Source organism: Capra hircus, chromosome 20 (genome assembly GCF_001704415.2).
Source record: "Capra hircus breed San Clemente chromosome 20, ASM170441v1, whole genome shotgun sequence".
Classification (NCBI taxonomy): domain Eukaryota; kingdom Metazoa; phylum Chordata; class Mammalia; order Artiodactyla; family Bovidae; genus Capra; species Capra hircus.
In genome coordinates this window covers 70,940,527-71,001,474 of record NC_030827.1, presented here as the reverse complement: position 1 = coordinate 71,001,474, position 60,948 = coordinate 70,940,527, and the positions used below count along the sequence as shown (strand labels likewise).

Sequence of the window (60,948 nt, the reverse complement as noted above, 5' to 3'; positions counted from 1 at the left end):
CAGTGGTGGTAACTGGGAACTTCACCATCTCGTTTCCCACGTGACTGAGCATCCACTGTCCACTGGCACCAGAACTCAGCAGAGGCAGTGGGACCCCACTTTCTCGGAAGTGAAGTGAGCGCGTGCGGGAGGGGTCATGACATCATGGGAGTGATCACTGCCTCATGGGGAGGTCAGGATGGACACTGCGGCCGCAGGGATGGACAGTGCGGTCACCGGCCTCCTGCTGCTCTCGCGACGTTTGGCTCTTGGGCCTGCAGTACCTCAGCTCTCCCTTCTATTTCTAAATCCTTTACTGAGTCGATGGGCCCGAATTCAAGATCCTTGCCGGTCTCTACTCAACAGCGTGTGAAGAAGGAGGTGTGGGTTTCACAGAGAAAGGACAGAAACTGACACCGCAGGTCTGCAGACAGCCTGGGAGGTTGAGTTCTGGGAAATATCAGCTGCTGTCTATGTGAGTGTGAAACACCCAGACCCTCCTGTTATCCAGAAAGTGTTTCCTACGGAATTTCAATGACTGTGCTTTCCCAGCCTCCTAGAAAAGCAGCAAGAGACCCCAGGCAGACGGCGCTCCTGTGCTGGCCTGAGTCACACCTGCTGTTGCCTTTCTAGTAACAAACACATCCTCAAGCATTTAACACGCTATGTTTTATTCATTCTATTGAAAACCTCCGGTTGTTTTGGAGCTGCCCGATCCCTCCCCCCACCCCCAGCACCCTGAGGGGCCCCTGCAGGCGGTGGGCCCCTCGCAGCTCCTGGTCCCACGCAACGGGGATTCACCCCTGAGCTCTGTACATTCACAGCTCTGAACCCACGGCCCTAAGTCACTACGAAAGAGAAAAGAGAATCAGGAGGAACAAACATCCATTCAAGGTCTGTTTATCAGAGATTTTTTCCTGAAAACGCACAGCAGCGTTTCATTCAAAACCCCTTCATCCACAGACGCGGGCCGAGGCCCCTGCTCAGAACATCTCGGCTCGTTCACCTCCTTCATGGCCGGGCGCGGGGCTTTGTCTTGTGAAGATGAGCCTTCATGCGCTCTATGGTCATGACCTCAGTCCTGTTTGCTGCCAAGTCTGTGCTAGAAGTTCTGTATCCTACGGGCCAGCGCCCTGGAATGATGTCAGGTGCCCCTGCCCCACTCGGGGCGGGAGGGGCTCTGGAATGAACGGAAGTGAAGGGGGTTTCCTTTCCTGACGCCTGTCCCTCTGTCTGTCCACACGCAGGTCTCCGAGCCTCAGGAAGTCAGTAAATATTTGTTCCGCAATTCCAGCCCTGGTGGCCACTTTCCATGGCCCCAAGACAAAATCCAATCGCCTTAGAAATTAAAAAAAAAAAAAAAAAAGTCCCAAACAAACCCAGAAGCTTTGCTCCAGGAACACACACTGTGTGGTTGTCATTGTGCTTTGAGGACACGTTTCTAATCACGTCCTGAGGAAATGAATCAAGGTGATTTCGTGACCGTGAAGGAGGCCCCTGGAGCCCCTCCCTGAGCCCAGAGCTGCTGCCCCCCACCTCCGGGCACAGAGAGGGACCCCAGCCCCCAGGTCTCCCTGAACCCCACCACCTGCTCCCCACACCTCCCTTCCCTGAGGCTCCCCTGGCTCCTGACACCCTGGGAAACCTGGGGGAAAGGGGGACTGCTGGGGGGAGTCAGCTGGCGAAGCCTCCTGGGGACTGACTGTGCCCTTGGAGCCCCCGCCGGTTTCCACAGCGGCCGGATTCCCCTCCCCACGCTCAGGGCTCTGGTCCCAGCCTGCGCTCGCTGAAGTGGATCCGGTCACCCTGAAACAGAAACCCTAGGCTGGTGTAAGAGCATCGGGGCTGAGAAGGGCTGAGGCGGCAGGAAGGCGGCTCAGGATGGGGTGCCTGTGGCGCCCCAATGCTGGGGCGGGGCAGGGGGGCTGCCCAGATGGGAGGGGCTGGAGAGAAGGTCAACTCAAAGCCCCAGAGAGCCCCAGGATCTATCAAAAAAGGGCCAATAAATAAATATCCTCTGACCCTCAAAGGAAAACGAAGTAGAAAAACGATTCTCTTCTCGTAAAAAAAAGGCTGAATGTTTCCTGAAGTATCTAAATGAAGTTTACAAAAGGCTCACGAGCTCCTGCAAATATAGAAATGCTTAAAAACCGGTGGCGGCCCTGCCCGCGGGCTCCGAGGAGGGCGGCGGACTGCGCTGGAGTCGACACGCGGGCGGGAGTCACGCCTGCACGTGCCCGTGGAGGCCGCCGGCCCGCACTGCCCGGACCGGACCGGACCGGACCGGAGGGCCCAGGGAGAGGATGGGGGGCTCGAGGTGAGGACAAAGCAACTGAGGGCCCCCCCCGCGCCGCTCGGAAGCGGGGCTGGAGCTGCCCCGCGAGCTGCTGTGGCTTTCCTTTGGGCGGCGTGCAAGGGCCGCCCCGGCCCGGCCCACCCCGGATCCGGCTGAGGGCAGGGCAGGGGCAGCACGCGCGGGAGTGTGAGACGGGCTGGCGGCTGAGCACAGGCCTGGCCTCCCCAGACCCTTCCGCCCTAGTCCAGCTTCTTGCGAACAGGCTCCGTCCCAGTGGCCGAGCTTTCGGGACTGAAGTCGGCGCAGAAGCCGTTGGGGGTGGGAGCCGGGGGTGTCCGGGCGCAGCTCCGGGGGCGCGTCTGCTCGGGGTACAGGTATTCCTCTGCGAAGTCGGGGTTCGCTTGCACGAACTTCTCGAAGTCGGCTGGAGAGACACGGGCACCTTGGTTAGGAGCGTGGGGGGCCAAGGCCTCCAGTCTGGCGTCTCTCCGGGCGCCCCTCACACCCGGGGGCGTCTTGGGATCTACGTGCACGCCTAGGAGGCCCCGTGCTCGTTTCTCTGCGGCGCCCTGGTCCCTGTGGAGTCCGGGGCACCGCCACGCTGCCTCAGCCTCGCCCTTCCGGGCACTGAAGCGTCACGTTCGAGGCGTGTCCCGGGTGCTCAGCGTCCTGAGATGGCCTCGGCTGTGCCCCGGGGACACCCGGTGCAGGGGCCCCCTGAGCCCTCTCGGGGCCTGTGCCCTGTCTCCCGGTGACTTTGGGTCCCAGCTTCGGGGTGGGGGATGCCCTGGGCTTTGCTGGGGGTGCCCCGGGGGCTCGGCGATGCTCTGAGCCCCAGGTCAAGGTGCCGCAGGCTCCAGGCGGCTGCAGAGAAGCGCCCGTGCTCCCTCGGGCGGCGGGAACAGCCTCCACGGGGTCTGCAGTCTGGGGGCTCAGAGCAGCGGCAGCCTCGGCTCCCCGCGGCCCCTTTACCGCAGGCGTGCACACCCAAAGCGAGGCGCGGCGGCTCCTCCTGACATTTGGATGTGATTTTAAAACAAAGCCAAACAAGGTGACCTTTCCTGAGCAAACTCTGCTCTTATCTCAGGGAGATTACGGCTCGTCAGAGGATGAGCCGGCTGCCCTCGGGGGGTCCTGCTGCCCTCGCCTGGGTGGATTGCTGCCCGAGGCGTGCAGCCGTCCCACCATGCATGGCGACAAGTGCCAGGGCCAAGCCCCCCGGAGAGGAGGTGCCCTAGGAGTCAGGCGGAACCCCTCCTGTTCCCAGGGGCCCTGATCTCCGCCCGACAGCAGCCCCTGCGAGGCGTCTGCTTCCCTGCCAGACGGACCGTGCAGTGAACCACCGCACAGAGGAGGCTGGAGCCCCGCCCCAGCCCTGCCAGGTTCCGGGGGCGCCGGGGAGTCTTCCCCGGCTCTCGGCCACTCACCAAACGTGATCCTGCCCTTCCGCTCTTGGTCTATGGCCCGGAAGAGGTGGGTCACGGTCAGCTCCGCCACCCCCAAGGCCGTCTTGAGGATGCTGGACAGGGCGTGCTCCTCGACACTGCCGTCCTGTGACCCGAACATCTGCGGGGAGGGGCGGGCATCACCCAGCGGCCTCCCCTGCCACATGGCCCGGGGCTGCTCCGCTCTCAGGCTGGGCAGGAGCTCAGCTCCACGACCCAGCCCTGGGGCCTTGAGTTCCCTGCTCTTATGTCTTAAATCCACCAGACACGGTGCAGTGGACGCTGCAACGCGATGGCCTGGCGTTCAGGCATTGCCTACGAGGCGCCCACTTCAGACATGCCCCTGGGTCAATGCACCATGGCCGTGACCTGTGGTCACTGGCAAAACCGCAGGGTGAGGAGCAAGGCCGGCCCCCAGCCCCTGAGGTCCCCTTCCAAGGAGCCCTGGTGACCCACACGGCGGACCACCGCAGTGACCCCCTCTTCCCTCCTCCTCTAACTTCCCCCCTTCTGCTCTGAATTCACCGCTGAAGAGTGAGCCCCGAAGCCCCAGGCCCCTTCACCCCCCAAAGGCAGAGCCCGTCCACTCTCTCCCCATGAGCTCGCTGTGCGGGGCCGCCGTGGGCCCTCCAGGACCTGTGAGTGACAGGCCTGTCCTCTCAGGGCTCCCTGACGGTCATCGCTGCGGGCGTCTTGCAGCCACAGTGAGGCCACACCGGCGGGTGCACCCACAGCCTCGGTTACTACCGGGCTGAGACCCACCCGCAGCCCCTGTCCCTGTGCGGCTGACCTTCCCAACGCCACCCCTCTCAACCAGCTCTGGAGGAGGCCCCCGGCCCCCCGAGGCTGTGGCAGAGCTAGGGGCCACCCCCCCGTGCCGCCTGTGGGCTCTGCTCCCCACTCCGTGGCCTGGGGCCCCAGGCCCAGCTGCTCCCAGACCCCGGGGCCTCTGGAGTGTCCACTCTGCCCTCCTGCCTGGAGGTGGGCTCCCCAGGGCGGGACGCCTGCTCCCTGGGCCAGGCAGAGCTCAGGCCCTGCCCGGACTCACTGAATTCTGTCAGTGAGACGAGCCGGCCACCCACACACACAGCCTTCTGGAGGTGGGAGACCCGCCACCAGGCGCTTCCAGCAGCCTCCGCCTGGTTTCCGTGTTGGGGGCTGCCTCCACCGCCTCCGGGGCCCAGCCCACTCCCCCTCCCCGGCCTGGGGCTGTGGGGCAGACAGCTCCTGAGTCCCCTTGTATCTCACTTCCTCTTTAGGCTTGTCGAACCAGATTATCTGCAGACAAACCTCTCTCGCAGCCTCCAGAGCCCCACAGTCCAGCCCAGCCCGTGGATGCCTCCCACCCACCAGTGCTGAGACGCTTTCGGGGGATGAGCGGGCCTGAAGCCTGAATCTGTGATGCCAAAAGCGAGGGGACCTGTCTCTACATCCAGAGACGACCCTGCCGTCTGTCTGAGAAAGGCCAGGAGCCACCGGGGCTCCCCCCTCCACCTTCCTGAGCTGACGGGGTTTGTACCAGGACCATAAAGAAGGCTGAGCGCCGAAGAATTGAGGCTTCTGAACTGTGGTGTTGGAGAGACTCCTGAGAGCCCCTTGGACTGCAAGGAGATCCAACCAGTCCATCCTAAAGGAGATGAGTCCTGGGTGTTCATTGGAAGGACTGATGTTGAAGCTGAAACTCCAGTACTTTGGCCACCTCATGCGAAGAGATGACTCATTTGAAGAGACCCCGATGCTGGGAAAGATTGAGGGCAGGAGGAGAAGGGGACGCCAGAGGAAGAGATGGCTGGATGGCATCACTGACTCCATGGACATGAGTTTGAGTGAACTCTGGGAGCTGGTGGTGGACAAGGAGGCCTGGCGTGCTGCAGTCCGTGGGGTCACAAAGAGTCGGACATGACTGAGCGACAGAACTGAACTGACGGCAGCAGGTAGAGAAGGTAGAGACAAGGGACCCAACAGTGCGTGAGCTGCCGCTCGGGGGCCCGGCCAGCGCGGGAATGCTGCACCCCAACCATCGGCCCGGAGGGACTGCGGCCAGCACACGAGGAAGGCACAGGCGTGTCTGCACCCCCGGGCAGGGCGCCGCGCAGACCCCCCTCACCACATCTCGGGGCTGCACAGACCCCTGGGCAGGGCGCCGCGCAGACCCCCCAGAGCAGGGCGCCGCGCAGACCTCCCTCACCACATCTCGGGGCTGCGCAGACCCCCGGGGCAGGGCGCCTCGCAGACCCCCCTCACCACATCTCGGGGCCGCCTGCCCACACCCACTGAAACGCGCCCCAATCCTGGGCTGTGGGTGGGGATGGAGGGGGAACCTGTGAGTCCTCAACGTCAGGTGGGGCAGCCTGTCCAGACGAGCAGCACTCGGGGGCGCCCTGTGGGGACATGGGACATGGGGGCCGCCCACAGTCTGGGGCCCGGGAGGGGCGGTCCCTGCAGGGGAGGCTGTCATGGAGAAGCGCCAGGACGCTCGGGGCAGCCGCACAGGCGGCCCTGCCCCCCATCCCGGCCGGTGCACCTGGACCTGGGTGGGCACCCTAGCATTCACGGTCGTGCTCGGCGGCTGCACTGAAAACAGTTTGCCTGCTCCCTACCAGCCACCATCGTGATGGCCGGTTCCACCCAGTGACGTCCGTGCAGCTGCTGTGGGCCACCTGCTGGAGCGAGGCTGACACAGGGCGATGAGCCCCAAGAGGTGCCCACTGAGGCTGGAGGATGCGGGCGGGCTTTCTGAGCCTGGGTCCACCAAGCACTGATGCTGCCCGTTAACTCCTCTGCTGTGACTGGCAGAAGCCACCCTGCGCCGTGGGGGACCCTCCCAGCTGTGGGGAGGTCTGCTGGGGCTGGAAGGCAGAGGAGGCATTCTCCACCACTGAGGGACAGGGGTCCCCTGACCTACACACGGCAGGTGCCCATGAGTCTTGCTCATCTGATCTGCACCTGTGAGATGGAGCCTGTCTCTCAGCGGGCAAGGCCTGCCTCGCTCCATCCTGGGGGACTGACCCCATGAGATCAGCCTTCGGGACCGCTGGGTGGATCTGGGTGGGCCCGGACTCTAGCACGACCCTCTCCCCGCCTCCCAGACTCACGCACCCCTTGCCAGCAGCCTGGCTCGGAGTCACACTGGGGCAGGTGGCTCTCCAGTCCCGAAACCCTGTTTCCTTCCAGTCAGCAGCTGATGGGGAGGCCGTGTGGGGAGAGACAGCCCAGCAGCCCCGCTCGGCACCAGCAGGACCCGGGAAGGGGAGCAGGGACTCTCATCTAGGAGAAGCCGGGGAGAGGCAGTTCTGGGCCTTTCTGCAAGCAATGGCTGGTACAAGCTCATGTGAAAAAAGCCAGGTCACGACTAAATTCCCCAACCTCCTAAGGGACTACAAAGTGTATCACAGGTCGGACGAGCCCGTGTCTCCCCGACCCCACACGTTAAAGTCGCAGAAGCGCCGCACTTGCCTTGAACGCCAGCTGGATGGTGTCCAGGGTCCGGGCTGGCCGGCAGACGACAGACAGGGCCACCACGTACTCGCGCAGGTCCACCTCCCCGCCGCCGCCCTGGGGAGAGACGCCTTCAGCGAGGGCCCCGCCACCTCCCGAGGGCACACGTGGTGTCAGGGGTCTTCGAGCGACCTGCTTCAGTTCCCTCAACTACAGGCGAGCTTGTCGGCAAACGCTGACTTAGAAGCCAAATTTGTATTTACATTTGAGATGTGCAGGAAAAGACACTCCAAAAGACAGAGCGGCTAGGAAGATGGGCCTTGAAGGCTGGTCTCTCCTTTGCTTCCAAAATTGCCCCCAGGGAAAAACAGCTCTCCCCACCCCAGCCCACCCCCTACCTCATCAAACAGGGAGAACAGGTCCTCCAGCGACTCAGACTCGGGGACCCCCAGCTGCACTGCGAACTCGGGGAGCGTCACCCCCCTGCCCTGCGTCATTCTGGCACGTTCTGCATGCCTCTCCAGATCCTGTTCAAGTCTTTCTGGTTTCAGTCTAAAGAAAAAAAAAGAGGGGAAGATTGTTTTCAGTAAAGTCACAGAAGCTTTGCTGCTATATCTTAAGACCCAGCAAACCACGAAGATGATTCCTAGACAGAGCATCAGTCAGTCCTCAGGGAGAGGGGCTCTTCTGGAAGCCTGAGGGCCGACTGTGTCCCCCGCAAGCACTGGGACCCCTCGGGGTGCGGGCCCACCCTGGGACAGGCCCTCCCAGGATGCAGGGCGGGGCTGGGGGGCAGGGAGGCCATCCATAAAGAGACAAGTCAGCCATTCAGGGTTTAGGACACTTCTGTGTGGAATGATGCTGGTGTTTGAAAAAAGAAAAAAATCCAAAACCTTAGAAAGAGCACCGTTAATTATCTCAACTGTCCTCCACCTGTGACCTCTGGGCTGCCATCAGTGCCTGGGCAGGGACCCCGCAAGGCCTGGCAGGGTCAGGCCCACACGAAGCCTGTGCCCGCTGGAAAGTCTCACTCCTTTGTCCCAAGTGCCCACGAGATGGCCGTCCTGACTCAGTGCTCATGCATAAAGGATGAGGGAAGCTCACCCCAGGCCCCTGAGCAGCCTGGCAAACTCCAGAAGACAGGTGTCGGCGGGGAGACGGAGCTGGCCTTCCGCCAGGGCCAGCTGGCAGTCCTCGAACGTGTAGTCGGTCACGGCGACGCCCAGGGCCCTGCGGGAGAGGACAGGCCGGGTCAGCCGCCCTCAGGGCTGCAGGGGGACTATCCCAGGAGGGGAGCAGCCGGACAGCAGCATCATGCGGAGGCCCCGAGTCCCGGGCCCTCTTGCTCCAGGCTCAGCTCTGACGGCGGAGACCCACGCGACAGTGATGCCTGCCGACTCACACGTCCTACGTCCTGCTCCGGGACCCGTGGGTGCAGCGCCCTGGAGCGGCCTGTCCCCCGAACACATGCATTTTTAACAAGAGACCGCCCTCCGCACGACCCAGGCTGTCTGCCCTGTAAGTGGCGCTTCTGTTTAGGATTCCATGTTCTGCAGCCTCAGTGAAGCTTAGTTACACATTAAAAGTAGAAGTTGATAAGAATACAGGTTGTGTTCAGGGTGGGGGGGAGAGTCATGGAGAGAACCAGCTTCGAAAGAACAGGAGTGACCCTCTGGATGAGACGTGGGGTGCGGGGGTGCTGGAGAAACAGGCAGCTTCACCAGCACAGCCCCGGGCGTGTCCGCACGGCTTGGAGTCTCCTGCCAGTACTCAGCCGCGAGGAGGACTTGGGGGGCAGGCCCTGTGGCATCAGGGGGTGTGAAAGCCGGAGGAGAGCACACACACACGTGAGGGGACGGGCCACTCTGGGGGCCCCCCGCTCCCGGCCTAGGAGGCAGGACAGGCAGCGTCCCATGAGTCCTCCCACCCAACGGAGGGGGGCAGGCTCGGCTTCCCGGGCCGTTCCCACCTGCGTGTGATGTGGGGAGAAGCTGCAGGCCTGCCCCCAGCCCTGCGGACTGAGGCCCCTCCTGTCAGGTCCCCCCCAGAAGCCACATCCTGGGGGGGCCTGAGCAGGGCCTGGAGGGAGGAGGGAGCCCCTGACCCTCCCCCTGGACTGCCCCAAGCCTGCAGGATGGGCTGAGGGTGCCCGTGGAGCCCGTAGGAGCCTTTACCAGGAGCCACTGGGCGCTGAGTGCTCTGGATGCCGAGGCGTGTGAACCGGCAATGTTTAAAGAGCATATTTCAGGGAGCTCCCAGGTAGCCTGGAGGTTAGGACTTGGCGCTTTCACTGCGGAGGCGCGGGGTCGATTGCTAGTCAGGGAACCAGCCCGTGTGCCAAGCAGCGCAGCCGAAACACAGACAGCAGCAAGGACAGGAAGGCCGCGCTCGGCACGAGAGACAGAGGCCGGACATGGCCGCAGACTCAGAGACGGGCCCGGGGCCGCCCCACTGCGCAATCACAGTGCCGCGCTCGGCACGAGAGACAGAGGCCGGACATGGCCGCAGACTCAGAGACGGGCCCGGGGCCGCCCCACTGCGCAATCACAGTAAGGCCCGCGCTTGGCACGAGACACAGAGGCCAGACAGCTGGCTGCAGACTCAGAGACGGGCCCGGGGCCGCCCCACTGTGCAATCACAGTGCCGCGCTCGGCACAAGAGACAGAGGCCGGACATGGCTGCAGACTCAGAGACGGGCCCGGGGCCGCCCCACTGCGCAATCACAGTGCCGCGCTCGGCACGAGAGACAGAGGCCGGACAGCTGGCCGCAGACTCAGAGACGTGGGGCCCGGGGCCGCCCAGCTGCGCAATCACAGTAAGGCCCGCGCTCGGCACGAGACACAGAGGCCGGACAGCTGGCCGCAGACTCAGAGACGTGGGGCCTGGGGCCGCCCCGCTGCGGGCCAGCCTGGTACCTCTGCAGTCCTGCCCACGAGGGATGGAGCCCGCATCAGGCACCTTCAGGGACAGGAGGCCGCCCTCGGGGTGCAGGGCACCCTGCTCCCCAGGCTGGTGCTGCCCTGAGGTCAGAGGGAGGCAGAACCTGGTCATCCCACAGGCTGCCTCAGATTTCACGGAAAACAGCCTTCTCCTGACGTTTATGGAAAGCGTATTCACGGTAGGAAATTTACCAGGTATCGAAAACGACCCTGCCAACCCCGTCTCCGTAACCGAGTGGGCTTCCCCTCGTCTTGGCGGGGCAGCCGGCCCTCCGGATCCAAGGCTCCACATCCCAGGACACGGAGGGCAGCACACGAGACCGTCGCACCCGAGGCGCTTGGGCCTCCCTGGGCTTTGGTCTCCGAGGGCCCCGGACCCAGTCCCGGGCAGGTACGAGCGCAAGGCTGTGGTTCCTGGTTGCCATGGCGATGACTCTGAATTCCGCTTAAGAGCACTCAGTCTGGCCGTGTGGGCGCGGGAAGGCCCAGTGTCCCCGGGCCGCCTGCAAGGCCTGTGGGGCCCTGGGTGGGACCCTCACGGTTCTGGAACCCTCCTGCACCCGTGAGGCAAGAGGGGACCCCGTGGGTATCTGTCCTTTCCCACTGGGCCGATACAGACTGCGTGACAGCTAGAAGTTTCCTTAGGGCACATATTTAAGACTTTTAATAGTTAATTTACTCGAATGTAAACTAAACAGCAACAAAACACCACACCCAAACTGTCAGGCCTCCGACTCTGTGGATCGATATCTGTCTAGCTGATCAGGGTCCCCCACCGCCCTGACTTCCCGAGAGGTGAGACTCGAGTGCCTCCTGCCGCCTGGCGGCTGTGTCCCAGAGTCAGTGTCGGGGGTGGGGTGGGGGCGTGTCCCCCCCACCCCCGAACTCTGCTCCCAGCGCCAAGGCTCTGAGGCGCGTGGGCAGGCCGAACGCCTGGGGCCTGGGACCAGCAGGGAGCCGCAGGGAAACTGAGGCGGGGATGCTCCTGGCTGCTGGCACGCCATCACATAAGCGACACGGGATTAAGTGCACAAAACCCACGCGCAGCAGAGGGAGCACCTCAGTGCCGCTCTCAGGTGGAGGGCAGCCAGGACCTGCCGGCCCTGGCCCTGCAGTGCGCTCTTGCCCACGGTCCCGCTGCCTGTCTCCACGGGGCTCATGCGGACACAGCCCCGCGGGCGCTGCTGGCTCTCAGGACAGGCTGCAGTGCAGAGGATTCGGGGGCAATGACCCATCCTCCAAAGGCTGAACAAGCAGAAATGTCCTCCAACAGGACGGGGAGACAAGCGCGTGGCCAAGCACACTCTGGCTGAAGCTCGGCCAGGCTGGTTCAAACCCATCTCCCCCCGCTGCCGGCTGGTCTACAGCAAAGCCGGGACACCGGCGGACAAGGACACCAAGTAGTGAGTGCCTGGTGAGGCCAAGGGCACCGGGGCGTCCGGGGAACCCCCACCCGGCTGCGCTGGGGGGCGGGCGCGGGGCTCACTCACTCTGCCATGACTTGGCGCACGTTGCTGGCGTATAGGGCGGGGTCCTTCTTCTCCTCCTCCGAGGGCGTGTACACAGGGAGGAACTGCACACACAGAGAAGCCGGTCACCCGCACGAGCGTGGACTCCCCCTGCCCCGCCGCCGTCACCACCGCAACGCGACCTCCACCCTGGCAGGTCAAGGGCTGTCGAGCACATTCCACCAGAGTTGTCTTCGGGACACAAGCAGGGGCACACGTGCGCACACACACAGACGCATACACCCACACATGTGTGCACACTCCCAAACCACCCTGCCCCACCAGGAGCACCGCTCCCTCAACGCAAGAGCCAGGGCCTGGGGCGGTAACTTCACCCGGGGGCTCAGTCTTCAGATGCAGAAGAATCATACATGTGCCCCGTTTCTCACGGTCTCGGTTTTGGGTTTCCCGTGAGAGGCTCTCAGCAGCTTTTGGACAGCTGCTGCATTTGAAGAGTAGGGTAAATTGCCCCAGAAACTCGGGTCTCTGTGTGACTGAAGCTCACACAGTGTTTTATGCACATAAGACCCACACCTCGGGCCAGGCTCCATCGGAGAAAAGGAAAAAAAAAACATCACCGCACCCTTTCAGCATGGATGCTCAAGAATACAGGACACCCGCCATCCTATCAGCGCCCATCGGGTAACTCTGGTCTGTCACTCACTGCTCCCTGTTTAAAAGCTGCGAGCTGCAACAGCCCCCTCAGCATGGGCGCCTTGTAGGGGCGATACAGGGAGGAGGTCGGGGCAACGCCACACAGCCACACAACTTCAACTCTTCAAATCAGGAGCCAGTCTGAACCAGAGCGTCCTCCCCGGAGTCTCGCCCCGCTGCTGCCTCCCGGCCACAGCAGACATCCTGGGCTGTGGGCCGGCCGCCCCTGGGCTCACGCCACGGCCCTTTCAGCTCAGTGCTTTGCTAAGCGGCTTATTTCTGCTGAAGTGAAAAGCCTGGCCGAAGGCCGGGATCACGTGTAAATTCAGCATTACTCTGCAGCATTTACTGGAAGGTAGCAAATGAAAAGCTCTACGTTGCGTAAGACTAGTCTTTCATTTTTCAGATGCAGGAGTAGCAAATGAATTCCACTTTTAAGAAAACAGACTATTCCTCATCTACTCAGCTAAATTTGCAGGCTGCATGAACGTGGCACGTTTGAGCAGAAAGGACGTGTACTGGGACTTTGGAGACGGGCTGGAGACTGGCCAGCAGGCCGCCTGGTCTGACCAGGTATTCAACAGAGGACAAAGATGCCAACCGTGTTAGCATCAGGTGAAAATATAAGCCAAGAGAATCATTAATTGCTTGTGTACGAATTTTATATGCTCTTAAGCTGCACTAACCGTAATAAGGGAACAATGGGCTTAGCTTCCTGTTGATATTTAAAATCCTATCTGAACGGATAAAAGGTCATACAAGGGACACAAAGTGACGGAAGCGCTGGGAAGCCCCCTAAGAAGCTGTGAGAAAGGGAGCGTTCAAAGCAAGACAGACGACCGGCAACCTCGTAGAGATACCAGCACGATGTCGTACGATACCACGTCCACAGAGGTCCGACATAACCTTGCATCTGTGTGTACGTCAGCCTGGCAACACTGTCTGTGGAGGCCCTAACGTGATGCAATGTAGCATTTGCAACGACACACAGCACATCGCGAAACCGCACGTCAGCAGCGGCTCCGCAAGACGCTGAGTAACGTAACGCGGCGTCGAGACAAACCTCAATTTCCACTTGATTGTGAAGCTGGCACAGCGTGAGCCACAGGATTTTCAACCTTGAACATGAACAGATTTACAGCAGGGTTAAGTCTCAATTCCCTGCAGCTCTGAAGCCGGGTCTCCACGCCCCGCTCCCCTGCAGAGGGCACCCCTGAGCAGGCCAGTCTCCGGGAGGCGCAGAGCCTTCCTGGGCACAGCCCTGAGGGCAAGGCTGAGCTCCTCAGACACGCCCACGCCTGCCTGGGCGTGGCCACACCCCCACTTGTCCTCCAGCTCAGGACACCTCGTCTCCCCAGCATCAGGCCCCTCCGTGCACCCCAGGCCCGAGGTCGTGGCACCCCTCCCACCAGCCACCTCTTCACGGCCTGCTCCAAGCCCAGCTGGCCAGGACCCTGAAGGACCCCTTTCCCAGACCCTCTCCCAGCTTCCCCCTGGCTCCTCACCGCCCACTCCACCCTCCAGCCTTGGTGATGCACCCCTGCCACGTGGGCATGCCAGGGACCCCGGAAGGACCACCCCTCCCCGCCAAACACCAGCACACACGTCAGCGCCTGAGCCCCCTGTGTGCCCCTGAGCTGTGTGGATGGGAGCCCCCTTCCTTCCTGGGGTCAAGCTGTGCGCTTGGTCACTGAGCGGACAGACTCAGGCAAGAAGAGGAATTCATTTCCCTCCCGTGGAGGGGAGGACCAACAACTTCAGTCCCGGGATCCTGGGTGCAGGGAAGGCTGCCTCACGCAGCTGGACTCCTTGGACTGAACCGAACTGCTGGTCGGCGCGGCGACCCCTAAAGTAAGTGGCTCGGGGGCCCCTGCAGGGGAGGACTGCGCGGGCTCTGACTTACGCTCCCGGGCCTCGCCACGTCCACGTGATGGTGTCCTGGGGGCAGGAGAGGAGCCGTGAGTCCCGACAGAGCCCCTCGTCCCCGCGATCCCCCTCCTCCCAGAGCCGCCCAGCGCCCTGCTTCAAACGAGCTGACGGAACAAACTGAAGAGGGGGAAATCTAGAGCTCTACAGGCTGGTGACGGATCCTCGTTCTCAGAAGCCGGCCAATGAGCGCGCCTCTTCAGAGCCGTCTAAGGACGGCTGCGCCAGCCCACGTGGCTGCCGGCTCTGTAGGCGTTCAGGCCCCGGGTCCGTCCACACCAGCAAGCACAGGGCAGTGCACAGACCCGGGCCCACGGACCCAGCTTGGAAGCAGGCGCGCTGCACGCCTCTGGGGCCCACAGACGTCAGAGGGATCCCACCGTGTCTGCACCAGCCCCCGCCCCCGCCATGACCCATCATGACGAGGCTCCCGAGGAAGCTCGGTGTGAGTTAGTCTCAGTTTTAAAAGGTCCCCAGTGTGAGCTGGGCGGCAGAGCTGCTGAGGAGATGGGGGTCTCACACCAGCGGGCCCGGCTCAAGGACAGGCCAGGACTTTACGATCCACGAGAGCAGGGCTTCCGGAGTGAGTACGGGGGACACTCTGGAACACCGGGCCGTTCTCACGCCCGGGTCACTCGCTGGACCTGCACGCGTGCGAGAACACACTCACCAGTTTGTTCGGGTACCTCAAAACCACAGGCTGGACGGGGACCCCCGGGATGAAGGCACCTGTGGAGGGAGGAGGGACACCTCTCATTTCCGCAGCGGCACATCCCCTGCCCGCACAGCCCGGCTGGGTCTCGGAACAGAGTGGGCTTCCTGGTCAGAGGCCTCTGGGTGCCGGCCGTGGACACCCCATGCCAGCTGTGGACACTCAGACCAAACCCCAGGGTCGCAGGAGACAGACAGGAGAACACTCCGGGCCGAGGTACTCTGCCAGGGGTGAGGGGCTCCCCCACCGTCTCGCAGAGAAAGAGAGATAAACAAAGACACTACCTACCAGGCTTGAAGGTGATTAAGCAGGTCCTATTGGTACACGTGCCTTCTGGAAAAATCATTATCTTGAAATGAGAGGAAAAAAAAAAAGTCAGCATCAAAGTGCCGGTTCAGGGGCCAACTTCCCAACCTGCTTCTTCTGGGCCTGATGTGGTTCAGACACTTCAAACACATTCAGCGGAGAAAAGTAAGAGGCAGACAGAAGCGTTCATGAGTCCCCCCTCTAACTGCTGCTTTTACTGAAATCTGGAAGCAACGCAGACACATTAACAGCATGCACCTCCCGATGGCGGGATGCGCAGTGCCCACTGGAGCCGCCGCGTGGGCCAGACACGGACCAGCCGGACAGAGGCGCGTGGGCGGGCAGCGTGAGGCTGGGGCCGGGGCCTCGTGGACCGGGGCCGGGCCCACAACGCAGGCGCCCTCGGAACCAGCAGCAAAGTTAACGCCCTGTCACCAGGATCTCCCATCTCTCTGACTTGTACCAACTTCCGGCAGGGGGATGGAAGCTAACTTCCCCCACGTGCTGGAAAATACAGCTCATAAGGCTGCTTTCAACCCTGGGCCCTGGAGGAAAGACCAGCTCCAGGGGGCTGGGTCCAACCCTGGGTCGGGCAGGTGAGCTGAATGGAGGAGGGGGTCATGCCATTCTTGTGGGGGCGGCACCAGGACCCTGGAAGCACAGCCCCCCCGGGGCTGCCTGTCCACGGGCAGGGGGCCCACCAGCAAGGCCGTCACTGTTTTCTGAGCAGCCAGAACCCGGGGAGTCCTGTGGGGCTCCAGCTTCTCAAGGTCAGCTCAACAGAAAAGAAAAACTACATATGTATACAGCAGGGGTCAAACCGCACCCACGCTACCACTGGCTGAGGATTCTGCCCCACAGCCCAGGCCAGCCTTCCCGGGGGTCCCGAGGGAACCGAAGCGTGCCAGGCAAGCTCGGAGCTTTGAAGAGCACGGGATGCAACCCAGTGCGTATTTGGACACTGCTGACCCCGGAGCCAGGCCAGCCAGCTATTTCCGACGGAGAACTCAAAACATGACTAGGGAAGTTCAGATGCAAGTGAAAATTATTTTCCCCGATTTCTTATTGTAAAATGCCAGAACCAAAAATATCTGATATACAAGCACACTTTTGGATTTGCACTTATCAAAAATAATATGAAACACAACATCTCCAAGGAAGCCAAGTTCTGGCCCTCAGGTTTCTTTCCCCTCTGACCCGTACGGTCATGTCTTTCGGAATAAATCCGAGCAGGACACAGGCACGGCCGCCCACCTGTGGCCACTTCCCACCAGACTGTGCCCGCCTCTTGATTTCCTCCACCGTCTTCCTGCGGGAGTCCTGGTCTGTCCGGGACACGAACACTGGCCGGATGTACTTTATCAGAGCTGAAAGAGAGGGCGGGGTGCTCATGGGGGGTGGGGCCGATGGGCGCTGCCCGTGGCGTGGTGAGCCCCCCAGAGGTTCCCCGCAGGCTGTGCCAACCACAAGGGATCAGGGACAGCACTGAAGCCTTAGAGGACGGCTGGGAGCCCCCGACCTGCGGGGCACAGACAACAAGTCAGGAGAGAGAGACAGGGCTGACCCGCCGGTCACCTGTGTCACTGAGGGAAGAGCCAGGGAGCCCAGGGCGCGTGGCTGACCTCCCCAGGCCCGCAGCTGACCTCCCCGGGCCTGTGGGTGACCTCTCTGGGAAACAGGACCTCTGCAGATATGGCCAAGTCAAGATGAGGTCACGCTGCACGGGGTGGGCCCTGTTCAGGGACTGGTGTCCTTGTAGGGACCTTTATTTCCTGGGGGTCTTACAAAAGTGAAAAAAAAACATTTTTAAAAAGAATAAAATTCTACCTAGTTGGGTCCATGGCACTCAAAAAAATCTAAGCGGATCTCAGTGATACTTTGTCCTGTGTCTTGAAACAGTTTGTTTTTTCGTGCAGTTGAAACAATTTCATCCTTCCTCACAGATTATTCCTACGCTGCTAAAAAGGATCATAAGGAGAAAGGGAGGTTTGGTGGAACCACCCAGAAGATTGAGGCAGGTGAGCCCACCAACCGGTACAGCCCAGCAACTACCCCCCGGGACAGATACTGAGCTAGCCCCAGCTTCCAGCGCTTCTGTGAGCTAAGGGTAACGGGCTCTGTTAGAACTCGAGGGAGCACTGTAACCCGCAGAGTTGAGGGCACTTGTGTGCTAATAAAAAATGAAAATCACAGTAATATCAGAAGAAATCATAACACAGAGGTCGAGGTCCAGGGCCTAGCTCTCGGGGGTGGGACCTGTGCAGACATGTCTGCCATCATGTGACCTTTGGCTCTGGGAATTGCTATCACAATCGGAGCTTTTAACAACGCGGTTGTCCTCCTTGGGATGACGCTTGATTTTCTGGGTGTGTTTGTTGGTATTTCTGGGGGTATAAACATGTACACCACCTACTTGTGCTTCCAGAGGTCCTTAGAAGCCCAAGAGGCAGCTGAGAACATCCACCTCGTGTGGAGTCAGGTTCTACATCAAGAGCCTAGACTCTCGGCCGGCACCTGCTTATAATCTCATATTTAACCTGAATGTCTCTAGACTCCAAGTTTGTTTTATGCACCATTTTCAAACTTTAAATAAAATTCTGAAAACTACAGTGAACGGAGTCAGTGCCCCCAGGATCAGGGGGCGCTCAGCACTCCCACCAGGATGGGGGGCAGTCTCCCAGCAGGACTGAGGGGGTGGGGCTGACTCCTTGCAGGATGGGGGTGCTGATCACTGCCACAAGGATGAGGGGACTGGAGGGGTGGGGCTCACTTTCCCACCAGGATGGGGATCACTCTCTCCCAGCAGGATGGGGGTCACTCCCCCAGCAGAATGGGGATCACTCCCCCAGCGGGATGGGGCTCACTCTCCAGCGGGATGGGGGTCACTCTCTCCCAGCGGGATGGGGGTCACTCTCCCAGCGGGATGGGGGTCACTCTCCCAGCGGGATGGGGGTCACTCTCTCCAGCGGGATGGGGGTCACTCCAGCGGGATGGGGGGGTCACTCTCCCAGCAGGATGGGGGTCACTCTCCCAGCGGGATGGGGGTCACTCTCTCCAGCGGGATGGGGGTCACTCTCTCCAGCGGGATGGGGGTCACCCTCCCAGCAGGATGGGGCTCACTATCCAGCGGGATGGGGGTCACTCTCTCCAGCGGGATGGGGTCACCCTCCCAGCGGGATGGGGCTCACTCTCCAGCGGGATGGGGGTCACTCTCTCCAGCGGGATGGGGGTCACCCTCCCAGCGGGATGGGGGTCACTCTCTCCAGCGGGATGGGGGGTCGCTCCCCCAGCGGGATGGGGGTCACTCACTTCCCCATATGGGGATGTCTCTGCTCTCCGCCTTCATCACGACGGAGGACATCGTCATGGTGACGGGGATGGCGTCGAAGTACGAGGAGTGTGGAGCCAGGGTGAGGATGGCGGCCTCGGTGGGCGGCGCCTGCCGCCCCTTCACGACCACGTGGTGGAAGCCGCCAGCGAGCCACATGGTGCGCATGATGGCCTTGAGCAGCAAGTCCACGACTCTGCAACAGAAGCGCGGCCGTCGGGGACAGCGCCTCGGGCCCATGCCCCGCCAGGGCACCACCGACCCCAGACGGCGCCCGCACCCGTCCTGAGGCAAGGGCACCGGGGGCACTGGAGACGCAGAGCCTTCCCAGGGAGGGGGCTGGGAGGCGATCGACCAGGGCAGGGACCTGCCCTCGCCCACCGCCCTCCCCCACCGCCCTCCCTTAGACACCTTAGACTCAGGCCTGTGGGCAGGAGAAGGTCCGAGGCCCCAGGGCAGGCATCAGAAGAGAGATGGAAGAACCCCCCCACGTCAGCACATTACGGAGCCAGGTGCTCTGAGACCGTCCAGGGGACAAGAAAAAGAAAGCAGTGTGGAAATCAATTGTCTCCTGCAGAAATGCCAGCGCCCCCAAAAGGCTGGAAAATGGAGAGGGAACCTCCCAGAACATGCCAGAAAAAGCCAGGACGGAACTATGAGACACGAAGGAAACAGCTTCTCAGACTGAAGGAAGGCACAGGTCCCAGCACCATGCCAAGGCGCTGACCAGAACGCATTTTGTTAAGAAAAAAGAATATTCATGCAATCTCCTCTCAAAAGCTTTCAAACTTCCAACAACAAAGACTTCAAAACTTTCCAGAGAAGCACGCGCGCTTCCAGCGTCTAGCTGCAGGGAGTCAGCAGCGCGTCACGAAAGCGCTGAGTCAGCTCTACACCTAACCCCCACTACCCACCAACGCACAGAGCAGAATAAAGACACCTCCAGACCCAGAAGGGGAGTGCGTTCCTTCCGCGTACCTTCTTTCAGGGATGAGAACCCGAAATTCCAGAAAATCTTGGATGAAAAACAAAAGGAAAAAGCAAACAGGCCCAGGAAACGCAGACCACGGCCGAGCCGGCAGCAGCGGAGGGACGCACACCGGGCGGGGTCAGGGCCCCAGGCCCGGGGGACAGCGGCCCCCAGACCGTGGCTGCGGGACCTCGGGGACAGAGAATTTTGAGGCTACGCTCAGGGCTCGTTGTTCTGTTCGTAAAAGGCAACATAAAATTGGAAATTTCATAAAACGGGAAAACACAATACAGGAAGTGAAGGTCAGGCTTCACACAGCAGGCGGACATGGGGTGACTTCAAGAAGCCACGTGTGAGGGAAGCCCATGGTGACCCCGACCGCCACCCTCGCCCGGCCGGGGCCCCGGACCCGCCGGCCGCTCGGCGCCCCTCAGGGCTGGGCTCTGACCCCGACAGGCTGACTCCTTCCCTGGGCGATGGAGGCCACGGCAGAGCCACGCAAGGTGGGTGTGTGTGCCGCTGGGGTACACGCCAGGACACCAACACATGCACGCACAGGCACACACTCACACACACACAAACACGCATCTGTACACACGCATGTACACACATGGATACACGCGGAATGAGTCTCTGTGGACATGAACACCCAGCCCTCCCGTGAAACTGCCCCATGTGCACAGTCGTGTGCCCGTCTCTCCCTCTCTCTCTCTCGCTCACTCACACACGCACACACCACGCGCGATGCTTCTGTGACGTGGGCTGCTGGAACTAAACTTTGCTGTGGTTCGCTTGTCACCCGATGAGATCGAGTGCATCACTGCAGACAAGAAAAGCCGCAGGAGTCGGAACACGGAAACCCAAGGAGCCCCGAGTCACCTGCGTGAAGACAGACTCGGAGGCCGTGCGAGCTTTCCTCCCTCACTGGTGAGAACAGGAGGGAGAGGAGCCCAGCCCGAGCAGAGGGAGGGAACAGGGAATAAGACGCTTTTATCAAACCACTCCTTCTGAGTAAAAACTACAAAATCTCTGCTTTCTGAGGGTTCTTAATCCAGAGAAACTGAAATTCAGATTCCTTTTTGGCCTGGATTTATTTTCCTTGATTATATATTTGGTACCAAATTCACCTGGCTTCCATCCCTGGGTTGGGAAGATCCCCTGGAGAAGGGAAAGGCTACCCACTCCAGTATCCTGGCCTGGAGAGTTCCATGGACTGCAGAGACCATGGGGCTGCAAAGAGTCGGACACGACTGAGCGGCTTTCACTCCCTACTCCCTCGTATTTTAGTTAAAAAAGCCTCTCAAGGTAAATTATGATTTCCAAAGAGATTAGAAAGCCCGGCTCCCTCGTCCCCTCTGGTTCGCTCTCGCCCCCTCCCGCTCGCTCACTCACAGACCCGATCACTCGTTCTGGAGAGACTCCGTGACACCAGCAGGCTCCGTGGCCCAGCTGTGCTGGGGCACATCCGTGGAGCCGGCCACGCCTGCCCCTGGTTCCGAGGGAGGAAGAATGCCCACGGTTCACCAGAGGCTGGGGACAGTCTGCGGACGGGAAATACCGTGAGGGGTGAGGGGCCCCCCGGGCGCAGCGCTCAGCCACGGCTCAGGAAACCCTGGCCTCGTAGCCGGCCACCTCTGCCTGCACGTGGTGACTGCTGCTCCGAGCACGGCGCGTGGGCAGCAGAGAACCACGGCCCAGGAGGCACGCCAGTTTCGCAGCCTCTGAGGGCGCCCTCAGACAGCGGGAGAGAGAGGAGCGCCTCGAGCTGGTCTGTAGACCTTGGAGGCGGGGCGGCAGGCCGCTGAGGCCGTGTGGGCCCTTGGCCTCGGCCACAGGAGCCCTCAGTGCACAGCAGCGGCCCGGGCTGGTGCACAAATGAATGGGCAGCGCTGCGTCCCAAAAACCTGCTTCACAGAACAGGGGGCAGCGCGTTTGGGCTGCTGGCTCGTCTAAACTGGTAACATTTTTATTATTAGTTAATGATAAAACCGAACTAAACTCATGACGTTTCTGTTTTGAATAAACCATCCCAGGGCCCTCAGGATGGATCAGAGATGTGGACAAAGCAGATCGAGTGCCCTGGTTTTAGGGCAGGAACAGTATCTTTTAAGACACTGAAAATGCCCAGGAAAACCCGTCCACTGGCTCAAAGCTTCCCTTCACTAACAGCAAAGAGGTAAAGAATAGCTTCTGCATGTGTGCGCTCAGTCCGACTCTGTGACCCCACGGACCGTAGCCACCAGGCTCCTCTGTCCATGGGATTCTCCAGGCAAGAATACTGGAGTGGGCTGCCATTTCCTCCTCCAGGGAATCTTCCCCACCCAGGGATCCAACCTGCGGCTTGGGCAATGCAGGTGGGGAAGCACCAGGGAAGCCCAGCAAAGAGAGCCAAGGAACAGCGCGAGGTACTTAACACAAGAAAGGGCTGTGACTTCATCTGGTTTCGCCGGATCCCCGTGGGAGCTTTAGTTAAGCTGCGTTTACACGTCCACTGACGCGAAGCCATGGTTTATCACCGTCCATGGTGTTAAAACAGAGAGCAGACCGGGGCAGCAGGCTGACACACGGCCTCGAGGGCTGGGGGCAGGGAAACACGCGGGAGCTTGCGCTCAGGACCCAGCACAGCGGTCAGGCGGCTCGCGGAGCCTTGGAAGGAGCCTCAGGGTAGGACAGCAGCAGGGGCGGCAGGGGTGCGAGGGGCAAGGGGGCTTGTGCCCGGGACAGGGAAGAGAACGGAGCCTCGGAGAAGCGGCCCTGGGACACCCCCCACTACCCCGGAGCCTCCGCAGACACGGACTCACCTCCGCCACAAAGCCGGCGGCTGCTCGGGTTCCTGCCCGGCGGGTCCCAGCGAAGACACAAGCGCCAGGGGCCAGGCGAGCAGCATCATGAGGACGACAACCAGCAGCCGGACAGGGAAGAGCGTCAGCGTCAAGACGGCCACCTGCGGACACGGCACGGTCACTTGGGGGCTGTCCCCCAGGCTCCTCACGCCAGGCCCGCCCTGCCCCAGCTGCCCAACCCCTTCCTGGAGCCGCCGAGGTGCCTCCTGCAGCCGCCGAGGGAATGACCTGGAGATGGGGGTGTCTTTCCTGGTGGACAGCGCCCTGCCCACTCCCAGCACCCCAGCAGACAGCCCGCCCACTCCCAGCACAGCCCCGCCCACTCCCAGCACAGCCCCGCCCACCCCCAGCAGACGGCCCGCCCACTCCCAGCAGACAGCCCGCCCACTCCCAGCAGACAGCCCCGCCCACTCCCAGCAGACAGCCCGCCCACTCCCAGCAGACAGCCCCGCCCACTCCCAGCACAGCCCCGCCCACCCCCAGCAGACGGCCCCGCCCACCCCCAGCAGACGGCCCACCAGAGCCCCCTGCTCTCAGTGCCCCAACATGGGCAGCAGACAGCCCCGCCCACTCCCGGCAACACCCCGCCCACCCCCAGCACAGCCCCGCCACTCCCAGCAGACGGCCCCGCCCACTCCCAGCAGACAGCCCATCGGAGCCCCCTGCTCTCAGTGCCCCCGCATGGGCACACTTTCCTGCCACGGGAGGCACAGAGCCGCCAGGACTGGGCTTGGACCGCAAGGAGAGGGGGACCCGAGGACTTCCCAGCCCCAGGAAGTCAGGGACGGGAGGAGGGCCCAGCAGGGATGGGGTGTCCAAAGTCACAGGTCTGGTCCTGAGGACACAAGGAAGGCTGGCTGGGGCTTGTGGGGAGGGGAGGCCCTGCAGGAGAGGGGGACAGCCACAAGTCTGCGGGGGCTGGTGAGGGTGGACCCAAGGGGTCAGCAGAGGCCGAGTCAGGGAGGGCCGAGTGGACGGGCAGCGGTGCGGGAGGTCCAGCACTTCTGCACGAAAGACGCTCTGGTTCCACATGGTGGGGGGAGGGGGATGCTCAGGACCAGTGAGTTTTGTGATGAACTTGATCTCAGGGGGCGCTGATTAGAAATGGGGAGGGGGCGGAATGATGCAAAGACTCAAGACGCTCAGAGCCTCATGACCAATAGGTGCAGTTTTTGGTGCTTTGCAAAAATACACACACGAGATACACAGGTTTGGCGCACAGGACACAGAAGAGACAGGAAGAGATCCAAGTCCAGCAGCTCACTGCCGCCCCCCGCCGCCCGGAAGAGATCCAAGTCCAGAAGCTCACTGCCGCCCCCCGCCGCCCGCCCCGCCGCTGGTCTCGGCCACCTGCAGCCCCGCAGCCCGACTGGTCGCTGATCCCTGGGGTCTCCATCAAGGCCAGCACAGGAATACAAGGCAGGCCACGTGAGTCATTTCACATTTCCTCGCAGCCACATTTAAAAACACAAAGGTGATGAAATCAATTCAGCAAGGAGTTAATTTAAGCCAACACCCCTCAAATTCCATCATCTGAGCAGGCACTCATGAGCCGCTTTACTCTCTCTCCCGTCATGTCCAGGGATCCAGACACAGCGCATCTCGATCACACACGCCACGTTCTGGGGGCCCAGCAGCCACCAGTGGCTTATGCTGCCCGCGGCCGCTGCGGGCCGTCTCCACACGCTGCTGTTACGGGAGCCAATCCCGATGCCCCTGGAACTGTTTTATTATTTCAGCCTTCGCTTCCTGTTGCTTCTGTTCACTACAAGGATTCTGTCCATACATAAGGGCCTGACTCGCGGAACCCTGGCCGCCTGTGGAAGGTCACAGGAAGGAGGGGATTAACACGGCCCTCCCCAAGGCCAGCCCTTCCAGGAAGTGTCTGCAAGACTAACGGCCTTTTCATCTCACCTCCTCACCTCCCCGCTCTCTGTTTCATTAAGCATGGTAACCTGCACTCGTAACCACAGCGCCTTTGAACTGCCTCTCCTGCCCTGCCCTTCAGGGGCAGGGGTCCCCCGGACGACCCTCCAGTTTTAACACAAGGTGGAACAGGGACGGTGACCCCGGCTCTGTCGTGGGACGCTTCCTGTTAAGTAGGGGGTGTGTGTCCCACTCCAGGACCATGTTGGCGGGAAGGTGCCCCCCACCCCGGGTTTCTAAGGGTCCTGTTCTGGGGTCGACACGAAGGGGTGCACATTGCCACACAGCATCCCTGGGTCACCCCGTCCTCATGCCTCATGCTTTTCTATCACAGCCTCGGCTCCAGCGCACGGAAGCACCTCTCTGAAGGCCTCGCGGAGTCTGTCTGTAGACACGGCTTTGGAAGGCCAGCCTGGCCACCGCCTCCACCCTGCCATCCTCAGTGAGGACATCACCCCAGACACCAGCCCGCCTTGTTGGGGGAATTCCTACGGAGCTTTCTGATGGCTGTTCCCATGCTTTCAAATTGTTTACCTGGATTTCCCACCTTCTGGAGTTACGTCTGCATTTTCGCCTGGGAGGAAGTTTCTGGGGGTCCTTGGCAGGCGCTCTTCCCACTGGATTTCCCGTCATTCACCTTCAGGGCCATCGCGTGAAGCTGCAGCCCTGGAGTTTCGTGAACCCTGCCCTGACGCCCAGGGTGCGGTTCGCGTGATTTGTGTTTCCAAGACGTTTCAGGCTGAGAGGACACACTCGCCCCTCACAGAACCTGCTCACAGAGCGACCTGCGCAGGCTGTCCCCCGTCTCTGCTGTGACCGTTCAGCCGTGTGAACTCCGGTCTCACGGGCGCCTCTCTCTTCCACTCGCGTTTCCTCTGCTGCTCTAACTTCCTGAGGGAAGAGCCTGGAGCATTATTTTCAGGAGTACCTTATCTCCCCCAGTTCACACGGAGAACTCTGCTTTCTGTAAGTACTTAAATTCAACTCCACTAGTTTTAAAACGTAGCCTTTCCTTCCTGTTAAAATTTAGGTTAAATGTTATATCTTTTTGAAGCCTTGCTATTATCTTGTAACTTTGTTGCAGAGAAATAGAGGGCAGACACCCCGCCTCCTCAGCCACTGGCCCCGCCTCTTGGGCTGTCTGGCCCTGCTCCTCCCCACCTCCTTGGCCACTGGCCGTGCCTCTCGGGCTGCCTGTCTAGGAGAACGTCCAGGGCCCACCGGGGACTGTGCTGCGAGCCTGCTCCGCCTACGACCTGTGGCTGCCAGCCCCTCCAGGGTGCACACGGTTGGGTCCCTGGAGAGTCCCCTGTGTGTCCCCACAAATGGACCCTCAAGCTGCTGCCTGTGTCAGAGCGCAAGCAGACAGTGGCGGTGGACAGGAGCTGCGGGGGCCACCACGCTCAGAGCGCTCACGGGTGCACAGCGACACACCCGGATGGTGCAGCCACACCCAGGACGGCTGCTCCTCCAGGTGACAGAGAGGAACGAGGCGGCTCAGGAAGAACACCAGTGGCCAACGCCCCACCCCAGGGCTTGGAGGACTGAGGCTGAAAGGGGCTCGGGGGCAGCACCCCAGTGCGTCTGGACCAACAGGGAGTGATGAGCAGGCCTGGAGGGGGAGCCCAAAGCTGTGACAAGTGCCGCTGCTGAAGGTGCAGGTTAGTGAGCAGACAGCGTCCTGAACACAATGGGGCTCACCGGTCACTCCCGTGGACATGACGTGTGACCACGTCTGCCCCCGGAGAATGCACCCTGTGCCCACTCCGTGTGCCCGGGAGTCATGGGCCTGGTGCCTGAGCTCTGCAGCCAGCAGGGAGAGGACACATGTAAGTGACCACACAGCCCCGACCGACAGACGAGGACAGGCAGGCGCAGAGGGAACGAGGCCTAGCTGCAGACCTGCCCGGGCTCCTCGGAGGGTTGGGCGGGCAGGAAGCACGCTGGGCTTTGAAGGCTGCCTGGAGGAGGCGGGCACCTCCGGAGCCCACGGGGTGCAGAAGGGCCTGGTTCCTGAGAAGCTGGGACCCGCCTCCCTCCTGAGATGCAGCCCACAGTCTTGCCCCCGCCTCCATCCTCAGGAGCCCACTATCCTCAAAAGTGCCAGGTCGACTGTGGGGCCACCCTTCTTGAAGGCCACACGAGGGCGACACTCAGGGCCCTGGGCTGAGCTACTCAGCACAACTATCAGGTTGCTCACGAAAAACTGTCCTCATGTCACGTACAAGCCGCTGTATTTAAAACGGATAGCGAACAAAGACCTACTGAACAGCACATAGAACTCTGCTCAGTGCTATGTACCAGCTTGGACGGGAGCGGGGTTTGGGGGAGGACGGATTCACGTGCACGCATGGCTGAGTCCCTTCACTGTTCACCTGAGCAACGCTCTTAAGCGGCTACACCCTGATACAAAATGGCTTTGGTGTAAACAGAACAAAATGGGCTCAACAAGAACAGACTTGGGCGTGCATGTTCCCAGCACGGCCGTTTTGTAGGTCAGTCGTCTAACCCAGAGAGGTGCGCGCACCGCCCGCTCTCAGCCAGCACGCTTCACCGTGAGTTCCCGGCACAGTGGGTCCCACAGGTGATCTGTCCAGGCCCGGCGCTCCGCTTCCCACCACAAGGACCCAGGGCCCGCATATGGAGCCACGGGCACACAGGAACAGTCCACGTGTGGGGGGACCACACAGGCACACGCCACGCCCACACGTATGCATCCTGGCCTCACCGGCTGCCTCTGGACTCTAGGAGACTCATTTCTGATTGTGGCACCAGCCAAGGGGCGGACGGGGCGTGTCTGCGGACGTGCCCTCGAGGGGCTGGCATGGGCGTCCAGAGCCCTCCCTCCAGACCAGCCCGACAGCCTGAGAGAGATGGGAGCCCTCCAGCTCCAGGTCAGGCCACCAGCTTCCAGAAGTCACGGAAGACAGGACTCAGCAGCAAGCACAGACACCCCAGACACAGTCCAAGAGACAAATCGAACCCTCTGATCAGAGGGTGCATGTGGGTGCGTGCGCAGCCAAGAGCCGGAACCGGGCACCTGCTGGCCGAGCCCAGTGCCCGCCCCCGGTGCCCAGGAGCGCACTGTGCCTTCAAGGGCGACACAGCCCGCACGGTGGCCGCTGGATGTCCTTGTCCTTGAGATGCAGATATACACGGGATCTTTACGGGCTCAGTGGTGACATCTGGGCACTGCTTCCAGATCACTGCTGGAAGGGGACGCGGGGGCGGGGCCGCTCCCCTGCGGTGCTTCGTCCAGTCGCCCAAGCAAACCACTGGCTGTGTGTTCACGACGGCTCGTGGTAAGAACGTGAAAGTGATGCCTGCTCTGGATGGAAAACGCTCTCCAGCTCACAGTGAGCGTGTGGGGCCCACAGGTCCGGAGCGCTCCACAGGCAGCACCCGCCAGGCTCAGACCGGCCTGGCGAGCACTCCCCCGCCTCCGCCCTCCCCAGGCCACCGGGGTCACTGGATCACCCACGTGCAAGCTGGCCCAAGTGCCTTGTGTTTCACAACCAGCGTGGAAGCACCTGCGTGCTACTGAAGAGACAAGACCTCTGCAGAGACCCGTGCCCTCTCCTGGGGGAGGACGGGCCCCAGGGCACCATGCGGCCTGTATCCTCCAGCGCCCGCCCCCACCCCCGGGGACCCCAGTCAGCCGCGCGGGACTCTGACAGGACAAGCGTGGGCAGGACGCACGGGGGCGGGGGGGGTCGGGCAGCACTGCCCCAGACGGTGGTCAGCTTGCTGACCGTAGGCACGGCAGACTCCCGAAGGCCTCTTCCCACCCAGCGCCATGGCCTCGCAGGGAGATCCCGCCATCCCAAGGGAATCGCACCTCCAAGAGGCTGGAGGGAAATGCACTCACTCCTCCCGCTTTGAGAGGAAAACGTCAGTGAGCCCACACGCGGGCCTGCTGGCCGCAGACGCTGGCGCTGGGCCTACATCCCTGGCCCTCCGCTCTCAGCGGTTCCGAGCGGCACGCGACAGAAATAGGAGCAGACATGCCAGGCTCTCGATCCGCCCGCGGCCACAGCAGACCACCCTCGGGAGGTGGGTCGGGCCCGCAAGGCAACAGGCGGGTGTGGACCACAGACACGCCGGCCCTGGGCTCAAGCGGCCCTGGGCTCACGCAGCCTCGCTGTAGACGCCGAGCGCGGAGCCGGGGCCACGGCTGCCGCCAGGGTCCAGGTGTTCCTGGGGCTCCCGGAGCAACAGCTCAGGGCCGGCCCCGGGCTTGAGGACCTTGGGGCCTTTGTGCAGCAGGTGAGACCTCGGGGTGGGCACCTAGCTAGGTGCACCAAATGTCACCTGCATGACGGAGGCCAGGGACCAGCCCGGGGAGGAGCCACCAGCTACATGGGCCTCAGAGGATACCCCCCGATGTGACACTTGCGGGAAAGGGTAAGAAACAAAACGGAACCGACCTCTGCAAGCCAGCCGGATGGCTTCACAGCCTGGACTGGCGTTCACAAGGATGGCAGGCCTCAGTGGACACTCAGGGAGGGCGCCAACCCCTCCTGGTCGGGGGGCCCTGGGGGAGCAGGTGGAGCCTGGATGAATGGGGTGCTACACAGGCCACACAGGGGCCGGGGGCACACTGAGCCCGCCGCCAGGATGCTCGGCTCCAAGGCGCGGGGGACATAAGCCGCCCCGACCTGTGGTCTCCCCAATCCCAGGAGGCGGCCAGGACCCCAGGACAGGACACAGGCGCCGGGCGACCCCAGTGAGGGCACCAAGGCGAGCAGGCCTGGCCCCCGCCCAGCACGCAGGCCCCAGGGGGAGCGGGGCTCAGAGGTGGCTTTTCCAGGCAGGCGGAGTGTGGACCACCCTCACAGTTAAGCACCCACAGTTCATGGGCTCCGACGGGCAGGGAAACCGAGGCCAGCCAGGGAAGTTGGTCAGAGACAAGCCACAGTCTGAGAAGCGGTGCGGGGAGGAGGGGCTGCCTGGAGGATGAGGGGCCGCCTCGGGGGGCGGGGCCTCCCGGGGTGGAGGGGCTTCCCGGCGGAGGAGGGGCCGCTGGGGAGGAGGGGCCACCTGGAGGACGAGGGGCCTCCCAGGGGAGGAGGGGCTGCCGGCGGAGCCCAGGACAGGACCCACCTCCAGCGAGCACTCGCACGTCCAGGACGTGGGCCTGATGGGCACCACGCTCCTACACTGCCGTCCCAGCTGCCCCGGGCTCCAGAGGCATCAACTGCGTCACTGGAAACCCGCTCAAACCAGCATCCCAGGCGACCCCCCAGCCCTCGCCGGCTTCTCAGACACACACTTGGGCATCGTATTTAATACCTTTCTTTCCTCTTCCTCCCAGCTCCGCCCCCACCCCAAGGTGCAGCCCAGGCCCCCTCCCCACCCTGTGCGCGGGGCTGCGGTCACCCTCAGGCTCCAGGTCTCCTCCCCCAGCCTGGTACCTCCCCAGTGGATGCCTTATAAAAAAGGCTTCCCTGGTGGCTCAGACGGTAAACAATCTGCCTGTAACGTAGGAGACCCGGGTTCAGTCCTTGGGTGGAGAAGATCCCCTGGAGAAGAGAATGGCGACTCACTCCAGTCTTCTTGCCTGGAGAATCCATGGACAGAGGAGCCTGGCGGGCTACAGTCCACGGGGCTGGAAAGAGTCAGACACGACTAAGAGACCGACACTTTCACTTTATATTAAAAATAAAATCAGAAACGATAAAGCCAGCTGTCTTTGAGACTCCTGACTTAGAGCGGACAGAGGGCGCTAAAAGCGTGAAGGCAACACGGACGTCCCGGCAGCACGGGGCTGCGCCCCAGCCTCGCAGGGCAGGAGGTGGGCAAAGCCTCGGGGAAACTCTCGTCTGCTGGACGCAGCAGTGAGAAAAGAGTGACACGTCCACCTAACCTCAGTTTTCTCCTGAGAGGAGGCACGGTGACAGCGATGGTCCCAGGGTCCCACCAGCTGGCACTGCCCAGCCCAGGCCCCTGAGTTCACAGCAGCAAAGGGGGAGCATCGGCTGGGGACCCAACAGTGAGGTGCAAGCCCAGCAAACCGACCTGGAGACGCCGCCCCTCTGCTTGCCTCATCTGCAAAAACACCTTTATTAAAGGTAAAATGCCTTCTGGTCCAAACCATACACTGTCTTCAAATAGCAAAGAAGCAGTCCTCCTCACAAGTAACTCGAATAGTTCAAACAGGTGGAAGCAGAAGCGAAGCAGAAAGAGCCGGCAGCCTGAGCCCAGGCTGTCGGCTGCACCTCGTCACACGCACATCTGACCTGCAGACAAGGCTCCGCTCTACTGTCGGACAAAACGCCGAGTGTGGCGAGAGGCCCAAGGCCAGTCATGAGCGAGGGTCACTGGGAGCGCCGGTGGGGTCCAGGGGTCCCAGTCCCGCCCCCGGCTGAGGGGGCACCTTATGCTTGCTGGGATCTGGGCTTCCTCTGGGGTCTGCCATGGAGGTGAATCCTGTGCCCAAATTCACACCAGGTTCACCGTCTTTTTCTTATTAAGGTGTCGTCTGACCTCGGATTTTCCTCCTTGCTGTGTGTCTATGGGGATAACCTGTGCCTCCACTTGGGAAAACTCTCCTTTCAGAGCCCATGCTGACTGCGTATAGAAGCTGTTTCTTCTGAGTGCTCCCACTCAAATCTAAAATTAAATATAGCTTTTCTAAAAGAGCTATTTTTTCTTTCAAACCCCCAGGCAGGCTCAACTTCCCCACCATGCCAGTCACTCTATTCAAGAGCTTTCAACTCAAATCTTAGCGCGGATCGCCGAGGCTGCAGGCTTCCACAGGACGGGTGTGTTTCAGTAATTCACCGAGCTTACAAACCTGTCCCACAGGAGAAAAAACCACAGAGCAACTTTCCGGATGACCACACACAACACTCCTGGCACATGGCAGCTGATGATGGGGTCGTAGGGGGCAGCCCTGGTCATCACACGTTTCTCTGGGGGATCAGACCCCTAAGTGTGAGACTCTGCACACGTTTCTCTGGGGGATCAGACCCTAAGTGTGAGACTCTGCAGCCCCAGCCACTGGTCTGGGGCAGGGGACGGGAGGGTCACACCTTCACATCTGTGTATCCTGCCCCTCTGGCCCACGGCCCCCACAGTGATGGTTTCAGAGGGCCAGCGCGTACAGGCCCTGAGTTCCCAGACCCCGTGGGCAGCTGGGGGCAGCGAGACCCACAGTCCACAGGGGAAGGAGTCAGAAAAACAACCCCAGGGTCTGCGGTGAGCGTGGTGGGACCACTGGGGCCCTCCGGGGGACTGCAGCGCTGGAGGCACGGAGGGGCCGGCAGAGCCCTCGGGACACAGGAGGCTGCATGGGGGTGAACCCTCAGGCCACCACAAGCCAGCCGCCTGCCACGTGGACTCCACATCTCCAGGGCAGCTGAGAAAGGCCTCTAGAATTATAATGGGTAGGATTTAAGTGAAGATGGAAGGAAGTATGTGAGGAGCAAGGGGAGAGCTCGGCACGTGGGGCTGGGCCTGGAGGAGCGGGTGGGCCAGTGGGTGGGCAGGGCAGCCACCAGGCTGGCTTCCAGGCTCTGCCTGTGACCTCTCAGGCCTTCTCCTTGCTCTCCCAACTTACTCAAGTTTTGTACAAAATCTCAGCTCGTCTGGGTTTTCAGGACCCCTGCATCCCGGGGCCCTGGTGACTGTGACCTCAGCCCCTGCCCCCTCTGGGCGTGACATTCGCAGTGAAGCCAACCCCAGGCTGGAGCCCTCCTGCGGCTGCCCGGTCCCCTGAGCCCAGCATTGCCCGTGCCCAGGAGGACAGCTTCCTGGGCCTGACGGTCCCACAGAGATGGGGCTCAGAAACACAGCGGCCACTGAGCTGCTTCCCCAGGCGACTGGCCGGTCGGGCCGGGACATCCTGGAATTTCAAGTCCACAGTCCTGAGTGCCCCACCTGCAGAAATGGACGCAGGAGGCCGCACTCCTCCCAGATAGGTCAGAAGCTCGGGCTCCAGGTGTCCCGCAGCCTCAGGGATCGTCTCCCTGAGGAGACGGGAGCAGGGGACTGGGGGGAGCTGAGGCACCTCGGGGTCTGAGCGCCGGAGGCCGTGGTTACCAGTCTGCAAGGCCCTGGCAATGTCCCGGGAGCGCTGCCCTCGGGGCTCTAAGGACACGCCTTCTACACTTTCACGGTCTGAAGCGGGTGCCCTGGCAGGTGGCCAGCAACGGCAGGAGCCGTGGGAATGAGGGTGGGGGGAGCGGGGTGCGGAAAGAGCCCAGCAGCAGGGCTGCCTGCAGAGGAGGGGCCTGACAAGCTCGGAGCAGCCCCCCACCCCCATCTCAGAGCCACCCAGAGCCAGGCCATGCTGGGGGGGTTCGGGACGTGCCTGCTCCGCAGGGCCCTTTACCGCAGGGTTTGAGTAAAAGAATCTCGAAGTTCAAGACCTGCAGCATTTCCTGCGGGTTTCACCTGTTTAGCAAATACCTGCCCAGAGCAGGAGGGCAGGGGTGGGGGCCGGGCTCCCAGCTGGGCACCTCCTACACCAACCCGCCCTCAGGTACAAGGAGCCCCCTCCACCGAACCTCCCAGCTCAACCCCACCCCCACAGGCTGGAGAGGCCCTGAACCAAATATCTAGGTCCAGGCCCACATCCTGTCCCCATCCCCCAAATGCAAGGAGTTTCCCCCCAACCACATCCTGGCTCTGATCACAGCGGTGGGACACTCCCTCCAGCTGCAGGTGACCCCCAGGCGGGGACTTCCCCAGTAGCAGACAGACCCCCCCCCTACCTAACGTCCCGGCTCTGCCCCCTTGGCTGCAGGCAGCGCCGCGCCCACTGGGCACACTGGGGCCCTGGTCACGGGCGCGGGAGGAGAGAGATGTTTGGGCAGCCTGTCCCCCGGCCAGGCGATCACTCCTCTGGGGACAGTGGGGAAATGGGGTGGGGTCCCCGCGTCCCGCGCGGCTGCTCCATGCTGGGTGATCGCAGGCTCCCGACCAGCAGCCTGAAGGGAGCTGGCGGGAGGGGAGGCAGGCGTCCCAGGGGAGGGCCCGGCCGACGGCTGTGGGAGCAGCAGCAGCAGGGGCTCCCCGCTGGGGAGAAGCGCCCACTGCCTTGGGGGGGTCGTGCCGCCTGCTCTGGACCAGGGACTGTGGCCCTCCAGGGCTGGCCAGGGGCGCAGAGGACCCCAGAGGAGAGGCCCCCACCTAAGGCTGGCCCAGCCTGTCAGCGCCCTGGGGTCCTGGCACCAAGGCTGCTCTGCCAGCCTGGGATCCGAGGGTGGCTGGGTTTGGGGCCCGCCGGGCGGCCCATCCTCCTGCTCCGGGCCTCGGGACCCCGCGTGCAGCCCCCCCACGGTGAAGTCCAGCTGTGTGTCCCCACCCCGGGGGACGGGAAGGTCCAGAAAAAAGTGTTTAAACAACTCTAGAGTGGCAGCTAACTTTTTAGGGAAAAGAAGTCACACGTGTACACCCGTGGCGGATTCACGTTGATGTATGGCAAGACCACTACTGTACTGCAAAGTAATTAGCCTCCAATTAAAATAAATAAATTTATATTAAAAAAAAAAGTCACTCCTCTGGCTCTGGGACTGTTAAGGCCCCAGGCCGCCGGACACGTCCCCGCTCAAGACCCCTGCGGAGCACCACAAAGGACACGGTGCGCAAGGAGGGAGGCCCAGAGGCGGGAGGCTGAGATCGCAGGGAGGGGGACGATCGGCCACGGTTACACACACAGACACCCACACAGACACACAGACACACACCCATAGACAGACACACAGAAACAGACACACACACAGACACACAGACACAGACACACACACACAGAGACACACACACCGACACACACATACACAGACACACACACACATAGACACACACACAGACATACACACAGACACAGACATACACACAGACACAGACATACACACACACAGATATATACACAAATACACACACAGACACACACACACACCCATAGACAGACACACAGAAACAGACACACACACAGACACACACAGACAGACAAACAGAAACAGACACACACAGACACACACATACACACACACACAGACACACACATACACACAGATACACACACAGATACACACACACAGACATACACAGACACACACACATAGACACACACACAGAAACAGACACAAACACACAGACACACAGACACACACAGAGACACACAAAAACAGACACACACAGATATACACACAAATACACACATAGACACACACAGACACACACACACATAGACACACACACAGACACACATACATAGACACACAGAAACAGACACACACACAGATATACACACAAATACACACATAGACACACACAGACACACAGACACACACACACACACACACTGGTTCGCAGGCTGGAGCAGTGTAAGAATGAGCACAGCCTGGTGAACCAGCATGGGTGTCTGGGCGGTGAGGCGGGCTTCAGGGGGCACAGCTGCACATGCCTCAGCAAGGGGTTTCCAGACACACACTGCCTCTGGGCTCCTTTCAGAACAACTCACACCGAGACAGGGGCTTATGGGACACAGGAAGCCCCGCCCTGAGGCTGCAGGGAGCCCTCGAGCGCTCGCCTGGCCGTGGGGGCGAGGGCGTGGTGATGGCCCCGGGGTGGGGGCCCGTCCCATCCGTGTGGTGAGGGCCCCGGGCCCTTGTTCTGTCCATGTGTGACGGCCCCGGGGTGGGGGGCAGAGCCCACCCGGGTGACCGGGGCTTGTGGAGGCCCTGCTAAGACCCCTGGGCACCTGCAGGGACGGGCGGGCAGGGTCCGCTCTCGGGGACAAAATCCTGCCCTATCAGTGAGGAGTGAGGCTGACTGTACTCAGCTCCGTGCTCAGAGATGAGAGCGGGGTAAGAGAAAACTGCACGTGCGCATTCCCAGGACAGAAGAGCGTGATTCGGGAGAAGCCCCAGGACCTCCCTGGTGGTCCAGAGGCCAAGATTCCAAGCTCCCCACGCAGGGGGCCCGGGTTCCATCCCTGGGTGGGAACATGATCCCACGGGCTGCAACCAAGACCTGGCATAGCCAAATAAATATTTACAGCAGAGCGCGGGGAGGCGGCAGCGGTGGCCCGCCACCCTGACCCCCTTCTCAGTCCCCATCACTGACCACAGCTCAGCTTCTCCCGCGGACCCTTCCGGAAGATGACGTGCGGGTCACAGGAGGCTCCCAGCAGGTCGGAGGAGAAAGCGGGCAGGTCAGACATCCACCCAGAGCCAGCCCACGTGGCCTGGAGTCCAGGGACAGCACAGGGCCTGCGCCTCGGCCCCTCGCTTGGACGCGGGGACACGGCCCAGCTGTTCACCTGCCTGGGGCTCAGGGCTGCGCTCCTGGCCGTCAGAAGGTGACGGGGGCCTCGGGCCGAGCTTGGTCCTGCCCTGGGACACTCGCACTCTTGGAGGGACCCCAGCACCCACTCCCAGCTGCGGTATCACCAGCCCCCCAAGAACATGGGCTTCAGGCCAGGCCGCCTCCCCATTCACCCATCCTCCCCACCCCACCAGGCAGGGCCTGGGGGTCCCAGAAGGGGCTGGATGGAGGGCTGCCCAGGGTGGGTGCAAGGAGCACCCAGATGTGGGGGAGAGGCTGGGGCCTGGCCTGTGTGTCTGTAGGGGCACACCACGGATGTGAACCAGACTCCTCCTCGTGAGCAGCCAGGGAGCGTGCCTGCCCCCCTCCCCGAGGGCCCCCCTAACTAAGGCTGCATCCAGACAAGCCCCCAGGTACCTGCTGCTGCTCTGCCAGACCAAGACCACCGCTTCTGGGGGATCAGGCTGCACGCAGGCCCCCTGGACAGGCCTGTCCCTGGACTCACCCTCCTGGTGACTCCTGGGGCCCAGTTCCAGGGTGTTCGGGAAACCAGGCTGCCATCCAGGAAGTAAACTCTCCGTGACACCAGTTCAGGGGCTCAGAAATGGGGAAGCGCCAGAGCTGCGGGGTGCGCTCGGCCCGGGGCTTCCAGTGGGAAGTCCCCAAACCCAGGTGGGACAGGAGACCACCACCCAACTGCAAAGCAGCACCACCTCCACGCGAGGGCCCCACGGCCCACGAGTCACAGCTCTCGGATCTCAACTTGCTGGTTCCTGTCCCAAGAGATGCTTAAGCTCCTCACTAGATCTGCCGTTAAATGACAGATGGGCCCAGGGGTCATTAATCCCCAGACAGGCGGCAGTCCCTCCCCCCAAGCAAAGGCCAACAGGTAAACACAGGCACTGAACCGGTCAGTCCCAACTCAGGATGAAGGGAAGCGATGTCCCTTCCCTCGGACATCGAGGATTCCGTTTATGTGCTGATTTCGAGAGGAAGGCTGCCCTTGCGTGGACAGGCCAGTCGGCTCTGCAAGCTAAGCACGCGAAGGGGAAAACCTGTGCAGGACGCTGCTGGCGAAAAGCAAGACGTTCCCGTGGGCTGGCACGGGGACAGTCCGTGACCGCACACCCCGCGTCAGGCCTGGTGCCACAGGCCTCTGGACAGAAACATGGACTCAGCCCCGACCCTGCCTGGGGACTAGGGATGCGCAGAGGACCCCTGCCCTGCCCGGTGGTGAGAACACGGCCCGCCTGCTCCTCCCTGACCTCAGCCACACGCCGGGGAGAAGGGCCAGGCCGGGCCTCCAGTGCCCAGGCCCGCTGAGTTGGCACTTAGAGAAAAAGGCAGGCATCTGGGGAAATGACAACCTTAGACTGACTTCAAGAACTTTTCGCTTAACATTACTTCAGATGAATTACTCTGCACATTAAAAACCCCGATCTCCCCACAAAAAGCTGTCGCAGACGGAGGTGTGCTCCCCACGGGCTAGACCACCCGGGGGGAACAGGAAGTCTCCGCTCCTCCCACAGGTAGTTCTGGGGTCACAGACAGGCCGGCCTGTGGGCAGTCCTACCGAGAGGCACACAGCTCACACGCGGAGTTCGCGTGGTCCACTCAGGGGTCCCACCAGGGCAGAGAAGCGGCCCGCCAGGTCAGGGGCAGCAGAAGGCAGGGCAGATGGAGGGGGGCGCCCCCGAGGGGCCCCCAGTCAGGGCTAGAGCATCCCACAGACAGAGCGTATGGAAAGCAGGCGCCTGGACTGTTCACCAGGCGGGACCTGCTTTTGTGTAACCGATTCAGGCCCTAGACAAGCGCCAGGATCCCCCAGAACAACTTGGAACCGGGGCAGGCCAGAACCCCCCCCAAAACCCCTCTGCCGTCACCTCAGGACCCCAGAGTCCGCCCCCACCGCTGCTGCACCGACTCCAGGGACCAGCGAGGTCCCCACACGCGAAGCGCATCAAGCGACAAACTTACATCCAGAGGGAGCCGCTCCGGTTCGGCGCGGGGCCTGCACACGGCGGGAGCGGGCGCCCGGACCGGGGACCGCGCGGCGCCCACCCAGCGGGGAGTGGCTCCGAGGCCGGAATGCAGGGGCTAGGGAAAAGGGGTACGGGGGGTCCAGGGATCGGGGAAAGGGGGGACGAGCCGGGGGCGGGGACCTGGGGAAAAGGGATGCGGAGCCAGGTTCCGGGCGCTGGCGGCGGGAACCGGGGATGGGGCGCGGACGGCGGGGGATGAGCGCTGCGGGTCGCAGGGAAGGGTGGCGGTAGCGGGCCCCGGGGAGCGCGCAGCTGGGCCGCGCCCAAGGTCCCCCTCCCGGGCCCCTCCGGCCGCGCATCCCCGAGCCTCGGCGCGGCCCCGGGCCCGGGGCGGCCTGGGCTCCCGGCGGACACCCACCTGGGCCTTCTGCAGGGCGCCCAAACGCAGCTCGTGCACGAAGGGGTTCCGCCCCGGGGGCGCCTGCAGCCGCGCGTCGCCGGCCCCTGCGCTGGAGGAGGGGGCGGCGCGAGGATCGCGTCCCCGGAGCCTCATGGCCGCGCCGCCCGCCGCGAGGGGCGCGGGGCGCCGGGCCGGGTGCGGAGCGGGGGGCGCGGGGCGCGGGGCGCGGAGCGAGGATGCGCGGCGGCTGGAGCGGGCCGGGCGCGCGGCCGCGCAGGCGCGGGACGGGCGGCTGCATGACGTGGGCGGGCGGGGCGGGGGCGCGGGGCGGGCGGGCCGGGGCGGGGCGTGTGCTGGCCCCGCCCCCCGGGCGCCGAGAGGCCGCCCCCGCGCCCCGCGCCGCACTCTGCGCCCGACGCCCCGCTCCGGGGCTGCTCGGCGAACCGCTGGGGGCGGGTCCCGAGCGGCGCCGAGGCCCTGGCCGAGAGCCCGTGGCGGCGGCGGGGCCTCAGCGGCGCGCCCCCTGGGTCCCCGCCACGTTGTCCCCTTCCGCTGCTCAGGGCGCCCACCCGGGGCGCGGCCGGGAGAGGAGGCGCCTGCAGCCACGTGGGGGCGGCCGGCGCGGCTGGCGCTCGCTCCCCGGGCTGGGGGCGCCGAGCCTCCGGGCTGTCCGCTCAGAACCAGAGGAACACCGCTGGACCGCGCCCGGCCAGGCCGCGTGTGTAAGGGCCCACTGCATGCCCGCCGAAGACCCGGGTCCTCCTCAGATGCGCCCCGCCGCGCTGCTTGGTCCCGCTCGCCCGGCTCTGGGCGGGGGACCAGCGGCCGCGAAGGGCAGGCCTCACCCCAGACGCCTGGGGTCCACCCCGATCACAGGGTCCAGGCGTTTGCTGACTGGGACCCAGTGGTTTGAGAAGGGGGTAATGACTTTAGTTCTTGGCATGACCTTGTGGGTGAAGTGGGGGACACTGGGGTCTCTGGTTCGTGGTGGGCGCAGTGCTAACTAGGGCGACTGAAAGTACACCCTGTTAAAAATCTATACATTTCAAAGCCGCCTCAAAGCCTTAGTGTCACGAACAGCTACATTTCTGCGGGTCTGTCCTTGCGGCCCAGACGGCAGGAGATGGAGAGGGCCAGGCCGCGGGTGTCCGCTGAGCAAGGATCAGCTGGCATGTGTACGTCTGAAACCACAGCCCTGCCTGGCTGGCCTGCCAAGGCCCGGGCTCCGGGCCACTCCGGGCCTGGGCAGTGAGTCAGGGAGTGGTCGGGCCTCCGATGACCCAGCGGATGGCGTTACCAGGTGACATGGTGAAGACTCGTCCTACTGAAGGCCCTTCTGTGTTTCCGTGGAGAGACGTTGCGGGGAGGGGATCCCCCCTGAAGTCTCTGGCATCCTACGGGAGTTGTTAGTCCAGAAGGCAAAGTGCAGGCCGGGTCCAGGCTTCCCCGAAGCCTCACGCTTCGCCTGGGTGAGTGACCAGTCCGCAGAATCTGGGGAGTCGCGTCTGAAAGAGGCCGGCAGAGCAGTGCCTGGCCACGCAAACGCCCTGGGCACCATGCTGACCTTGTGTGCTGCTGGATGTGGGAGACTCTCTGAGGCCACTAGCCCTCTGCTGACCTCCTGGACATTAAGTTGCCGTTGTTCTGACGGCGTGGAGGGCTGGTGGGACCATGCAAGGGTCTGGGCAGGCGGAGCGGAAGGAGGTGGAGGCGCGTCCCTGTTGACCACAGGCCGAAACCTGCTTGGCCCCGAGTGACTGGGGAGGGTGGAGGGCCGCCCTCTGGGAGAGCTGGGCTGGGGAGTGAGGCGTGAGTCTGGGGTCATCCCCTTGGGAGGACTGGCCAGGATAGAGCTGGGATGGCCACTCCGTGGTTGTCGACACGGTGGAGACCCACTTGCTGTGGGCAGTGGGAAAGCTTGGCTGGAGGAGCAAGAGGGAGGTGGAGGCCTGGGGAGGGGGCTAGGATCCAGGGGGTTAGGCTCCCTGGGGGAGGGTCTGGGGGCAGGAAGCAGAAAGCCAGCCCCCTACAGGGGAAGTGGAATCCCTGAAGGGTCCCAGACCAGGGGATGGGTTCCGGGGGAGCCTCTGGGGGCGAGGGTCCCCCATGAGGAGGCTGGGAACTGGGTGGGGCAGGGGCGGGGGCCAGGAAGCTCGCCGTTTCACACTGGTCATTCCCAGGCGGGCTCTGGTTTTCACGGTGCCGTGGAAGTTTGCAGAAGCTTGGTCGGGAGAAGCTGCTCTTGGTGGGCAGTTACAGCAGCTCCTTTCAGTGGACGAAGAAGAAAGGCTTCAACTATCTTTGGGCCCTCGCTTCTTGGTTTTGGTGAAACCTCCTGGTGTGTCCTTGAACCACTGAAGCCGGTCGCCTGGGACCTCCAGGACCCTCGGACCCAGGGGCGCTGGCTGTGCTCCGGGGACGCAGCTCAGACCTGCCGCTGTCTGCACGCACCTGCTGGGGCTGGAGACGGAGGCGCTGCACCTCCGGCTCCAGGTCACGAGCGTTCTTGGGCCTCGCCTATTGCTGGTTGTTGGGGGTGGTGGGGGTTGTTTATGTTTTGAATTCTAGAGCTATTGAGGAAGAGGAAGAGCGGCCCTTTCGTTTCTGCTCCAATGTTCGGTTTTGGATCTGCCCCTCGGGGTTGTTTCTAACCCGTCTGCAGATGTTTCTCGTCCGCATGGTACACGGATGCTCTCGACACCAGTGATCAGTCTCCCTGCCGTTGCCCTGCCTTGGGTGCACACAGCAGTGTTTCCATGAAGCTCTTTCTGGACGCCCTGTTTACTGGATCGGTTTGTTGGCTTCTGTGCCGGTTCCACACTGTTCTAATCTCGATGCCTGTGGAGTAAGGTGCCACGGTCACCAGTAGCAGGAGTTCCAGTTGCTGTTTCAAGAGCTGTCTTGGGACTTCCCTGACTACCCAGTGGTTACAAATCCGCCTCCCAATGCAGGGAACACAGGTTCGATCCCTGGTGGGGAAACTAAGATCCTACGTGCTGCAGAGCAACTGAGCCTGCAGGTCACGACGAAAGATCCCCAGTGACATGGCGAAGATCCCGCGTGCTACGACTGAGACCCAGTGCAGCCAAACTGAAGAAGAAGAGCTGTCTTAATGATTCATAGAACTCAGCTTTTCCATCCAAATATAGAATCGGTTTCATGACTGTAGCCACAGCGCTCACTCCGTGGAAGAGAAGCTAGGACAAACCTGGACAGCGTGTTAAAAAGCAGAGACATCACTTTGCTGATAAGGTCCCTATCGTCAAAGCTATGGTTTTCCAGTGGTCACGTACGGATGTGAGAGTTGGCCTATAAAGAAGGCTGAGCACTGAAGAATTGATGTTTTTGAACTGCGGTGTTGGAGAAGACTTTTGAGAGTCCCTTGGACTGCAAGGAGATCCAACCAGTTAATCCTAAAGTCAGTCTGAATATTTATTGGAAGGACTGATGCTAAAGCCGAGACTCCCTCCAATACTTTGGCCACCTGATGGGAAGAGCTGACTCATTGGAAAACCCTGATGCTGGGAAAGATTGAAGGCAGGAGGAGAAGAGGGTGACAGAGGATGAGACGGTTGGATGGCATCACTGACTCAATGGACTTGAGTTTGAGCCAGCTCCAGAAGATCGTGAAGGACAGGGAAGCCTGGCGTGCTGCAGTCCATGGGGTCGCAAAGAGTGGGACAGGACTTATCTGTTGAACAGCATAGAATCAGTGTATGCAGTCACTGAAAACCCCCACTGACAGTTTGGTCTTGAAGTGTATGGAGTGTCTATATTACTTTGGTAAGAATGTGCTGTAAGGGGACCTGGGCTTTGCTTTGTATTTGGTGAGATACACAGATACAGGAAGATGGGTTTGGAGGAAGAAGCGGGTCCCACGGGTCCCCGGAGACAGGAGTGGTGACAAGCCTCGGGGCCCCTGGGGAAGCGCCAGCTGCTCAGGAGGCCGAGGGCAGGGAGAAAGTGAGGGCCAGCTCTGCCCACCTGGTGCCCGCAGGCGGGCACGGCCCGGGTGGGGTGAGCAGGCCCGGAGTTGGCTGCTGTGGATCACCTCCCTGGCTCCTGGCGCTCATCCCAGGGGACTGTTGCTGGCTATGACAGTGGCTGCGAGTCTGAGCCCCATGGCGGAGGGCTGGGTGTGGGCTCTGGCTTGGCCCGTCTGCTTTGGAAGGATGAGCCCCACGAAAGCAGCCCTAAGGGTGGTCCCTCGGGTCAGCCGGGCCCCGAGACATCAGAGTGTGCTCAGTCGTGTCCACCTCTTTTGAGACGCTATGGACTGTAGCCCGCCAGGCTTCTCTGCCCAGGGGATTTTCCAGGCAAGACTACTGGAGTAGGTTGCCGTTTCCTGCTGCACAAGACGTCAGAGTACTGTGTTAAAACATTGTTAGTGCGGAAGATACAGACACTGCAAGTTTAACATCATCTTTCACAATGTGATCACGCTTCCGTTTACACTGGTCTTCTTTTACTTCTTTGATAGCATTCAAATTTTTCTACATAAAGATCCGCGTTTTCTTAGACTGAGTCCTGGACTTGTTGTAATCTTGCAGCTGCAAAATAAAGGAATCTTGTTTCTTATCCCTTTTTCTACTTTTCTACTTGTTCCTGACTTGCGTGAAGGGACAGTGCTGACTGCTGATCTTGGAGATTGAGTGAGGTTAGTCCGGGGGGGAGGGGCCCTGTGGGGGTTCCTGCAGCCCCCCAACTCCCCCACCGTCGCAGCTGAGTGACGGACCCCAGCCTGTGCAGGGCGCAAACCGCACATCACAGGAACAGTGAGCCCCTGAGTGTCGGTGTGGATTCCAAGCATCAACAACGTTCCTCAAAAAGGACGGTTTGAATTTTGATGAAGCCTGGTTCATGTGTGTCTTTGATGGATCACACTTTGCTCTGCTTTGAGGCCCTGTGGAGAGGATGGGGGCAGATGCTCAACGTTTATTTCTCTCGGGGTGTCCAGCACCATTTATTGATGAGACCATGTGTGTCCCTTTGACTCACCTTGGCAACTCTGTGGCGTGAATCGAGTTCATTTCTGGACCCCATGTCCCGTTTACCTGTATGCCGACAACCTTTGCTAACATCACGTTGCCTTGGTTGCTGAAGCTTTGTGGTGAGTCTTGAAATGAGATCACGTGGGTCCTGCAGCCTCGTTCCTCTTTGTCAGGGTTGTTTTCATTCTTCCAGAGCCTTTCACTTCCGTTACAAATGTTAGAATCCATTTGTTAATGTCTCAAAACATCTGCTGGGGGTTTTGATGAGATTTTTGTTGAATCTACTGATTAATCTGGGAAAATCAATATCTGAGTAATACTGTTGTCTGTCCTTGAACATGCTATTTATGTCATTGATTTAGGTTTTCTTTAATTTTTCTCAGCAGTGCTTTGTAACTTTTGCTTATCACTTATAGGTCTTGCCTGTGTTTTTCTAATTCTGCCCCTAAGTAGTCTATGTTCTGATGCCCTTGTAAATGGGACTTTCTTTTCTTTTCTTTCTTTTTTATTGACTGACCTTTGCAGCTTGTGAGATCTGAGTTCTCAGACCATGAACCTGGGCCCCAGCAGTGGTGGCGCCGGGTCTTAACCACTGGGCCACCAGGGAAATCCCAAGCGGGGCTGTTTTTCAGTCTCGGTCTCTGCAAGTTTGCTGCTCACACAGAGAAGCGCCACTGGATTCATGCTGTGTGCTTCAGCCCTGGTGGACTCACAGGCGTTCTGACGGCCTGTTTGCAGGGCTTCCTCCGTTTCCCGTCATGCTCCCTGTGGGTCGTGGTAGTTTCACACTCCCCTCCGAACACGATGCCTTCTGTTCTTATTTTCTGTCACCTCACTGACTGTGGCGTCAGGTCGCAATGCTGAGCAGAGGTGGGGCCTTGTTCACAGTCGTGGGAAACACGTCCCATCTCGACTTCAGCCGAGGGTCTGCACGGCCACCTTCGGTGAAGTCCAGGACTTTCCTTTCTAGTCCCAGCTGGAGCTGGCTGAGAATTTTTGTCATTTTGTCAAAGATCTATCATCTAGCTTTTCTCCTCAGTCCTCTTAATATGCTGAATTAAAGGAGTTGATAGTCCAACCTTAAACCAACCTTGTTTTTCTGGACAAGCCTCTGCTTGATCACATTTATTCTTATTTTGAGTTCTGTCCTTCATGGTCGTTTTTTAAGTGAATCATGCATTTTAATGTCATACCTGAAAGTATCTGTGCTTAACAGGGATCTTATTTCCCCGCCCAGGGGTCAAACCCAAGTCGCCTGCATTGCAAGGCAGCCTCTTAACCGCGGGCCCGGGGAAGTCCCTGTGAGCTCGCTTTTCATGTGTTGTGAGATGTTGCAGTTTTTGGCACGCGGCACCCGTGATTCCGTACGGTTGATTGTAAAGGCTGTCCTCTCTCCACAGACCTGCCTTTGTGTCTGTCGGCAGTCCACCGCACATGTGTGCCTCTGTTTTGGGACCGTCTGCTCTGCCCACCGTGACTGAGTGGCTGAACAGCACCGTAGCTGATGCTCAATACTGTGTTAGTTTCTGACTTTTCCCAATAACTGAAGAATCGATGCCTTCGAACTCTGGTGCTGAGAACTCTTGAGAGTCCCTTGCACTGCAAGGAGATCAAACCAGTCAATTCTAAAGGAAATCAACCCTGAATATTCATTGGAAGGACTGAGGCTGAAGCTGAAGTCCAATCCTTTCGCCACCTGATGGGAAGAGCTGACTCACTGAAAAAGACCCTGATGTGGGAAAGACTGAGGGCAAAAGGAGAAGAGGGCGAGCGAGGATGAGGTGGTTGGATAGCGTCACTGACTACGGCATGAATTTGAGCAAGCTCCGGGGAAGCCTGGCCTGCTACAGTCCATGGAGTTGCAAAGAGCAGGACACAACAGGAACGCGAGACATCAAGTGCCGGTCCCTGTGTGACGCGGGACACGCTGGTGGAAAGACGTCCGCTCTGACCGTCCATCGCTGGCACACGGGAACGCAGTGCGGTTCTCAGACAGACTCCGCGTCCGGAGCTGACTGGACCCACCTGAAAGGCCCACTGTCTGTTTCACAGGTTCTGTGCTTTCTAAGCAGAAAACCACGTTCTCTGCAAATGGAGGCGGTTTCACGCCTTCCTCTCCTGTCTTCCTCTCCTACTGGTGAGGAGTGTGGCTCTGGGGAGAAGGCGTGACGGTGGACGGCGCTGTGGTTTCTGGCACGGGCTGACGTGTAGTCCTTGTCTTACGCTGTCCGCTTCTGTTTGCAGACATTTTAAAGGTTTGTATCCATATTCACAAACGGCGTTGCCGCCTTTGCCGTAACAACCATGTCTGGGTTTGGGATCAGAGCGGTGCTAGCCCTTCGACAGGGTGTTCAGTACTCTGGAAATTCTGGAAGCGTTTATATGGAGCTGGCACCATCTCTTCTTTAAAAGTCTGGTGGAATTTCCCATGAAGCCCTCTGGGTGTGCAGTTTTCTTTCTGTCAGTGTTTTTTTAGACTTGGATCCAGTTTCTTTTGTAGCTGAAGGGTAGTATCTGGGGTCTCCAGTCTCCCTCTTTCTCTTAACCACTGGGCCACCAAGAAAGTCCCTTCCCTCTTTCCCTTAGAAGGACACCAGTCATTGGTGTATGGCTCTCTCTAAACCCAGGGGGGTCTCGTCTTAACGTCTTACTTTAATTACATCTGCAAAGGCACTGTTTCTAAGCAAGGTCACACTTTTCCCATGGTACCGGGTGTCAGGACCTGGATACGTCTTTCTGCGGGGCTGGGGGGCGGGAGGAGGGTCAGTCCACCCTGCTGCAGCCAGCTGATCTTGGGCAGTTTTTGGCGAAATGCATGAATAGATGGTAAGGATGGACTACAGCCTGTGTTGGCTGCACCTGGCCCCTCGGGCCATCCCCTCCGTCACCGGTCGAGGTCAGGGCTCGGAACTCCATGCCCCATGGGTTGGGCGTCGTCACCTCAGTGGAAGCAGCTCAGCGAAGACCCCTGCGTCCCAAAGCGACCTTTCGGCACGGGCACCCTTGCAGGCGGCTCAGGGAGTCACAGGACACGCCGGCCCTGGACGAGCTCTGCCGTGGGCCTCGGGGCCCCTCCTGCTCTGGGGCCTGGGGTCACCACAGCCCCCCCCCCCCACCAGTACCCTCTCCCTCTTCACTTCGCTCGGTGACCCCTTTGGGAGGGTTTTCCATACACACCCGGCCATAAGATGCCCGGGCGCCCAGCTCACTGCGGTGTTTCTTCATTCTCCAAACCACGCATCTTGCTGGCCGAGCTGCCCCGGGCACCCACCGGCCAGCCAGTCCTTGGTGTGTTCTGAGTGAGGAGGTGTCTGTGCGGCACAAACCCCCAAGAGCCATGGGGGCTTCTCCCCAGGGCCCCTCCCCAGGGCAGGGGGCAGAGGGGACGGTGTGGGCGGGTGTGCTTCTGAGGCTCTGAAGGAGCCCCTGTTGAATAAGGAGCTTCCTTATTCAACTCGACACTGATGTAATCTGAAGAAAGAAGAGAAAATATCACCTATTTGGGGACTGCCACCCGTCCACACGTTGAGCGTCAGCCAGCCGAGAGTTCTTGCACGTGTCTGCAAGCATCTGGTCCTCAGTGAAGAGAGGCATCTTCTCTGTACTCCACGCGGTCTCAGAGAGCACAGCCCAATGTGGAAACCCGAGGAAGACACTGCTTCTGTGCACTACGGAACTGACGTCTCCTTAAAAGGACACGGCTCCCTCGGTGTTTCCTGAGTTCTGGGTGGGTGGCCTTCAGGCCCTTCCTACCCCGCAGGCCTGGCAGAGACGAGGACGGGCCCAGGGAGTCTCTGTCTCGGGCAGAGCCGGGCTGCCCAGGAGGGGCCGGCCGGACCACGTCTCGGTCCCGTTGTACTGGTTTGCTGCCTGTGGCACCTTGGCGGTCCTGGGAGCTCTGGAGGCGGCAGGATGGCAGAGGCACCTTCTCTGGACTGTGGGCCCCATGGGCTGGAGCCGCTACACCCGGAACCGCCTGAACCCACTACCTGGCACAGGCTGCCCGCCCTCCCAGAGACGTTCCCACCACCCACCCGGCCCGCCCGGGTCCCTGGACGCTCAAGGGCATCTCTCTGCTGACCCCCTCCTTCTCAGCCTTCCTGCTTGGGCCCCCAGATGCCCCTGGAGTCTCTGCCCACCCTCCCTGGGCTGGCGGCGCCCCCACCTCATCCACCCCGACAGCAGCTTCCCCAGTCTCCCTCGTCTCTACTGGCCTCTCCTACCCGCCCACCCCTCATCCATGTCCCTCTCACCTGGACTAGGTTAGAGCCATCTCATAGACAGGACAATCGCCGCACAGGAGACAGCGGCTGAGATCCAGTCACTTCACTGAGACCAGTGAAGGCTGAAGCTGTTTCCTCCTGCGGACGAGTCAGGGTGGTCCGTGTCCTGGGTCACCTGTCTCTGCAGGTGGCCTTCCAGAGAGAGGTCCTGTCTCTACAACACGCAGATTCCAGACAAGATTGTTTTCCTCAAAGATAAAGACCCTGGGCCTCAAGTCAGAATCTAGGTACTCGACACGATGCTCCATCTCCTGTGTAGTTTCCAGCCGTCGTTTAATAGCCCACCTGGGGGAACGCTGAGGCTGCAGCTGGCGATCCGAAGCCCCTTTCACGGAGACGCAGGGCCCTGGGAGTTTGGTCACCACCACCCCCTTTCCCTTAGCAGCATCACCTGCTCCATTTTTCGGCATGGAGCAAGGGCTCCCCAGTTTGAAACGTGAGCCGAGATGACGCGCTCTTCTGTGGGCCTCGGCGCAAACTAGGTTTTGAAACTAGAGGCACAGCTTCTTCACAGATTACAACTGCAGCGCAAATGTTTGCGTGTAACTTTGCTTCCCAAAATGTCAGAAAAGCAAAATATGACAACATTCTCAAAGGAGTGATCTTTTATGGAAAAATTGCTTATAGTAATTCTTTCCAGTTGGCACTGAGAAATACTGCGTCGGAATATTTTTACAGTCGAAGTTCCAAAGAGAGACCTCATGTTTCAGAAGAAGGGCATGTTCCTGAAGCAGGCGATTCACTGTGAGGAGGGTCAGAGGCCCGGTCACACCTGGCCTCAGCTCCTTAGCAATAGGACAGGCACGTTTCAGAGGGAAGCTTGGCCAGCCAGAGCAGACTGCATTCCCCCGCCCACCTGCCCCAGGCGTGGTTAATGTAAGCTCTGGCAGCAGACGGGATGCAAGCACAAGCTTCGTGGGACTTGAAGGGTGCGTGTGATGAGAGGGTGCCTTCTTGCTGGCTGGAAGGGGAGTGCAACGGCTCGAGCCACAGCCTCCATGTTGGGACATGAGACGATTCTGGGAGTGGAAGGCATGCTAGCAGACCAATCCAAGAGAAGAAGCATGAGTCCTGGGCCACATGAAGGATGCTCCCAACCGTCTGTGGCTACTGCTGGCAGTTGTGGTTGTGAGAAGAAGTAAGCTTTTCCATCTTTAAGTGATTGTTTGGGATTTTTCTGTTACTTGCACAGAAACTTAATCCTAATGAATATAGAGGCCACTAGGGATGCTTGGACTAAAAAATCTCCGGGCCAAAACACACACACACACACACACACACAGCCTAAGCAAAACCCGCAATATATGCTCTTGGTCTTTTTGTGTGGACACAGATGCAGGTGCTGACCTTTGGGCGCTGATGCAGAGGCCGCTTAATGCGCCTGAATATGCCTTCTCCTGCTCCTCTCCAATCCCCTTGTTTCTCTTCCCAGTCCCTAGAAGACCTTTCGGCCTGGCTCCCCTCACCCCTTCCCATACCACTTCATCCCCAAAGATCACCCTTCTCTCCTTTAGGAGGGCCTCCTGCCCTGGCTGGTCTGATATCTCCCGAGCACTTTTATCACTTCCAAGATCGAGAACACTGTCAGGCTTCAGGAGATATATCTCAAAGACGCCACCTTCGCTCTCAGCTCCTGAGATATTTTGGTCATATAATATTATTGTCTGAAAAAGAGGAGAACAGTTTCACCTGGAGACCTGAGAAGTTTCTTCTGGAAGGTGCAGTGCCATATGCCTCCACACTCCTGATCTAAGCAGCGTATAGAAGGCCCCAGGCGCTGGTGGGGAGGGGGAGCCTGGGCTGTGAATGTGGGTCTGCCCCCAGTCGGGGGCAACACCTGCACCGTCACAGGTGGGCCCAGCAGGTGCGTGTGGGGAAGAGGTGCCGGAAAGGTCCCGAAACTTGAGGAAGGGAGAAGCAACTCCTGCTGGAGGGTCAGGGAGTTCTCCGAGGAGGACTGGACTCTTGAGGAAGTCTGGAAAGAGGCCCAGGAGGAGGGCAGCGAGCGGGGAGGTGAGGACACCGGCCACTCAGGCCTGGGGGGTGGGGGTGGGGTCCATGCAAGCCGGCCCCCGCCCTCCCTGGGCTTCTCTTGCAGGCACACGAGTGCGGGGCGTCCGGTCCTCAGCAAGGCCTCTTGCACGGGGGGTGGAGCTGTATCCCCTGCTCAGCCTGGAGGAGTGGGCACAGCAGGTGGGCACCTGCGCGCGCTGCTCACAACCTGAGCCTGTGCACACCTGTGTCTCACACTCCGCCCTCTCCACTCCCCTCTCCGGGGCGCCGGCGCCCATGGTGGCCCTGGGGCTCACTTGGCACAAGAGGCTCTCGCTTCAGCAAACAGGGCGCCCTGCTGAGTGGAAGCACTCGGTCTCAGAGCATCTTCCAAGCTGGCTCCTTGATGTCGGGCTGTCGGTCAGAACAGGATCTGGGTTCCCATTCTCAGCACTTAAATTGCTAAGCTGGGAACTTGACCTGGAGCAGAGGGCTTCTATGAGCCTCTTGATCGTCAAGACTCATTAAGCGGGTGTGGCTCCTGAGACAAGAGGTGGAAAGTGACTCCCGTGTTTGCGGAAGGACTTCTGAGCCAGGACTTCGAGCATGTGCCTGGGTGAGCAGCCAGCGTGCCGAAAAGTGCGTTTAGTCAGAGTTGAAGCCGCACGCACTCCACGCCATCTGGTGATCTGAGAGCGGCCTCCGTCTAGAGTACGTGCTGAACACCCGGCCCTTCTGCCATCGTCGTCCTCGGGCTGCACAGAAAGCTTCCTCACCAGCCGGCCGCGGCCGTCTGCTCGGCCAGGGCGGGCCTCCCGGCGCGGGCAGGGCTGTCTTCTGGCATCGGTCTCAGCAAGTCACTCCCCCCCCACCCCCGACCAGGTTCAGAATTAAAGGATTATCCTGGAAACCCTGTTGTAACGAGTGGTGACTCCGCTCTGGGAACGAGTTGACACAAGTCCCGAGTCTTTCTCAGTCACAGGAGTTACATTCTCTGCCGTGAAGAGACAGCAACGTGGGGTCTGGCCTGACCTGGAGATGAAATGCCCCCCTTGCCTCCCTGTCCTTCCTTGTCTGTGAAACAGGGATGAGGTTGAACCCTTCTGCAGGGTTTCTGTGAGGCCTGCGTGAGGGTGCCTGGAAGGGCCTGGAGGGGTCTGGAAGGGTCTGGAAGGGCCTGGAGGGGTCTGGAAGGGCGCCTGGCGCAGCAGGGCCTCTGGAGCCCCCGAGGTCCCGTCAGGCTCATCTGCCAGCCCCAGCGCTTCTCTCCTGCAGCAGCGGGCGCTCAGGTGGGCAGCAAGCAGCTCCTGCCTTCTCGGCAGGTTTGTCTTCATAAGGCGGGGAAACGCAGTGTCCCTGCTTCGGGAAGCTTGGGGAGTCAGTCCCAGCTCTCTGAGAGCCGGGTCTTAGACGGCAGAAGGGGTTTTGGGGGGAGTCGGATGTGATTGCTGCCACTGGCTGCATCACTGGGGGAAGCGGCACCAGCGCCGTCTACTGAGGAGAGTCTGCTCCTCCAAGAGCCGCGGCGCGGGGTGTCCACGTGGGCGTCTCCCACCGTCTCTCTGGGCAAATGACTCCACCACGTTCGCACGGGGTCCCGCGGGTCCCGCCCTGCCCAGCTGCCCTCCAGGGCCCGTTTGCGGTTTGGGTTTGTGTGACACGGACAGGTTTCTCTGGACGCCCATCCCCAGCACATGAGCACAGGGGACGGGACTCAGACGTGTGACTCTCCTCACCGACCTAGGCCTTGGAAACGAGGCTGCCCGCCGGGCCTCCCGCCGCCTGAGAGTTGGGGTGCTGGCCTTTGCCACGAGGGGAGCCTCGGACAAGTTGAGGGGGTCCATGAAATGATGTGTCTCAAGGTTCTTTCTGCAAACAGCATCTTCATGTGTGAACTGAACTGATGATCAGCTTAAATTGCGTTGGTTTTTGTCTTTGAATGGGACATGGACTTTTACTCTCAAGGCAAAGGCGGCGCTCCCCGGAAGCTGGTGGTGAAGGGCGCTGTCAGAGTCGGCAGGAGAAGCCGGAGCCACCCTCTCACCTAAATGTGAAGCCCGGTCTTTCTCACGCATCGCGCCAGCCACGCGGATGCTCTTCTGTTCTCGTAAGGTGAGACGTCGTGGCCTGTGTTTGGCTTGGGAGTGGCTCACTGCTCTGCCATGGTCTGTGTCCACAGCGTGGCCTCTCGGAAATCAGTAGCGCTGGTGTTCTGCTGTCTTTTCATAAAGTTATTCATATTATAATTATTTGGGGGGCTCCAAAATCACTGCAGATGGGGACTGCAGCCATGAAATTAAAAGACGCTTGCTCCTTGGAAGAAAAGCTATGACCAACCTAGACAGCATATTAAAAAGCAGAGACATTACTTTGCCAGCAAAGGTCCATCTAGTCAAGGCTATGGTTTTTCCAATGGTCATGTATGGATGTGAAAGTTGGACTGTAAAGAAAGCTGAGGGCTGAAGAATTGATGCTTTTGAACTGTGGTGTTGGAGAAGACTCTTGAGAGTCCCTTGGACTACAAGGAGATCCAACAAGTCCATCCTAAAGGAAATCAATTCTGAATATTCATTGGAAGGACTGATGCTGAAGCTGAAAATCCTGGCCACCTGATGTGAAGAACTGACTCATTGGAAAAGATCCTGATGCTGGGAAAGATTGAAGGTGGGAGAAGGGGATGACGGAGGATGAAGACGGTTGGATGGCATCACCGACTCAATGGACTTGAGCTTGAGTAAACTCCAGGAGTTGGCGATGGACAGGGAGGCCTGGTGTGCTGCAGTCCATGGGGTTGCAAAGAGTTGGACACGAGTGAGCGACCGAACTGAAACTGACTATCAGCTTAAATCGCGCTGGTTTTTTTCTCTGAATGGGACGTGGACTTCTACTCTCAGCTGTCAGCTCGCATGCCTGACTGACACGGGTGCTGTGTTCCTGTGAGCAGCAGCCGGGGGCTCCGGCTCTGCCTGGCTCCTGGCTCCGGCCCTGCTCCCCGGGGCTGTGTAGGGAGGGCTGCCTCTCTGCTTGCCTCCTCTGCGGTGCCATTCGGGAGGCTCGGGAGGAGGAAATCACTAAGTGAACGGCGCAGCCTCGCGTCAGTCCTGCCCCGAGGAAGTGACGGGGGTGGGGGCAGGGTGTCCAGAGCTGCCTCCACGTCTGAAATCACGTGACCCTGAATCCCACGAGGTGGGCAGTGGGGTCTTCTGTCTTTTCGCCTTTTAGAAGGAAGCCTGGGGAAATGCCAGGCACAGCAGCACGGGGACTCAGGACGCGCTCACAAGTCGCTTTCTGCTCTAAACTGTCATGCTGACGATTCATGAAGTGGCTTCAGCCAAACGGTTTACGGCCTTGTCCTCACTCCTGGCATCCAGCACGTCGGGGTGCGCAGCGTGACCCGGGGTTAAGGATCCCCATGTGCCTAAGTGTCCATGAAGAATCCCTGCAGGATCCCAATGGGGCCGTGGCAACGAGCCCAGCCTCTGAAGCGTGGGCAGGTGAACACGTGGGAGCCCCGTGCAGCTCCGGTCTGCTCCCCCAGGCGCTTCTGCAGTCACCGCCGAGCCTCACGGGCGTGAAGCGCGAAAACGGGGTTCCCGTGCTGGGAAATGCAATGGGTCTCCCCACGCCCCCAGAGGGGGCCCAGTGAGTTTGAATTCCAAGGATGTAGAGCAGGGGCTTGCTGGGCCTGTTGTCTAAGCAATTACGTCTTCAGGGTCAGGGCTTGGAGGGGGGCCACCAGTCCTGGGCCCGAGGGCTTCCTGCAGGGAGCCTGTCTTCAGCTGATGGGCCTGTGACTGCATCCTTGGGGCTGCAGGGGACATTAGACAGAGTCTCCTGTAGTGTCTCCAAAGTCCAAATGTAGAGACCCTGTGAGAGGGGCCGTCCTGTGTGTCCACCCTTATGACATTCTTGCCCCTCCCTCTTCGTTGCTTGTCAGCCCCTCCGTGCTGTATATGACACGTTTCTTAGGCTCCAACCTAAATCTCTTTCTTAATGCTTAAATAGCTCTTTTAGCTCAGCAGTAAAGGAAGTTTCTAGCGACGACGAAGTTTCTATCGGAAACGAAGTCTGTGGACATGTCACCACTCCACCAGTGTTGCGGGTTCTGTTCTGATTCGATCGGCTGTGCAACGGCCCCTGGAGTCTTGGATCTGCACGTTTCTGCCAGAATCACATCATCGGCATCAGCACGTCACCAATTCGTTACCGTCAGGGACGCTCAGGTTGCCTCTGGTCCCTTTCAGATCCTCAGAGCCAGTGAGCTTCCTCTCCGCCAGGCCCGAAAGGGATGCTCACAGGTCTGGTCTGGCTGAGGGACACGGATGGAATGATACAGGGTGGATGATGGGGTTCACAGAGGAAGCACAGCCCTGGAGAGGAAGATGGGGCAGGCAGATGTGGGGGGCATGGGGTCACCCCCGAGCAGGCTGCTGGCGCCGGACCCAGGGGTCGACCCCTCCCTTGGGGACTGAGCTTGAGGAGATCGAGAGAAGGACCTGACGGCCTCGTAGGGGCCAGGGTCCCTGGTGAGCAGAGGGGAGTGGGCCTCGGAGCATGTGAGGGGGCTGCAGGGTGTCAGAGGTCTTCTCTGCCGCGACGACGATGCCATCCTTCACCGACAGCTGCGTGTTAGCCATCCACACGGTGAGAACACGCCCAGGTCAGAGAAGCAAGCCCTCTTCCTCCTCCTTCAGCCCGGAAGCCGTGGGCCTGGCCCCGAGGGTGCGGCCTCTGGCCGGTGCCCACCCCACTGGCACAGCCTCCCCGGGAGGCGCTCGTGTCCATTGGCCAGGGACACCGTCCTTGCCCAGGGTGCCAGGCAGTCACCCTAAAGCGTCAGGTCCCCTCTCCCCTCCTCTTCCAGAGCGTCCTCTGCAGTATGGGGGCACTGGGGGGGTGCCCCCTCCCCGGGTGAGGTTCCGGCTGCCGCAGGACCTCCTCACTCCCAGACTCTAGACCCACGTGGGCCTCTGTGACGCACCCTCCCAGAAGAGGAAGATCCAAGCAAGCACTCTGCTGCCCGCAGGCACCCGGGACCTGGCTGAGCTGGAATCTGAGGCCAGGTGAGAAGGTCACACAGCTGAGGTCAGAGGGAAGCCCTTCCCCGGGACCTGCAAAGCAGAAGGGGGCGTCCCTGAACTGCCGTGACCGTGGCCGGGCTCGGGCCTCCGCGGCCCCGGCTGGGTGGTTCCTGCTTCTCTCAGACCTTGTCCTGCGGCTTTAGAGCTCGTGGCGCGCAGCTCTTCCTCCGCTCATTTTCAGCAAATGCTCCATCTCGTCCCTAATCTACTGTGATTTCATGCTTTTTTCCTTAAAGAAAGCGCTTTGTTGTTCAGTCGCTCAGTCGTGTCTGACTCTCTGCGACCCCCATGGACTGCGGCATGCCAGGCCTCCCTGTCCATCACAATTTCCCAGAGTTTATTCAAACTCATGTCCATTGAGTTGGTGACGCCATCCAGCCATCTCATCCTCTGTCGTCCCCTTCTCTGGCCTTCAGTCTTTCTCAGCATCAGGGTCTTTTCCAATGAGTCCGCTCTTCCCATCAGGGGGCCAACGGATTGGAGCTTCAGCTTCAGCATCAGTCCTTCCAATGAACACTCAGGACTGATTTCCTTTAGGATGGACTGGTTGGATCTCCTTGCTGTCCAAGGGACTCAGGGTCCTCTGTCCATGGGATTCTCCAGGCAAGAATACTGGAGTGGGTTGCCATTCCCTTCTCCAGGGGGTCTCCCCGCTCAGGGGTGGAGCCTGCGTCTCATGTCTCCTGAGTTGGCAGGCATGTTTTTTCACCACCAGCGCCACCTGGGAATCTCTAAGAAAGTGCCTACAGGTGTATGAATGCCAGGCCCCATGAGACACGGAGCGGGCACGTGAAGGGGCCCCCGAGACCCTGGACAGCCTTTCCTGGTGGGACGGGCTGTGCGGGCCCTCTGCAGCTGCAGCGACATCTTCTCCACAGCTTTGTCACCAACTTCTAATGGGCCTCGCTGCTGCGTAGAAGACGCGTTAGAAACAGCGGTGCCTGGGGGCGGCTGGAGTGATGTGAAACCGGCCGGGTGTGGGCGAGGGGCCTGGCTGGCACGGGCTCTTCCTTGGTGCCCTGAGCTGGTCCTGAGTCGTCCCCTGACCCCGCGCTTCTGCCCAGGGCACGTCCTGAGCCAGGCGGCCTCACTAGAGGCTGAGACGCTCGGCCAGGTGCGTTGAAGAAATGGATTAGAGGATGCGTGAGCCGGGGGTGAAGAGACAGCCTGTGATGGTAGTCCCACGCTGAGAACACACAAATGGCCTGGCGCGGTCCGCTTCCCAGTGGTTAAAACGGTGAACTTTATTTTATGTTTATCCTACTGAAATTAACCGCCCCCCCCCCCCACAAGCGAATTACTGACCAACTGTGGCAAGTGCGACCCTGGTGGCTTAGTCGGTAAAGAATCTGCCTGCAGCGCAGAAGACCCATCTCCGATCCCTGGGTGGCAAAGATCCACTGGAGAAGAGGATGGCAACCCATTCTGGTACCCTTGCCTGGGAAATCCCACAGACAGAGGAGCCTGGTGGGCTGCAGTCCACAGGGGGCTGCAAAGAGTCAGACATGACTGAGCAATAACACTGCTCCACTACTGACCTTGAAGTTAAAAAGCTGGAGACACCTTCGTGACTTGTGGGTAGGGAAGGACTTCTGAATAAGTCCACCAGAAGCACCGGCCAGAGGGACGCCAGTGCACTGAGACAACGTCGTACACTGCAGGGACCTCCCTCCTGGCCCAGCTGTTAGGACTCTCGCTCCCAGCGCAGAGGGCCTGAGTTCAGTCCCCAGCTGGGGAACGAGATGCCACACGCCACAGCTAAGACCTGGCAGAGCCGAATGAATGCATAAAAAGAAACTGTTAAAAAAGACAGCATGTTAAAAGTTTCACTATAAACGGCTGAAAACAAAAGCCACAACTCAGCAAAAAAAAAAGTTACAGTGAGCATCACGGGAAAAGTGTCCGCACTGTTTGATCACAGTGAGCATCACGGGAAAAGTGTCCGCACTGTTTGATAGCCTGCAGACTGTCTACGCGGCTCTGAGAAAGAAAAGTGAGTTGGGGCACCCAGCACAGGCCCTGCCTGGAGGGGCCCCACGGGGCAGGAGAGATGAGGAGATGCTGCAGTTCGTGGACACGCGGGGGACACCCCCCAGGACATGGTGTGAGAGGGGCTGGCGGGGCGGTGCTGGGGACCGACCAGCCGCCCGGGGCGTGGAGCTTGGCGGGAGGAAGGCCCCTCGGGAGCCCGCGTGCAGACACCCGGTCGGTGGAGACGCACTGGCCTGCGATCCAGGAACACACAGGAGCCCTCGGTAGAGAAGCATCTGGTTTGGGAAGTGTGAGACGCGAGGGTCCGTGGAAGGGGGCGGTGGTGAGGGAAGACGCTGGCGGGGAGCCCTGAGCCGTCAGGCGGGGACCCCGGAGCTCTGGTGCCAGGGCCTGCCGGGCAGAGCCTGGGAGCCGCAGCTGAGCAGGACGCTCCTCTTTTCTAGAAGCACCGAAACAGTCACAGCGTCAGGGCTGAAGAGGAGGAGCAGGGCGCCGAGAGTTCTAACAGCTCTTTGGATGGGACTCGGGGTCCTTCGAAGACTCGGAGTGTATCCTGACCAGTAGACACAGGAGGTGGTGAGACACTGTTTGGAAAGTTGAAAGGACATAAACGACCCCAGGGCAGGGGGGGTGGTGCTGAGAGTGGGGACAGAGGCGGATGGGGGTTGGGGGGTGGGCGGCACGAGGCTGGGCCCCGGGCACAGGAGAGCTGGCGGGCTGGCTCAGGACGGGTGCTGAGCACGCCGGTGGTCCGCGTGTAGCTGGGAATGTGCACTTCGGGCACTGAGCTTTCCTCTTTTGATGCTGAAACTATGGTGTCTCCCACTTCTAATCTCCACCCTTAGGTTTTATTTTCTGCTGGAAGGTGAGATGCTGACGGCAGGCTGTCTGACGGCTCCCGGCGTGTGCATGCAGCTCCGTGGCCAAGCTCTCCCGCTTTCAGAGTAAAGCTGAAGAGAACGCGCATCTCATTTCCCCGGGCTGTGTTTCTGGTGGCGTCAGCACCTCTGCGGTCCCCAGCCTTCCACGGGGTTTGTAATGTCAGCAGATGGATTGTTTCAGGCTGACACTTGGCACAGACGGTTCTCAGCCAAATGTGATTCCGACGGGGAGGGTTTGGTCTCGGTTATTCCATGCGGCTTTGTTGAAGGAGAGGAAGAAAACCAGCTCCTGGTTCCGCAGTATTTTAATTTTAGATGGAACTTCGGTGACCCTGCCTGGCCGGCAGTGAGCGTTCAGTGTGGACGACATTTTGGCGACTTTGGGAAACGGAACCTCATTCACACAAGCCAGGGCTTTGGGAACGGGCGCCCCGCCTTCCCGCCAAGGCTGGGCTGTGATGCTGACCCAGCGGGGCACACAGATCCCTCTGTCCCCCACTGGATGCCCGCCAGGCGGCCACGGTCTGCGGAGCAAGACCCTCAGTGCGGGAGCCCGGCTCAGCCCTGGAAACCGCGGCTCAACAAAAAGCCTCTGTTGCCCTCGCAACGGTCTTTGCACAGAGAGGGTACCGGCTGGCCTGGGCTGCGGGGACGGATTCGCAGATGGACCTGAGAGAAAGCTCTGTAATTAGGTCAGCCCGGGGGTGGGGTGGGGGCACCCTCTTCTGGTTCAGTGGGTGAACCCGAGGAGGAGACCCTGCCCCATGACTGCCTCCAGCACCTGGGAATTCATGACCACCTTTCCTTTCCTTCCGGAGGCGCTCCGTCTGTGCGGGGATCAGCACTCGTGTGCCGGCCGTGAGAGGCCCCCAGACTCGGGGCCGGGCGTGGCCTGGGCAGACCTCCAGCCCCGCGGACTTTGTGTGGCTGCGGCATTCAGCTCTCAGTCCTCTTTTGCCTTCGAAACCTGAGCCGTTTGGATGGTGCCTGGAGGGGAGCGGGGATCCGCTGACCCCGAGAGGAGAGGGTGTCCAGGGGTGCCTGGACCTCAGCCACCTGCTGAGTAAGCTCGGACCTCCGGCTCTTCACGCGGCCCGGGAGGGAGGGCCCTGCCCCGCCCCAGTGAGACTGGCCGCCTGTGATGTTGGTGGGTCCCAGGCACAGCCCACCACAAGGGCTGCTGAGGAAGCTCTGTTGTTCCCCACGGGACGAGGTGGGCGTGTCTGGAGGGTTCCAGAGCCGGGAGGGCACCTGCGGCGGACACACGGGCTGAGCGGGTGGGGTGCGGCTGGCTCCCGGAGGGGGTCCTGCTATGTCCGGCCTTGGAACACGGGGGTCTTGTCAGGCCTTTCTGGGCTGTCCGGGTGTCCAGTCAACGCGGCTTGGCTCCCAGGAGGGGCTAGCGCTCCTCTCGGTGGAGGCTGTTGGGCCCCCTTGTCAGCTTGGCGGGGCAGCAAGAAGAGAGGGCGCGCTTCCTTCGCTCCGCTGGCACCCTGTTCTCAGAGAGATGCCGGGCTGGGCCGTGTCGGCAGCGCTAGCTGCGGGCGGTCAGCCAGGGCTGGGGCGGGGCTGAGGCTCGTCTGCCAACCTCTTCTCTTTCCATGCCAGGTTTCGGGGAAGTTACTTTCACCCCTTCCCGCCTCTCTGAGGGGTGGGCAGGCGCAGGACAGCTCTGCGTGATTTTCAGGTGTTTTTCACCTGGACGCAAGTCGGGTGGGCGTTCTGGAGGCAGATGGGTGTGTACTGCACGTGGCCACCTGGGCTCCGGGGGAGGACAGGAGCCTGTGGAGGCGGGTGACGGATGCGCGGTCCACGTGCCAAGCAGCAGCTCTGCAGACCCAGCCTTGGGACGCGGGCGCAGGCCAGGCAGGGTCTCCGTGTGCCCCTGACCCAGGCTGGGGACCCACCCCTCGGCATCCTCCTCAGTGCGGTGACTGGGCCGGCCACCACCCCCCCCCCCCCGTCCCCCGCCACCCTGACACCTGTGCGGATTTTCACCGTGTTTTCAAGGCTCCCCGGGAGGGGACGCCCCGGGGGCTGTGAGAACACCCCGTGGGCTCGGGGCCCCACGGCTGCTGATTTTCCCGCCGGCCACTGCTTTCTGACCGCCCCGTGTGGCATCCACGTGGCTGTGACTTTCTCCAGGACGGTCCAGTGTGGGAGGCTTTCAGTTAAATAGGGAAAGTTAATCTGGAAGCGGTCCTTTCTGTCAAAACAAGCATGATACAACCGTGCGGTAATGACTCCGTAGAGTTTCCTATTTTTTTATAAAACAGAACAGTGCTGCCGACAGCCAGGCCCTGTCCACTGCTGGTGGGAAGCGCGCTGGGGTCTCCTGTTTGCCTCCAGAACCCCTTCTGTGGTTTACGTGTCACACCTTGGGATGGGACGGAGGGGCAGCGTCCCGGGCCGAGCGCATCCTGTCTCCGCTCACCAGGGCGCCGACCCGAGTGGACCGGGCATGCGCAGCGGGGCGGGGTGGGAGGGCCGAGTGTGTCCATGAGGCGGGCGCGTCGGGGCGGGGGGCGGCGTTCGGAGAATCACTGTGAGCTCACGGTGCCCCCCTCGCCCCGCCCCCCGCCCGGGCAGACCTTGCCAGAACCAGCTCCAGCTCTGAATCGGGGGCTCAGAGTGTTCCTCCCCTCCTGAAAACAGCTCTCAGATGTTCCCTGTGGGAGGACATGTCGAGATACAACACCCCCCCGCCCCCCCCCCCCCCCCCCCCCCCCCCCCCGCCCTCACCCCACTCCATCCACAGTGGTGGAAACCTTTAGTTTCCCACGAGGTTTCACCTGCTGCCAGAATGGTCTTTCTTGTCATTCCTCCCGGAGTTGCCTGTGATTCTGCTCCTGGGGCGCCCAGGACGCGGTGGGCTTTTGGGTGTAGGAGAGGGAACAGGGAGGTCCCTGCAGGGTCTGTGTTGAACCAGGACCGCCGGAGGGCAAAGGACGTGCAGCCACCCACCTGCGTCTATGGCTGCGTAGGCTGGCCCCCTTCCTGTGTGTTCTCGATGGAATGAGTCACCTGAGGGTCATGTACGTGGTCAGGGCCGGTGACTGAGGACCGTGAGGAATTCACACACAGGCCGTCCAATTGGACACCCCCAAGCTGGGCGAAAAGTGAAAGTGTTACTCGCCCAGTTGTATTTGACGCTTTGCAATGCTGCGATTATAGCCCACCAGGCTCCTCTGTTCATGGGATTCTCCAGGCAAGAATACTGGAGTGGGTAGTCATTCCCTTCTCCAGGAGATCTTCCTGACCCAGGGATAGAACCTGGGTCTCCTGCATTGCAGGCGGGTTCGTTAGTGTCTAGGGAAGAGGGTCATTTTACTTCCAAACTGTAGGCAGGTGTGGCCATCGCATCCTGCCCACCGACCCAACACGTCTGCAGCAGACAGAGCTCTGGCTCCCACCCGCCCCTCCACACCCCCTCCCTGCACCTCAGCCCCCACCCCGGGACACAGAAGCATGTTCCTGATGAGCTCCGGCTCTGACCTGGGGGTCAGATCCAGTGTGACCTGCACGGGGAAGGCTGCCCCCAGGAAGAAGTCGCTGTGGGAGGCTGGCGGTGAGGAGGTGCCGGCAGGAATCGGGTGGAGCCGGTGAGGGGGAGGGCGTGGCGGCTGGCCATCCGTGCACACTCAGGACCCTCACAGGTCACACCTCACATGTGTGAGGGGGGTCCCGGGACGGACAGGCACTGAGAGCTGAGGTGTTGCCGGAATGCGGCCTTGCCACTGTTCTCACACCAGCTGTAGCCGTTGTGCCCCTGTTGTCACGGGGTGAGGAATCACAGCCGAGG

The 60,948-nt window shown here is 60.8% G+C and overlaps 1 protein-coding gene across 2 annotated transcripts; it reads right to left on the bottom strand.

Moving 5' to 3' along the window:
• LPCAT1 (lysophosphatidylcholine acyltransferase 1) lies at positions 627-38,106 on the bottom strand. 2 transcript variants are annotated; one of them, XM_018065659.1, is made up of 14 exons: positions 37,945-38,106; positions 22,303-22,445; positions 18,513-18,727; positions 16,458-16,570; positions 15,186-15,246; positions 14,856-14,914; positions 14,163-14,197; positions 13,323-13,377; positions 11,588-11,670; positions 8,263-8,388; positions 7,557-7,710; positions 7,177-7,275; positions 3,703-3,841; positions 627-2,699 (listed from the first exon to the last, which is right to left on the bottom strand). In XM_018065659.1, exons 1-14 carry the CDS (start codon positions 38,077-38,079, stop codon positions 2,515-2,517), a joined length of 1,602 nt encoding a protein of 533 aa, XP_017921148.1. In that variant the 5' UTR covers positions 38,080-38,106; the 3' UTR covers positions 627-2,514. The 2 variants fall into 2 exon arrangements, with proteins under 2 accessions (XP_017921148.1, XP_017921149.1); XM_018065660.1 differs by lacking the exon at positions 37,945-38,106 and adding an exon at positions 24,805-25,209.

Excerpts from the sequence above, each read along its gene's own strand:
- LPCAT1 (XM_018065659.1), bottom strand. The coding sequence starts at position 38,079 with ATGAGGCTCCGGGGACGCGATCCTCGCGCCGCCCCCTCCTCCAGCGCA. Across the intron at positions 16,571-18,512 it reads AGACATCCCCATATGGGGAA|CTCTGATAAAGTACATCCGG; the intron begins GTGAGTGACCCC and ends CCTCTCTTTCAG. Across the intron at positions 7,276-7,556 it reads TGTTCTCCCTGTTTGATGAG|GGCGGCGGCGGGGAGGTGGA; the intron begins GTAGGGGGTGGG and ends GTCTCTCCCCAG.